The 69,948-nt window shown below is 46.5% G+C and overlaps 4 protein-coding genes across 5 annotated transcripts; 2 read left to right on the forward strand and 2 right to left on the reverse strand.

The window, feature by feature from the left end:
• Positions 1-2,111: 2,111 nt before the first annotated feature.
• Positions 2,112-4,886, forward strand: ATP5MC1 (ATP synthase membrane subunit c locus 1). Of its 2 annotated transcripts, none has more exons than XM_036451443.2 (5): positions 2,112-2,187; positions 2,762-2,809; positions 3,697-3,774; positions 4,145-4,323; positions 4,684-4,886. In XM_036451443.2, exons 2-5 carry the CDS (start codon positions 2,771-2,773, stop codon positions 4,796-4,798), a joined length of 411 nt encoding a protein of 136 aa, XP_036307336.1. In that variant the 5' UTR covers positions 2,112-2,187; positions 2,762-2,770; the 3' UTR covers positions 4,799-4,886. The 2 variants fall into 2 exon arrangements, with proteins under 2 accessions (XP_036307336.1, XP_036307335.1); XM_036451442.2 differs by having other exon boundaries at positions 2,136-2,257.
• Positions 4,887-12,897: 8,011 nt separating this feature from the next.
• Positions 12,898-29,474, forward strand: UBE2Z (ubiquitin conjugating enzyme E2 Z). The gene is made up of 7 exons (XM_036451439.2): positions 12,898-13,342; positions 15,154-15,226; positions 17,107-17,294; positions 19,522-19,633; positions 20,881-20,993; positions 22,708-22,798; positions 26,241-29,474. The coding sequence occupies exons 1-7, from the start codon at positions 13,020-13,022 to the stop codon at positions 26,409-26,411; spliced, it is 1,071 nt and encodes a 356-aa protein (XP_036307332.1). The 5' UTR covers positions 12,898-13,019; the 3' UTR covers positions 26,412-29,474.
• On the reverse strand, positions 29,195-37,010 carry SNF8 (SNF8 subunit of ESCRT-II). Its single transcript, XM_036451440.2, has 8 exons — positions 36,847-37,010; positions 36,454-36,504; positions 34,492-34,630; positions 33,378-33,482; positions 32,712-32,784; positions 31,657-31,798; positions 30,748-30,822; positions 29,195-29,743 (listed from the first exon to the last, which is right to left on the reverse strand). The coding sequence occupies exons 1-8, from the start codon at positions 36,898-36,900 to the stop codon at positions 29,606-29,608; spliced, it is 777 nt and encodes a 258-aa protein (XP_036307333.1). The 5' UTR covers positions 36,901-37,010; the 3' UTR covers positions 29,195-29,605.
• Positions 37,011-42,174: 5,164 nt separating this feature from the next.
• LOC118726536 (gastric inhibitory polypeptide) lies at positions 42,175-47,190 on the reverse strand. Its single transcript, XM_045586073.1, has 6 exons — positions 47,130-47,190; positions 46,205-46,308; positions 44,889-45,035; positions 44,250-44,339; positions 43,451-43,552; positions 42,175-42,283 (listed from the first exon to the last, which is right to left on the reverse strand). The coding sequence occupies exons 2-6, from the start codon at positions 46,285-46,287 to the stop codon at positions 42,274-42,276; spliced, it is 432 nt and encodes a 143-aa protein (XP_045442029.1). The 5' UTR covers positions 46,288-46,308; positions 47,130-47,190; the 3' UTR covers positions 42,175-42,273.
• Positions 47,191-69,948: the final 22,758 nt, after the last annotated feature.

Here is a 69,948-nt window from a genome sequence, read left to right on the forward strand (position 1 = left end):
TGCCTCCTGCATGTTCCCTACTGGGGATGCACCACAACCAAGGTACATGCCCTTGACTGGAATCGAACCCGGGACCTTTCAGGCCCCAAGCCGACACTCTATCCATTGAGCCAAACCGGTCTCGGCTATAAATTTTGGATATTAACCTGATATAAGATGTATCATTGGCAAATATATTCTCCCATTTAGTAGGTTGTCTCTTAGTGTTTTGTTTTTTTTATGGTTTCTTTTGCTGTGCAAAAGCTTTTAGTTTGATATAATCCCATTTGTTTATTTTCTCTTTTGTTTGCCTTTGAAATTTAAATTTTATAAGAGGTGAAAGCACTTAACATAATGTTTGCCATATGGTGAGATCTAAATAAACAGTAGTTTGTAACACTGAAAATAAGAGAAACTTGGTAATCTGTTCAGAGGTACATATCCACTTATGCCTGGAAAAGCCACTATAGGAATTCAAGTCTGTGGGATTTCAAAACCCCAACTATTTCCATTATATTATGCTGGCAGGTTATCTTAAGTCTCCTTAATCTTAAAATGTTTTTCTAATAGTCCAGACTCTCCAGATTAGTATAATTTTTTATATTTTTTATTACAGATTTAATGCATACTCATAAATCAAGCTTATTACATATCCCAGAAATATCTATTAATATAGTCTTATTTTCTTCCAATCTTTTTTTCCATAACTTTTTCACAATGCTATACATACAGTCTTGCATTTTTCATGTCTTTCATCATGAAAATTTTCTCAATATAAAGTACTCTTCGGAAACATGATTTTAAATATCTGCTTATATTACCAAGTGAAAGATAGCATAATTTATTGAACCATTTACTTGTTTACAATTTCTTTTTTTTTTAAATATATATATTTTATTGATTTTTCACAAAGAGGAAGAGAGAGGGATAGAGAGTCAGAAACATTGATGAGAGAGAATCATCAATCAGTTGCCTCCTGCACCCCCCCCACTGAGGATGTGCCCGCAACCAAGGCACATGCCCTTGACCAGAATCAAACCCCGGACCCTTCAGTCAGCAGGCCGACGCTCTATCCACTGAGCCAAACCGGTTTCGGCTACTTGTTTACAATTTCGATAAACTCTGCAGTGCACATCTTTTAAATAGAATCTTTGCACTTCTGATTATTTCTTCAGGATAAATTCCCAGAAGTTATATTCTTGGGTCAAAAAGGGTAGTAAGAGTTTTAAAAGGCTCTCAATTCCTCAAGAATTTCTGGATCAAGGAGAATGCACCATTCAAACCCTTCCAATGAAGATTGCCAAATTTCTTTCAAGAAAGGTTTTTCTATTTCATACTCTCAGCAGCAATATAGGAGATTGCCTGGCTCACATGAATAAAAGGAACTCTGCTCTTTTGATAATTGCGAAATGTTGCAATTTGATTAGTGAAGTTGAACGATTTTTCCTTTATAATTCTTTAGTGAATTGCTTACTCCTATCCTTTGCTTGTTTTTCTATCAGGGTTCTGGTTTATCCTTAGAATGTTTTCACAATAACTCTTTAAAATAAAAAACATCTGGTTGCTAGTGCACGACTGCTGAACACCAGCAGAAGCCCACCTGTGAACTTTCGAGGCCAGCGGGCAGCCTTTATTCCCCACGGCGGAAGCAAGGTTTCCACGAATCACCCTCGCGGGGATTGCTGCAAAGGCGTTGGCTCCGCCAACCCCGGGGAAGAGCGTCTCGCGGGATCTCAGCTGTCCTTGGGCCTACGACCCGACTACAAATCCCAACATGCAACGCGCCTCAAGGCCCAAGCGCTTCGAATGAAGTCTCGGTTCCAAGGTCATGTGTCTGTCTGCGTAAGAAGGCGTCCGGTCATCTCTCTCTCACGCCTCTTTCTGCCGCCTTCCATCTTAGTCGCCATTTTGTGCGGGAGGTTATGGAACCTCTGAGTCCCGCCGACTCTATGGTCGAGCATTTCAGAGATCAGCCAATCGGGAGCCAGCTCTCTGGAGAAAACCCCGCCTTTACCCGCAGGGAGGCGGGAAATGCCGCGAAGCTCCTATGAGGAGAGAGGAAGGAGCTGCGGGGAACCAATCAGGAGAGAGGAGTTGAGGACGTTAACCAATGGGGACGCGGGGGGATTGCGGCCAATGAGAGTGGGGGGACCCCGAGACACGTGGGTGGGGGAGCTGAGCTCTGAAACCTAGAGCTAAAGCTGGGAGGTGAGTCAGTCACCTTGAGCCGGGCGAGCGCCGTGGTCTGAGCAAGGGCAGCAGGGCAGCGGGAGTGCAGGTGACTTGGGGCCTGGAGCCAGCGACTGGCAGCGGTGTGGGCTGGGCTGGGTGGAGGGGCATTTGCCCCCCGGGGCCGGGAGAGACGAGGGACATCTGTAGCCTTAACAATTAATGCCGATTACCAACGGAAATGAGCGATTAACTGTCCCGACCTAGGCGGGCGGAGCAGCATGGCTGTGTGACTTGAACGAGGACCCTGCACGGCACCTGCCCAGTGTCGGCCTCCGGGCTTCCCGGGAGACCGTCCTCTTTCGCAACCTTTCCCTCCCGGGGCTCGGGCTTCCTCCCGCGGCTTCCGATCTGCATGACCTTCCTGTGCAGACCGCCGCGCTGGGCGCGGTGGGCCGGGAGCTCGCGCTGTCCCTCTGACCTCTACTGCCGGGCACGGTGCTGGGGAGAGCGTGGTCCAGGGATGGCGGGCGGGGGCGGAGGGGACGGCCGAAGGTCGCCGCTATAAGGAAATAACCAGACTGCCCGTGGAATTTTCTCTTTTCCTCTGCAGACTGGGAAGATGCAGACCACCGGGGCACTCCTCATTCCTCCGGCTCTGGTAAGCTGCGGCTCCCGGGCGCTCTGTAGTGGGAGCCATCCGTGTGTAATGAATGAACCGGGATGACGTTGGCTCTTTGGGGAGGTTGTAGGAGGTGATGCAGTTAGTCCCTGTTTTGTTTTTGTTTTTGTTTTTTTTGGGGGGGAAGGGGTAATCTGTAAACCAAACTGTCTTGGCTTGGGAATGTGGTCAGAGTCTGGATTCGACCTTTACCCCCAGCCTGACCCCCGGATAGAGTGGTTTTCTACCTTGGCTGCTCGTTAAAATCAACTGCGGAGCCTTCGAAAGACCTGATCCCCAGGCTTCACTGGCTCTGGGAAGAAGGATGGATCCCACGCATCTGTGTTTTTTGGAACTCCCAGGTGGTTCCAATGTACAGCCAGGTTTGAGAGCCGCTGCGCTAAAGCGTATGTCAGGAAAACCATGTAATGCAGGGCTCTGCTGAGGTGGCTGTTCCAGGGGCCTCCGAGGGCTTACCGGTCCACTCCTTTCAGGGTGTGTAACAGTGAGTACCGTTTTAGCAAAATAAGACTTCCCCCTTCTGATTCCTTAGGCGATCTAGGCACAGGCCCCTCCTGGTGTGACACCCGTGTGGGTTTTGTTCATTCTGAGATACTGATTAGGGCTGTGCCCGCCGAAGTGAACTTTGGTTCCCAGTTTTAAACAGGAAGGTTGCCACTGCTGACAACACCAGGGTTTCAGGATAGCAGTCTGGTGCAGGCCTAGGGTAGAAACAGGAATCTTTAATTGACCTTGAAATACATTGGGCCTTTTCTGTTCGGAGAAAACAGTAGAGGTCAGAGGGACAGATAGAAGCTCAGCACTTGCGTTTGGGGTGCGGGGGTTCCTTGCCTGACTTGGGGGGACATGTCTTTCTCATTTTACAGATCCGCTGCTGTACCAGGGGTCTAATCAGGCCTATGTCTGCCTCCTTCCTGAACAGGCCAGAGATCCCATCTCAACAGGTAAAGGACTGTGGGCCCTCTTATGAGTTTCTCCGGACAGACGCCCTTCAAGTTAGTTGAGTTGCCTTTAGGCCGAAGTTAGAGAATCTGTGGTGCTTTAAATAGTGCTAAGTACCCCAAGGTGAGCATTGTAGGTGAGAAACTTGCAAAAGTGAGGCTCCCCTAACCCATGCCATTTCCCCAACCCTCTCTGAGAACGGACCCTGAGAGTAATTCCCAGCATGCTCTGCAGCCTGAGCATTTTGTACTTGCCAGGCAGTTTGCCAACAGCTTCAGAGCTCAGGTGGGTGGGGTGAAGGGGGTGGAGTCAGCCACCTGTCCTTGTGCCTCACTATCTCCTTTTTCTCCTTTTTCTCCTCTCTCTTTCTAGCCTTCCTACAGCAGCTCCCCACTCCAGGTGGCCCGACGGGAGTTCCAAACCAGTGTTGTGTCCCGGGACATTGACACCGCGGCCAAGTTTATTGGTGCTGGGGCTGCCACAGTGGGTGTGGCCGGCTCAGGGGCCGGAATTGGAACAGTGTTTGGCAGTTTGATCATTGGCTATGCCAGGTGAGTTGGGGGGGGGGGGGGTCTAGACTATCTCTCGTCGTAAATTCCACCCTATTTGGGGGAAGCCTCGGCAAGAGGAGGTCCCCGAGGCTTCCGGTTTATTCTGTGCACCTCCTGTTTTCCCCGGGAGGAGAGGAGAAACCTCTCTGAACTCTCTGAATCAGAATTTAGACATGCTTCCAACCTGGCTCACTTAAACTTGCCATGGCAGTGCTCTGCTTATCTGGCCAAATCCCGAGGATATATGCAGGCGAGGCCCTCTCCCGGTTTCAGCAATCCCCACTCACCCGACCGACCTGAGTCCTCCACCACCACCCATGCCCTCACCCCTTCCTTTCCTCCGGTCTTTGTCCCCGGCAGGAACCCGTCTCTCAAGCAGCAGCTCTTCTCCTATGCCATCCTGGGCTTCGCCCTGTCCGAGGCCATGGGGCTCTTCTGTTTGATGGTCGCCTTCCTCATCCTCTTCGCCATGTGAGCCTCCGCGGGGTCGCCTACCCGTCCCTGCTGCTTCGATTCCAGGCCTGGTGCTGGGATGTGCCCATTAAACACAGGATTTCTCTAAACCCGTTCGCCTGCGCCTCTGTCCTTTTGCCCTTGGGGAGGGTCTTGGCGGAGAGGCGGGACAAGATTGGGTCCGCTGTTGGTGCGTAGGAACTCCTCAGGCCGAGGGATGTTATTGCCGGGACTATTAAGAACACAGAGGTCCTCACTGTCTCCCGGGGAGAGCAGGAGCCTGTCTAAGTAATAAGTGGTGCTTTTTCTCTTCACATTTAGTGAAATAATATGTAAGATTCTTAGGGGTTCATTTGCACCAAGCTCTGTACCGAGTGTTTTATGTTTTTAGCTCAAAAACCTTATGAATTATAAGTACAGTGATTAGTTTCACAAGTGGGGAAACTGAGGCCTAGGAAAGCAAAATAACTGGTCTGCCCTCACACAGCTGCTAAGGGGCAGGATTGGGGATTCCCCTTTTCTCAGGGAAGCCTAAACCTTCCACTACGCTGTCCCAACTATTTTACTCTTGGCCACCCAACTGAGGGAAACTTGGTCTCAAAGAATTTAGAGATGGAGGTAGGCCTCCACCCACCTACATTCAGCCCCACTTGTAAACTGCATCATCAGTTCACCTTTTTAAGCGCCTAGGTGTTCTTTTTTTTTTAATTGATTTTTTTACAGAGAGGAAGGGGGAGGAATAGAGAGTTAGAAACACCGATGAGAGAGAAACACCAATCAGCTGCCTCCTGCACACCCCTTACTGGGGATGTGCCCGCAACCAAGGTACATGCCCTTCACCGGAATTGAACCTGGGACCTTTCAGTCCTCAGGCTGACACTCTATCCACTGAGCCAAACTGGTTTCGGCAGCCTAGGTGTTCTTGAATAGAGCAAATGAGGCACACAGTCTCTGTTCTTGGAGGATTTACAGTCTTAGCTTTGCTAGGGATAAACGGTGTTTTGGGGGGAGGGGAGGAGGAGCAAACTAACAAATTGCCTGAGAGCTTCACAAAAGTCTGCTCAGCAGGCTCTCCACTTGGCCAAGGTGGGGCTGATAACCGAGGTAAGAGAAAGAGAAGCTGATACACCCACACCTGCTGCTCCTGTCAGCTCTCGCAGGAGCAAAACGGGCAGCGTGAACACAGGAGCTGGTAACCATGGTTATCTCCAATTGGGTGGTTTCAAAAGGAGTAATAACGTACAAGTGGGACCCATTTTGTGAAAACCTTATACCTCAACCTGTTGCAAAATACCTGTGAAATAGTGAAACCAAAAATATTCCTCATTAGTGTTAACTCCGAACATGTGAATCAATAAAGTTGATTCGTAATTTATATGCAATTTGAAGACAGCCATGCAAGTACCCGTATTTAGGTGCTAAGCATCCCCCTGGAGTCTTGGAGAAGGCAAAGAAATCTAAGGTCCTTGCTCGGAAGGAATACGCTATCAGCAGAGTGGATATAGTGGTGAGCGATGCCTCCGTTAGGGAATGTGTGGATACAGAAGCTCTGCTGTAGAAGAGGAAAAGCAGAGACCAGTGAGAGTTGCAGTGCTGTCAGCTGGCATTTGAGCACTTGTATGTTGGCTCATTGCTGAGCACTTTCCATGAATAACTTCCAGCTTTCCTCCGAAGCCATTTCATAGGTAAGGAAAATGGGAGGCCCAGCTGCTGGTAAAGCTGGGATTCAAACTCCAGAACCTGTGTTCTTAGCACTGCTAACTTCATCTAAGGTGTGTACTAGTTGAGTGACATGCTCAGGATCAAGCAGCAGACCAAGGATTCTAATCCAATCCATAGAACAGTCATTCAACAATCATGATCTGGCACAGGACTGCTCAACCTTGGCCCATTGGGGCCGGGTAATTCATTGTTGTGGGGTTGTCCTGTGCATTGGATGACAGCAACAACCTCCTCTTCCCCGTCATGACAACCAATTGCCAAGTAGATATTGATAAATGTCTCTGACAAATCACTTCTAGCTGAGAACTACTGGTCTACCATAACCTGCTGCCTGTCCCCAGCCTCTTCACCTTAAGCAACTAAAGGCAGGGCCCAGGAATCCCAGGGCCAAAGAGGAGGAATGGGACTGGGGTTAAACTGGCAGCCTGGGTATCACCAGGGGAGCCGTGGATTAACTGTTAATACCGTTATGCAAACGGAACTCAGTAACCCTTTGGGATGTCAGGCTGGCATCCTTGCCAGGTCACTACCCTCTGCTGGTAATCAAGGAGCAGCCCCCAGGGAGGTGGCTGCTTTTTTCTTCCTGCAAAGCTCCAGGAAACATTTTTACTACGAGGGCAGTACTTTCCCTCCCAGTGGGCCCCAAACAGCCTTGGGATTGCTTGGAAATCCAAGTCAGCAAATTGGAAGTGTGGTTAGCAGCCCATGGAGCCCTACAGGGTCAGAGAGAATGCTCCCCCTCCCTCACCCAGGCTAGTCCGTCAGTTACCATTGAAGCTTTTATCTCGGGCCTGTGGTCCATGCACGGAACCATTTTGCTTAGTGGCAATTATTTGTGAGTGGATACGGATGTGCGTTGTTCTTGAAAGAGAGTCCATTGTTTTCATTATGTTCTCAGGGGTGATGACCAAAAAACAGTCATCTCTGCATTAGGAGTTCGGCATGCTAGCGAAGAGTATGGACTTAGAAGTCAAAGGAGTGCTGAAGCCGGTTTGGCTCAGTGGTAGAGCGTCAGTCTGCAGACTTAAAGGTCCCAGGTTCAGTTCCAGTCAAGGGCATGTACATTGGTTGTGGGCACATCCCGGTAGGGGGTGTGCAGGAGGCAGCTAGTTGATGTTTCTCTCTCTCAACAACGTTTCTAGCTCTCTAGCTCTCTCCCTCTCTGTAAAAAATCAATAAAATATATATATATTTTTAAAAGTCAAAGGAGTATGCCAATCCTAGCCTAGCCACTTCCTAACTGGGAAGTTAATTATCCCCCTTGAGCCTTGATTACCTCATCTGTATAATGGGAATGAGAACAATTCATGGTGGTTGTGACAATTAAATGAGATAATATAGGTAAATATATGCAAATGATGCATGTAATAGTTATGTGTATAATATCAATGAGATCTATATCAAGATGTATTGAGATATGTGATAATATAGGTATTACTAAAATTTTAAATATAACTATTCCTACTTATAGTCAGAAGTCTGAAATCGCCCAGTCCACGTTCTAACTTTTCCTTTTAGTACAGAATGTATGGCCTCGGTGGGAATTCATCTTTCCCTGGCATTGAGCCCAGGACAAAGGCTGGCCCTGGAGGGGAAGGATTCTCCAGAGAGCACTGGGAGACAGGATTTGGGGGAAGGGGAGAAGAAGGATCTGAACAGTGTATCTTCAGAGAGGGTTGAGACACAGCAGTGACCTGGACTCTAGGATGCTTGCTGGCCTCGTCCTTGGGGAAGGGCACTTGCCAAGTGCCATGGGCAAGGCACTACCAACTTTATTGCATAAAAAGCTCAATGCAGCCCTAGCTGGTTTGGTTCAGTGAATAGAGGGTCCCCACAACAATGAATTATCTGGCCCCAAAGGATCCCACAATCAATTCTGGTCAAGGGTAGGTGCTTCCGTTGCAGGCTCCTCCCTGGTCCAGGCCCTGGTTTGGGCTCATGCAGGAGGCAACCAATCGATGTGTTTCTCTCACACTGATGTTTCTAGTCTTTCCCTCTCTCCCACTCTCCCTAAAATCCAATGGAAAAGAAAATCCTCTGGTGAAAATTAACAAAATAATTCAATAAAATAAAATAAATAAAAAGTTCAATGCAGCCGAAGCTGGTTTGGCTCAGTGGTAGAGCGCTGGTCTGCAGACTGAAAGATCCCAGGTTCGATTCCGGTCAGGGGCATGTACCTTGGTTGTCGGCACACCCTGGTAAGGGTGTGCAAGAGGCAGCTGGTTGATGTTTCTCTCTCATCGACCTTTCTAACTCTCTATCCCTCTCCCTTTCTCTCTATTAAAAATCAATAAAATATATATAAAAAAAAGTTCAATGCAGAGCAGTCCACTCCTGGGGAGGGAAGCAAGAGGCTTGGCTCCTCTTACTGCAGGAAGACCACTGGGTTGTGTCATGCACCCCCAGAGGGCATCAGAGGCTCCAGAAGCCATACTCTTGCCCTCTGGCGGTACAAGATTGGTGCTCCGTGCATCCTGCCTAGAGGACATTATCTGCAGGAGCTAGACCGGTGAGTAACCAAACCGCTAAAATAAAAAGTATGTGCCATAAAAAAGGTACGAATTGCTCCAGAGGATGGGGTAATTAAAAATGACTAATAATAATGTGCCTGGAGGTCTTAGGCTTGGCCGAGAAAGTCATATTCCAGCCAGCCTTGAAGGCGAGTCCTGTAAACGTAATGAGAGCTAATTATTGAGCATTCACTCCGGCCAGGTATTGTGCGCATTCATTATCACATTATTACTTGTTTAGAGCTCCTATTATTTTCCCGATATTACTGATGAGGGAAAGAGACTGGACAAGTTTAATAACTACAATTCCCCCCGGTAGAGGGAAAGGCTATTCCAGGGAGAGGAAATCGGAGCAAAGGGGGAAAGAAGGTACATGGGCAGGAGAGATGCCAATGAGCCGGATAGTGCTTGCAACTTGACAGAACATTTCTGGAGATGTCACAGTTAATCCTCAAAACAAACAAACAAACAAACAAAAAACCCTGAGAGGTTGGAAATATCATCATTCTATGGATGCAGAAGTTGGCTAACATTAGATATTTGCCATATGGTACAAATCAAAAGCTTGATCCTTCAGATCTAAGGTAAGTGTTCTCTGTTCATTGCCCCCTCGCTAACGGACCTTGTACTTGGAAACAATGGTCCAGCAGTGAGGAGGGGACACGGAGGAGTCCTCTCCCCGGGAGTCCAGAGCGGGGCCTCTGCAGTGCGGAGCCATGGAGGAGTGTCCGGAGGAGTGTTTTTCAGTGTGTGAGGCTTTTGGACCATCTTACTAAATCAATACCCAGGCAACATTCAGAAATCCATTAAGAATCAATAAAACACACCGTTTGAATAGTCAGATGCACAGTATAACATTCGAAAGGCATAAAGAGATAGATTTCTCCATCCCTTCGGCACACCTTGTCAGCAACTAAATCATCCAGAGGCAACCCGGCTGCTTTTCTTGTGTACTCTTTCTGAGATATGCTAGCATCTGTATTACAGAACGGTAAAACGCCGTGTCAACGAATCATGAAATTTGTATAAAATATATAGTTTTTAAATATATTTTTATTGATTTTGTACAGAGAGGAAGGGAGAGAGATAGAGAGTTAGAAACATCGATGAAAGAGAGAGTCATCGATCAGCTAGCTGCCTCTTGCACATCCCCTACTGGGGTTATGCCCGCAACCAAGGTACATGCCCTTGACTGGAATCGAACCTGGGACCCGTCAGTCCCCAAGCCGACGCTCTATCCATTGAGCCAAACCGGTCTTGGCTGTATAAAATATTGTATTGATTCATTTTGCTTCATGTTACGTACCTAAGCTGGGCCAGGTCCTGTGCTGGATTCACAAATACTAGTATATGGTCTGGAGACCCAAGCGTGTGTGTGTGTGTGTTGGGAGTGGGAGCAACAGTTACCAAAGGACAACTGGGATAAGGTAAAATGCGGTAAGTGAAATGCAGGCAGCGTTGATGGTTGTGACAGTATGACCTAGTGGTTAGAACTTTTTCTCTGGAGTCAGGCAGATTTGGCGTCCAGCCCTAATTCTGCAGCTTGCTCTCAGTGTGACCCCTGTAAGTGACTGAACCTTTTTCCATCGGTCAAAACAGACTAAGAATAGTACTTACTTCATAGGATCTTTCAAGGGAATAAGACAAAGTATACAAGGAGCTTGACACATATTAAGTCTCAATAACAGCTAAAAAAAAAATCCCCACAAATTTTCAGCTATCAATAAATGTTCGTCATTTTCATTCAAGAACACAGTCCCTGCCGAAGCTGGTTTGGCTCAGTGGTAGAGCGTCGGTCTGCGGACTGAAAGGTCCCAGGTTCGATTCCGGTCAAGGGCATGTACATTGGTTGCGGGCACATCCCCAGCAGGGGGTGTGCAAGAGGTAGCTGGCCGATGTTTCTCTCTCATCGACGTTTCTAGCTCTCTATCTCTCTCTCCCTTCCTCTCTGTAAAAAATCAATAAAATATATTTAACAGCCGAGACTGGTTTGGCTCAATGGATAGAGCGTCGGCTTGGGGACTGAAAGGTCCCGGGTTTGATTCCGGTCAAGGGCATGTACCTTGGTTGCGGGCATATCCCCAGTAGGGGGTGTGCAAGAGGCAGCTGATCGATGACTCTCTCTCTCATCGATGTTTCTAACTCTCTATCTCTCTCCCTTCCTCTCTGTACAAAATCAATAAAATATGTTTAAAAATAAAATATATTAAAAAAAAAAAAAAAAAAGAACACAGTCCCTTACTGGAAATCACAAAGTTGTGAAAAGTGGGCGTTTGTGTGTGTGTGTGTAATTTTTATCTATTGATTTGAGAGAGAAAGAGAATCATCAATATTCATTGGTTGATTCTTTAAAAAAAAAAATTTATTGATTTTTTTTGAGGGGTGGGGAAGGAAGATAAAGCAACACTGATAGGCTGCCTCATGCATGCTCCCTTCAGGGGATGGAGCCCGAAACCCAGGCATGTGCCCTAACCAGGAATTAAACCAGCAACCAACTGAGCCGCACCAGCTAGGCCCATTAGTTGATTTTTGTATGTGCCCTTATCAGGGATTGAACCCGCAACCTTGGCACATCCAAACAATATTCTAACCAGCTGAGCTACCCAGCAAGGACCAAAATTGCACTTAAAAAAAAAAAATTTTGGCCATAGCCGTTTTGGCTCAGTGGATGGAGCGTTGGCCTGCAGACTACGTGATCCCAGGTTTCAGTCCAGTCAAGGGCACATGCCTGGGTTTTGGTCTGGATTCCCAGTAGGGGGCGTGCAGGAGGCAGCCAATGATCAATTATTCTCCACTGATGTTTCTATCGCTCCCTCTCCCTCTCTGAGATCAATAAAAATATATTTAAAAAATATCATCCAAAGTGAAGCTATTCTGTGGGCTTAAGTGTGAATATGCATGAGGGCACCCACATTAGTATGATTATTCATACACTTTACAGTAGAAGCGTCAATGTTTGGGTATTTGGTACTGCCCCAGGCCCTGCTGCTAAGTATTGCTCTAAATTCTGAAACACATCTGGCCTCAAGGCTTTCGGGACACGATTATGAGCTTGTGATCTTGCAAGGGAGAAAAGGGAAAGCTTTTTTTAGAAAGCTGTTTTTCTTAGTCCACAGTATTATTTTTCACCTTACATATATCAGGAAAGACCTGAGGAATCCTTCCAGGATAAACTCACTGCCCCTTGCTTGGTTCCTGTATCTTCAAGGGCTTGTGTGAAGAAAACAAAAAAACAAAACAAAAAAAACACCGAGCTTGGAGTCAGGAGGCCTGAATTTTCCCTTCACCAAGCTTCTCTAGGTCTGTTTCCTGATCCGTATGGCAACGCCTAGCAACAGTGCTGGCATTTCACAGTCTCTTCATAAATATATATCGAATACACACTAAAACGAGGTAGTTTTTTTAACTCGCAGTTCTGATTTCTTCCTTCCTCTCGGTCCTGGTGCAGGCAGGGGCAGTGGCAGCAGTGAGGGTGCAGAGAGGAAGGAGAAGTCCCAGGGCCTTTCGGACAGCGAGGGACCTGCACGAGGTATCATCCCAGTCTGTCCAGCGTCTCCCTGGCCCCCCGACCTCGGACACGTCTGAGGGCCGCTGTCCCTAAGCAGGGACGTGGCCCTCCCTCCCCCCCTCCCTCTCCTCCCCTCTCAGCATTGGAGAGAAACGTTAGAATTGGGCTGTCAGCCGCCCCGAGGCGCCCGGGGAGACAGACGCCTCGGGACCTCGCTCCTCACAGCGCGGCGCCCCTGCAGCCCAGAGCCCCGGCCCTCCCTCCGGCCCCGCCCCCGCCCGCCGTGGAGGACCGAGGGGGTGGACGCCTGGAGGACCGCGGTGGACGCTCTGGCCCGGCGCCTCTCGCTGGTAGCGGCGGTGGGCGGGGCCAGCGCCGCCGGGCTGTGGCCGCCGAGGGTGGGGACACTCTGGCCCGGCTCTCGGTGGTGCGGGCGCGGGAGGGAGCAGCGGCCGCTCTGGTCGGCGGACGTGCTGCCGAGCAGTCCCGGAAGCGAAGCAGCGATGGCGGAGAGTCCGACTGAGGAGGCGGCGACGGCGACGGCGGGCGCCGGGGCGGCAGGCCCCGGGGCGAGCGGCGTCGCCGGTGTCGTCGGCGTTAGCGGCGGCGGCGGCGGGTTCGGGCCGCCTTTCCTGCCGGATGTGTGGGCGGCGGCGGCGGCGGCGGGCGGGGCCGGGGGACCCGGGAGCGGCCTGGCTCCGCTGCCCGGGCTCCCGCCCTCGGCCGCTGCCCACGGGGCCGCGCTGCTCAGCCACTGGGACCCCACGCTCAGCTCCGATTGGGACAGCGAGCGAACCGCGCCGCAGTGTCTGCTCCGGATCAAGCGGTGAGCCGGGGCTTTCCGCCCCCAGCGCCGAGCTCCGGGCTCGACCTTCCCTGCCCCCATCCCTCCCGCCGCAGCTCCCCACCGCTCGCGCGCCTCCCCCGGCAGCCCGGCTGGGAGGCCCCCCTCTGGCCGGCCCGGGGCGTCGGGACCCGAGCCCCCTCTTCCTGGCCCCACGCGCACCGAACCCCTCTTTCCTTCCTTCCAGCGCCCAGGTCCGACCCCGCCCCTCGGCCACCTCCGGCGAGCCCTCCGTCTCCTCGCCGGAGCCTTCCCCCATCCCTCCTGCCCGAAACCCGACCCCTTCGCGCTTCAGTGACACCCCTCCCGCCCGCGCCCCGCCCCTCTTCCTCGCCCCCTTCCCCACCCCATCCTGGCTAGGTGCTCCTTGGAGTTCCCCCCCTTCCGGGTCCCCTGATCGTCCCTTCCCGAGCCCCGTTTGTAAAACACACACACACACACACACACACACACACACACACTATCGATTGCTTTCTTGGCCTCAGACCCGAGACCAGCCTTTGTTTTTATTCCGTTTCCTGAAACCCCCTCCGTAGAGTCCCTTCCCGCGTCCAGATCACTTCCCTCACATCCCCACCGTCTTCCCCGAACCGCTCCCACCCTCACACCTGTTCCAGGAACTCGGGCCTCCTCCCCCCAGTCTCACTCTGGCATGTAATATCCCGGTCAGGATGGTTCTTCCCTGTATTTTTTCCTATGGGTTATCTGGTTTACTTTTCTGAAGTAGCTGTACCAACTCAAACATAGGAACGAGGTTCTAAGTCCCCTCTGTGCTTGCTTCTTGGGTGACTGATCTTGATCATATCATGTGGCAGGTAATATTTTGCAAACATGCTTAGCGTGGAACCTATGGCATAGAAAAGGGCAATGCTTTTCGGCTGCCATTAATCCTGACACTTGGTTCCCGATGACCAGACTTTCTCTCCCCGCGCACCCAGTACAGTCCAACTAGGTGTTCAACTCCCCCCACTTTCCAAGTAGACTTTAATGGGAATTAAAGAGCACATTGTGTATAATAAAGAACCTGGCTTGACACGGGACACAGTTTTCCAATCCTGACATGCCTTGAATTCGGCCAGTCCTTACTTTCTCTGCTTGCACCTTTTCGTGTCCCTATGTATCCTGTAAGTCCCTAGCCTTTTCCCCGTTAGGCCCTTGCTTACAACTGATCCGTTCCGGTTTGTGAGAGAGGATGTAGTAGCCACTCCTTGTCATCCTGCAGATGAGAGGTTCTCAGCAGTTTCGGAGGGTCCCCTCCCAGCCTGAAGCGATTTCAGCCCTGTTACAATCCCCTGGGCAAGAGGATCAGCGCTCCCTGGCAGTTCACTTGCCAACAAAGGTCCACAGTGGTTTATGGAAATCATTTTTTAGGGAGGTTGATGGTGCCTTCCCAGTTAACTAAAAAAAGTTTTCATTTAAGATTCAGCCGGAGTACCTGAGAACCCCGGGGTGGGAGTGAATGAATTGCCATGTGGGAGGAAGTGAGAGTAAATGGGATGTGGCTTTTCCGGGGTGACATCTGATGCCATTGGGATCTCTGATTCCGCCCCCCCCTCCTCATCCTTCCCCTGAGGAAACAATGCCCCTTTGATAATAATTTGCTCTCTGTCTGCCTGACAAGTACTCAGCTGAGATTTCTCAGCCAACAAGACAGTGCAAACATTTATGGTACCAAGCACCACTTTCTCGAACCCTGGCCTCACTGAGGTGCTAACAGCTGTCCTGTTTAAGGGATTCCCCTTTTTCTCTTCTCTCCCTCACTCCCTCCCCCACCCCCTCTCGGTGTTATACAGGGATATCATGTCCATTTATAAGGAGCCGCCTCCGGGAATGTTCGTTGTACCTGATACTGTCGACATGACTAAGGTATGTGACTTGCTGGGAGTCGGGGTTTGTTGGGAAATGGGGCCCTGAAGTTGGAAGAGTCTAAAAGATTACCCATCTCACGTCTCTGATTGCATACAGAAGGAATCAAGCCCCCACGAGAGTAAATGGCCTCCCCCCGAGTACACAGGGAGGTGGAACAAAGCCTTGGGCAGGTGTCTTATTAGGGTGCCAGTAGGTCCTGCTTGGCTTGGAAAATCCTTTTACACCTCTTGTTCCAGCTTAACTATTCATAGAGCACTGTCTCATTCTCAGAAGTGCTCCAGTTTGGGTAAAAATTACGTGGTCACCCTACCATTGCACTACCCAACTCTTCTCCCACCCCACCACTCTTGGCCTTTAAGTAAGCTGCTATAAATCAGGTGCAGAGAAGGTTGGGGCTAGGGCAAGCTCAAGTGAACAGTGTTTGTAGCTAAAAGGCATTAGGCTCCTGCCCCTACTGGTTGCTTTTGAGTATCCCTCCCACCCAAATACCTTTCTTCTCTGGTCCTTCACACACGAAACACAAAAAGCCTAGTATGTAACGTCCGATTTCTCTGGCATAGATACACGGGCTTTGCTGTCATTGAGTGTTCTATCCTCAGAAGTGAATTTGCACTTAAACTGATGTTGGGAAGAAATCAGATTTCCTAAATCTCATGTTTAATGAAAAGTCAGAGTTTCAAATTTCTTAACAGCAGAAATTCAAATTTTGTATTGTTGGTATCTGTTATGATACCAACAATACAATTAACAAAATTTTTTCAATTTCTTTTTCAATTAACAAAATTTTTTGTGGTTAAAAATGTTTTTCCTGGAACATCTTGTCCTCAGTCAAGTATCATTATTAATATGCTAGTCCCTAGGTTCCCAGAATGGATGCCATGTTGATACCAGTTGAGCTTGCTATTCCAATGACTGAGGGCTAATAACCTAGGGTGCCACCAGAGCGAGATGAGGACTTACACTGAAGCATTGGATTGTAGGCCCTTCTTGCTGTTCAAATTCTGAGTCGACTCACATGCCTAAGAACCTTTGTAGAAGAAACATAACAGTTCAATAATCATGGCTGGAGGAAGAGAATTTAGTGAATTCTGTTTTAAGTGCTACTGCATTTTTCCTTTTTAATTAAAAAAAAAAAGTAACCTACAGTGTTGGGGAAAGCTCTGGGGATGGTCTAATGGCTCTTCAGTAGACCATGAGGTTTTCATATTTTTCTTAGTACCTTTGACACAGCTGGACGCTCCCTGAGCCACACCCTCTCCAGTGGGTTTGGTCCTCTGGAGAGGAAGTAGACACCTAGGCCTCCAGCACACCCCTCAGCTCTGCACCGGCACCGACGCCGGCACCCGTGTGGTGGCTTCCAGGCCCTTTCCTCTTTTCCATGCATCCCACCTCCCCTTCGTGCCACACAGATGGAGGGGGGAGTTGCATCATACGCATGTTAAACTTGGACAAATCCAAACACACATTCAGAAAAAAATACATATTTCTTAAAATACGTTAGGACAAGACTTTACAGATGCACATTATATTTTGCACATCGGTGTTCTATCCATTTGCTATACCTAACACTGGTCAGAGAAGTTCAAGCAAAAAAACAGGCTCTAAGGGAGTTTTAAGGATACTCCAGGATGATTTTGACTAGATTGGCTTTTCACCTTAGGCCCTACCTTTAGAATGTAACCCCTGAGTAAGATGCCACTCCACTGGGCCAAACATATTCATATGAGTGCGTACAGGCTGTTCATTCTGCATGGAGAGGATATGGACTGTGGCTCCCAGATGAAGGTCCTGCTTCCAGCACGGGTAGCAGGTGGAAGCCAGGAGGGGTTGGGATGGGACATCACCTCACGATTTTGAGATGGGGTTTTATTTTGCAGATTCATGCATTGATCACAGGCCCATTTGACACTCCTTATGAAGGGGGTTTCTTCCTGTTCGTGTTTCGGTGTCCGCCCGACTATCCCATCCACCCTCCTCGGGTCAAACTGATGACAACGGGCAATAACACAGTGAGGTTTAACCCCAACTTCTACCGCAATGGGAAAGTCTGCTTGAGTATTCTAGGGTAAGAGGAGACTTCTAAGTGGCCAAGTTGGTTGTTAGCAAATAATTACTCTAGGCCAGCCTTTATCAACCAGAGTTTCTCGCCTCAACTACAGAACACAGAAAACAATTGGAGTGACTTTCCTCAATTCTCCTTGTTCCAGATGCAAAAGAGAGAAGTTAACTCATTCCGTACAGTGGATGCCGTAGGGAAGTGGTTCTCCCTGAGCAGCACCAGCATCTGGGAATGTCGCCTTGCAGATTCTGGGGCCGCCCTAGACTTGCTGTATCAGAAACTCTAGGGCTGGGCCCAGCGTCTGTGTCTTCTCCGTCCTCCAGGCGATTCTGCTGCCCTCTCTGGCGTGAGAACCACTCCGTAGGGCATCAGGGCTTAATTCTCTCCCAAACAGGTTGAGAAAGGCTGCAGATCTGTGCCATTCAAGCTTGTGGGTGTCTTATTTTTGAGTCTTTCGTTGAGTGGCTTTGGAGGCGGTGCTGGTGGTGGTGGTAATTATAATATTTTAACAACTGAATGAAAAATGCCTGAGGTTGGAAATCACATCACATACAAAACACAGAAGTTTTAAGTACATTTCATTTCTGGGTGCAACTGAGATTTTGCTTCGTGTAGTTCTCATCCATTCCTTTTAATTGCATTAAGGGTTTGAAAATTCAGAATGGAAATGTCTTCTAATATATTCTGAATCGGTCTTTTTAGTGTGGTCTGAATTTCCCCGGGGCAGAGAGCAAGTGCAGGTTGAGAAAGTTACCCGTGCTGGTGACCCAGTTTCCTTTCTTCCTGTCCAATAACTTCCAGGGTTGTGTGTGGACAAGGTAGCTGACACAAACTGGAGACATGACGTATATATTTTTAATCTCTCAGACCTAGGGGGATATTTTATGATTGTGACAGTAAGGAAGTCCTGTAAAGGAGGTTGTCCTTAAAGAAAGCCCTTTATCTCACTGGGGTATAGAACTGTCTGCAGGTAGGATAGTGGCCTGTGTAACCCACAGTGGTAAAGAAATTTATTGCTTCTGTATAAAGTTTGTTCATGAAAGTGTTTTGTATTAAATTCTCTTTCATTAGACCAACATAAAACTATTTTGAGCAAACACCGGCTCACAGTAGAAATAGGGGAAGCAAGATGGTAGTGGGTAAAAGTGGCAGAAGTATGTTGGGTGGGAAAGAAGCTACCCAAGAATTGAAAATTTGCCACAAAGAATTGAAGTAGAACTTTCCCGGGATTATATTCACTTGTATCAGCCTCGTTTCTTTCCTCCCTACCTAGAAAAAAATGCTGGGCTGACTTACAAAAGAAATTTAATGAAAGTACCGTGTTGACTTGAATCCCTGAATATGTGACAGCCTAGCACAAAGTTGACAGTTTTGGGGGGAGCAGCTGAGAACAGACTGAGAGGTACTGGAGGGCGAGCTCTGACGTAGTTACTGTTTCAGATCGCTTCCTTGGGCTTTCCTCGAGTCCAGTGGGGAAGGAGAACTGACCAGCTAACTTGAAGAAGCAGTTTTGTGGCTCAGGTGCCGTCTTATCAATTACTAAAAAAATACCATTAATGTCCAGCCCGCCCTCTTCCACTGACTATTTGGTCAGATTTATGAAAGGGAGGAGTGGTTTGGTGTTTCTCTCCCATTCAGGTTGTTTGCCATATATTTTCAGGCCCTCCACAATATAGAAGTGCCCCTATTCTGCCTTCATGTCCTTGGCAGAATTTGTAATCCTCAGAGAATTTGACACTCCTTGGGGGCTTGATAGAGAACTGGACCCCTGATCATCAATCTCACCATGTGGCCTCTAACCACATGGCTTTGTCCCCTCTGTCCCTCTGTGCTCAACTTTTCTCTCCTAACTCCACCACACCCATAAGTAAGTAAGTTAAGCTCTCTGAGGTCCACAGAAGCTAATGTTTTTACTCCCTTTGGAGCTTTTTCTCACCTTATTTCTTTCATTCTGATTAACAGGACCTTTCCCAGCTACTGTTTCTTTCCTAACCCAAAGAAAATCCCTTCAAAGTTATCTTGCTAGCTTTAACCCTCTTTTGTCCCACTTGATAAGAGGATTAGGCAGTTGACTGATTTCCTGTGAAAGAGGGTGAGACAGAGGTTGGGAAAATCCAGAGTATTAATAGTGAAAGAAAGGTTGTGCTGCTAGGCCCCAGGGTACTTGTGTACTGGTCTTCCGCCCTCTCTCTGTGCCTCATCCCTCTTCCATTTCCTCTGATGTATTTTGCAGTACATGGACTGGCCCTGCCTGGAGCCCAGCCCAGAGCATCTCTTCTGTACTTATCTCCATCCAGTCCCTGATGACTGAGAACCCCTATCACAATGAGCCTGGCTTTGAGCAGGTAAGGCCAGGTGGGTCCAGCTCTGGGGTGTGGAATGTTGGGTTTTAAGAGATCTGAGAGGTCTATTCAAGGGTTTTGGGATTGTTGTTTTTAACTGGCTTAGCCTATGTATTCAACTTGTCACTTTAGGAGAAAAAAAGGAGCTGACATGTGTGCTTCTCATTAGTGAATTTTTTTTTCCTTGTAAGTTACAATAACACTCAAGGTATTTCCATTTGACTTGGATTAATCCACATGTGGAAGTCAGTGGAATCATTTGGAAATTAATTCTGGGCTTGCTTTGGGGGCTGTCTTACCCACTGTGTTCTTCTGCACGCCTCCATTCCTCATGTCCTCGTGAGGGGTTCTGTCATTACTGCTGCCAAGCCAGGCATTCTGTGGGAGTTAGGAAATTAGAGTTGACCCTTGAACAATCCACAGTTGAAAATTATGTACAGCCCTTGCTGGTTTGGCTCAGTGGATGGAGTATTGGCCTTCAGACTTAAGGGTCCTGGGTTCAATTCCGGTCAAGGTTTATGGGAGCATGCAGGAGACGGCTGATTAATTATATTCTCTCATCATTGATATTTCTATCTCTCCCTCTCCCTTCCTCTCTGAAATCAATATATATATATATATATATATATATATATTTTTTTTTTTTTTTTTTTTTTCAAAAAAAGGAAGAAAATTTGCATATAACTTTGACTATGATGGGCCCTTTGCATCAATCTATTCAACCAACTGTGGATTGAAAACAGTATTTTTTATTCATGGTTGGGAATGTGAAGATACTGTTTTTAATCAGCTGTTGGTTGAATACATGGATGTATTTACTGGGGAGAAATTCACATATAATCAGTAATGGTAGAATCCATACAGATATGTAAAAGAGTTAACCAGGAAGCATCCTGATATCTTACAGACTTTCTGGGCTGAGACTCCTACGTCATTTATGCATAACTGGTTATTTCTCACTAGTCCTTCCCTGGAGGCCTTTCACTTCAGGCTTTGGAAAATGTGATGGATCTAGTTTGATGCTTATAGATCACATGAGTCGTAACAGAAGATGGGTATTAGTATGCATTGGGAGGAGGTAAACAGTCTCAAAAATGAAGGCCTGGCTGCTCTGTAATGGGTTTGCCATACAGTGAAAAGATATTCCTTTGTTCAGTTGCTTAGGTCACATGCCCCATACTAACTCTGAAGTCTCTTCCCATTGGCTTTTCTCTTTGTACTTGGATTCTATGGTGTCTGTCACATTACAGGAGAGACATCCAGGAGACAGCAAAAATTACAATGAGTGTATTCGGCATGAGACCATCAGAGTGGCAGTCTGTGACATGATGGAAGGAAGGTGTCCCTGCCCTGAACCCTTACGGTATGTGTCTCAGGAGCTTGGAGCTTGTATTTCTTTTGGAGATTTACAATAGCTGGTTCAAACCTTTGATAACTTTTTTTTTCTCCAGTAAATATTTTTTATTTATTTATTTATTTATTTATTTATTTTTAATAAACCTTTATTGTTCATATTATTACAAAAGTTCCTCATTTTTCCCCCCCTCCGCCAGGTTCCCACCCCACCCTCTGCCCTTTCCCCACCCCCCATTGTCCTCATCCATAGGTGCAGTCTATGGTCAGTCTCTTCCCACACCCCCCTCTCCTCTTTTCCCTGAGAATCATCAGTCCACTCCCCTTCCATACCTCTGATTCTATTATATTCAACAGTTACTATTGTTCATCAGGTTTTTTAATTCCTTTGTGTTTTGTCTTGTTTTGTTTTGTTTTGTTTATTGGCTTCCAAAGGGGAACCTTTGATAACTTTTGAGGCAAAATCCAGTGTTGGGCAGCAGAGGGAGACAGAGAAGAAGCAAGTGGTTTAAAAACATGTGGTTCAAGAGGGTTCCCCAAGAGGAGTTGAGAGAGAGAGATTCTATGCTCTTGGATGCAGGAGCCTGATGCAGCGGGGGCCAGACATGGCGGGGATCTCCCTTTTCCACGTCCCGCACAGAAAGAGAGATGAACGAACCGGTTCTAAGTGGAGGTGGCCAGGGATTGAGAAATAATAGAAATAGAGCAGACACAGATTTTAAGCTGGGAGCTTGGAGGGCCATCATCCTGTCTGTTGGAGAGACAGGAAGAAGACAACGATGGCCCCTCCCAGTGCATTTATTTTATACCCCAATACCAGGAAGTTATCACTAACTTATTTGCATTCTTAAGTAGGCCCTAGCATGCCTGGTCCTGCCCCTGCCGACACCTGGGCTGATATGAAGGCCAAGCTGAGAACATGTCTACCATCTTGGGAAAACATGTTCCCAGGGCGTGGCTCTGCCTACGCCTTGAGTTCAGCTGACAATAATTAAGGAAAAGTGCCCATGTGCCTTCCCAGGCGGCCCTCTACCTGATGGAAAGATATAGTTTATGTCCTCAGGGAGTCTCCATTTTCGAGAATCTGGCCATATTAAAGACATAACTGAGCCGGGACCGGTTTGGCTCAGTGGATAGAGCGTCGGCCTGCGGACTGAAAGGTCCCGGGTTCGATTCCGAGCAAGGGCATGTACCTCAGTTGCAGGCACATCCCCAGTAGGGGGTGTGCAAGAGGCAGCTGATCGATGACTCTCTCTCATCGATGTTTCTAACTTTCTATCCCTCTCTCTTCATCTCTGTGAAAAATCAATAAAATATATTAAAAAAATAAAAATAAAAAATAAAGACATAACTGTCCTACAGCCAAAAGCGTTATAGAGCACGTCATAATAAACCTATATATCTTAATGTTCAACTTTATTTCTAAATGTTAAAACAAGAATAAAGTCAAGAGCAATGAAACAAACTTCCTTGGAAAATGTTGATTAAGAATTGGAATCAAGGATGGCCTATGGAAAACAAATGAAATTGAGCAAGACATAAGTTGAAGTTGGGATTGGAATGATTGGTATTAACAGTTACTCATTTTATAATCCTTAAGATTTAGAGAAATTAACCGTGAGCTTAGGAACTCTAGCTGTTTAATTTGGCCTTAAGCTTAGATAAGGAAGGGGTGACCCCTTGCCCCCTTGTTCCTAACTTAAGCTTCTCTGCTTGTTTTCCAGAGGAGTGATGGAGAAGTCCTTCCTGGAGTATTATGACTTCTATGAGGTGGCCTGCAAAGATCGCCTGCATCTTCAAGGCCAGACTATGCAGGTAATGAGGCGCCTGCTGTTGACTCCAGAGGCCTTCCAGCAGACTGTGTAAAATCCCCCCTCTAGAGGGACATCCACCCCTCTCATAGAACTCAGAGCCAAAAAGAACCTCGTTTAGTTGAGTAGCTGAGACTCAGAGAGGAGATTGACTTGCCTAAAGCCACATGGAGTTGGTTCGAATTTCCTAGCATAAACTAGGCACTCATGAGCAGAATATGAATGATGCTAGCCTAGAACTCTTCTTGGTCAGTAGTCTTTTCAAATCAAGAACACTCAGCTCTCAGAATCTTAAGAATTGTAAGGGTAGAGTCATTTATTGGATTCCATCCCTAGTCCAGAGGGGTGCTAAGAGAAAGAAGGCTTAGAGAAGTATTGTGTATATAGTGTTATATGTTGAGATTCCTATTACAAGATGGTAACCAATTATTCATTCTGTGCATATACTGGGGAAATGTGCTTCTGCTTCCAATAAGAGTATAGAACTTGCCCCAGCTGGTTTGGCTCAGTGGATAGAGTGTCGGCCTGTGGAGTGAAGGGTCCTGGGTTTGATTCTGGTTAAGGGCACAAGCTTGGGTTTCGGGCTCAACCCCCAGTAAGAGGGGAGGGGGAGGGGGCGGCGTGCAGAAGGCAGCCAATTAATGAGTCTCATCGTTGATGTTTCTCTCCCTCTGTTTTCCTCTCCCTGCCTTTCTAAAGTCAATTAAAAAATATATATATATATTTTTTATTTTTTATTTTTTTATTTATTTATTTTTAAGAATACAGAACTTAAGGCTTGTTTAAAGAAGAGATTCTTAGTCTGGCCAGTGGGGCTCATGGTTGAGGTTCAACCTATGAACCAGGAGATGACAGTTCGATCCAAGTCAGGGCACATGCCCTAGATGCAGGTTCTATCTCCAATGTGGGCTATGCAAGAGGCAGTCGAACAATGATCCTCCTCATCATTGATGTTTCTATCTCCCTCTTCCTCTCCCTTATTCTCTGAAATCAATAATAATTTTTTTTTTTTAAAGACGTTCTTATTAAACCAAATTGCAAATAGGCTTCAAAATAAACAGCCTGATTGGTAGAGTGTGAGAACCGATAGTATTGAAGGACTAGTTCTTGAGTCTTTTGGATCACTTACTGGTGATGTTACTTAGGAATATGGCGAGTTGGATAAATGACTAAGACCTCTTAAGGTTCTCTCCAGCTCTTCTTGGGTTCTTCTCCTGCCCCACCCCCTCCCACTTCCCACCCAGCACTAGCAGCAGCAGCAGTAAATGTCTTGTTCCCTCAGGTGCTACTTAAAAATGTTAGTTTCCCTATCCTTCCTTCAAGGACTGCACACCCACCTGACACATTTAATCTCAAAGGGTAAGGCCAGCTCAAGAGTATATCGAGCCTTGATTCCTAGTCAGAGCACATGCCCAGGTTTCCAGATGGATCCCCAATGGGTGTGCAGGAGGCAGCTGATCAATGTTTCTTTCTCATTGATGTTTTCTCTCTCCCTCTCCCATCCTGTCTCTCTAAAATCAATAAAAAATATTTATTTTAAAAAATATATTGAAGATGATGGGTGCTGTGGTTTGTTCCCCATCAGGAATTCTCATTGCTGGTACCCAGCAGCATTTCCAATATTGAGTCCATTAAGGAGAAATAACTCATGATGAGGACAAGAAAGGGGGCCTGGGAAGGACAGTGGGTAGAAATGGACTCATTGGCGAAAAAAGGAAGATCTGGCCTGGCTGGCGTGGCTCAGTGGATAGAGCCTGCAGACTGAAGGGTCCTGGGTTCGATTCCAGACAAGGGTGCAGGTTGCAGGCTTGATCCCCTGGTAGGGGGCATGCTGGAGGCAGCAGATCAGTGATTCTCATCATTGATGCTTCTATCTCTCCCTCTCTCTTCCCCTCTGAAATCAATAAGAGTATATTTTTTTTTAAAAGGAAGATTTAGAAATTGGTAGCTCCAGAGTAAGTGGATTTCAGTCTTTGGGGGAATATAACTTTTGTAAGTGTAAAATGTGCGCTGTAGTCCCAGAGACGGTGACTTCCGGCCCTTGTCCCTGATCATGAGGTTACTATGTGGGCAGAGTGTGGAAGAAGTTTATGTGGGTAACGAAGACAGATTGTGAGAAGTAAAAATCCTTGCCTTTTGTGACTGCCAAGGAAAGGAGTCTCCATTTATTTGAGCCTCAGCCATGCTACTTTAGGCTGCCATATTCCTTATGTAGCACCTTTAATTCTTTGTTTTGTTTTCATTCCTTTTTTTATATCCTTCATCCCAACTATTTATTTTTGGACTTGCAGGACAGTTAAGCCCTTTCTGTATGATGTTTGGAGATCTTTGATCTAGAATGACAAGGACTAGGATCAAGGCTAGTTGGCCCTGGAGTGGTGCCCAGAAACCTGGACAGGAATATGGTGATTGGTCCCTGGGAAAGAGTACAGGTGCTTATTTAGAAGTCAGAATTCTATACCTCACTGTGACCTTAGAAAACTAATTACCCTTTTTGAGTACAGTAAATCCTCATTTAATGTTAAGTTCTTGGAACAGCAGCAAAATAACCAAGTTTACCATCTATACTAATAAAAGGGTAATATGCTAATTAGACTGGGTCAATCAGCCATCTTCCTCTAGATGCCTGACTTCTTTCCAGACAAAGCAGTGGTGGTGGGGGCTGAGGCAGAGGCAGTTAGGGGCGATCAGGCCATCAGGGGAGGGCAGTTGGGGGCAAGATCAGACTGGCAGGGGAAAATAGTTAGGGGCGAGATCAGGCCAGCAGGGGAAGAGGGCAGTTAGGGGTGATAAGACAGGCAGGTGAGCAGTTAGGAGCCAGCTGTCCAACTGCTGGTTTAGGGATCAGGCTTAAGCCAGCAGTTGAACATCCCCCATGAAGTCCCCAATTGGAGAGGTACTGGCTGGGCTGAGGATAACCACATACATACATACACACACACACACACACACACACCGTCCCATGCACAAATTTCATGCACCAGGTCACTAGTAATTGATAAAAAGAAGAGTTACATTCCTAGGCATCAGTGTTGAACCAGAGTGATTTGAGGACCTATTCTATAGGCAGTGATGGATAATTTCCGCCTTGTATAGTTTTTGAGGTTAATTGGAAACACAGATACACTTTATTACAATCCTGGTCCTGTATTTTTCTCCCCATTTATCTTGCCTTTAGTGTCGCCTCTGTATATTGGCTTGTTTCTGAGGAATGCAAACACATTTGAATGTTGGCCAAAGCCAGACCTGTCTGGGGCAGTACATGTGCCATAATATTCCTGAACAAAGATTGTGTTGTCTGCTGTTCAGAACTGTCTGTGCTGTGCCCTCCTCTCTTCCTGTGATTCAGAAGTTGAGCATGCGTTTCACATGGGCCTGAAGCTGCTCTCGCGAGGGTGAGCCCCCAGACTTGCATCTTCCAACCCCTTGTCTCCTTTCCCCTGCAGGACCCTTTTGGAGAGAAGCGGGGCCACTTTGACTACCAGTCCCTCTTGATACGCCTGGGACTGATCCGTCAGAAAGTGCTGGAGAGGCTCCATAATGAAAACGCCGAAATGGACTCTGACAGCAGCTCGTCTGGGACAGAGACAGACCTGCATGGGAGCTTGAGGGTTTAGATCCTACTCCCTCTCCCTTCCCCCGCTCGAGAGTCCCAGCAAGTTCTTCCCCCACCCCAGGGACGGAGAGGCACTGTATCTCCCTCCAGCGTGACGTCATCCTGCAAGATGGCAAGAGCCAAGCAAGCTTGGATCTCCCAGGGTGTGGGAGTGGGGAGGCTGTTCCTGATCTGACTTCCCTGGCTCTCGAGCATCTGGGCTGTGTTCATCCCATATCAGGGGCCAAGGGACCTATGCAGGAGCACCTAGGGCGAGGGCCTCTGGCAAAAACAAAACAACCGACACACCTCTCCGAAGGGCCAGCTCCTTAGGGATAGTGGGGAGGCAGAAATTGCAATTCCAAGAGGTAGTGTGCCCAAACGATTATGGGATATTTGGAAGGGAGCTTGGGGTGGGGGGCTGTATGTGATACTTAAGCAGTCTGGGTGGTTGGTTGTCTGTCTGTCTTCAGTTTGAAGCAGGGCTTCCCCATGCCCTTTTCCTCCTTGCCTCTTTCCCCCCATTATTTTCCGTGGGCCAGCATAGTTCTGTTTTCCCTAATTTATAGTCACTGTTCTAGACAGACCAAAGAGAAGGAACAGTGGTGGAATCTAGGCTGCTGATCAGTGAGTTTTACTTAGCACCTGAGCACCTTTCTCTCCTCCCATCCCCTCTCCCATTTCTAGATGTAAGACAGAAGGTAAATGTGATGGGACTGAACCAAAGTTTTGGTAAAGCCTGCACAGGTACCATAGGAAACTGAAAGGACTATTTATTCCCAAAAATCATTGATTCAAAAAGTTCCCAATTCAGGCAGCTGCTGGATGTATGATAGAGCCACTATATAGAGTAGTCTCACAGATTTTCAGTACTAGTCACAATGAGGGTGTTTCTCCTGGAGGGGATGAGGGGGAGGCTGATGCTGATCCTGTTGTATTTTGTTTGGCTGTCCTTGTGTGCTCCCAACCCAGCCCATAGTCCCCCTTCCTCACGTCCAGGCCCAGGGACTAGTGGGGAGTAAGGGTAGCCAATGGCAGAGATTGGGGGTGGACTCTGGAAACTCCTGCCCTTCTCTCCCTTTGTCCCTTCCTCCCAGCTGCTGTTTGTCACTGGCTCTGATGGGTGTTTGCCTGGCTGTGTGCTTATCTGTATTTAGCTGCAGTGATCCTTTAGCTGGTTGGCTCAGAAAAATGTGCTTTAGGTGCCCTGATACTGGGCATCGAAGGAGTCCATATTTCCCATTTTTGAGGAGTTATCCTCATGCTTTCCAGATTCTTACTGTTATGGCTCCCAGTGGGTTATTGGTGACCCGCCTGACACGGCCCCAATCAGTATCCAGCCACATGTAAGAGAGGATATTGTATCTGCTCTTCCAGCTGCTATGGAGGCCTCTGCCTTGTGAATCGGGACTGCCCCAAGTGAGTTGGGAAGGGGGTTGGGCACAAAGGAGAATGTCCTACTTGGGAGGACAAGAAGCAAAGAAACTGGACAGGAAGTGGGTTTGGAGAACAGAAGTTTATCTTTGATATCTAAAGGGTAGTCTTTCTGTAAGGAGACTCAAAAGGCACCCTGCTTCCAATTTCCCTCTTCCATTTCCAGAGCTGGTACAGGGCTTAGAGGAATGCCCTTGGTCTGTCGGTCCAGTGTTGTCTGTCATCCATGTAAGTGTTCCCACTTTCAAGTGACAATCTTCTCCTTGGCCCTGTCATGGGCAGAGCATGTCTGGCATACTGGCCCGACTTTTACTCCCTAATCTTGAGTTGAGGAAATATATGCACAGGAGTCAAAGAGATGTCTTTATATCTGACTGTACATAAATGAAGTTTTTTTTTTCTTTTTGGTGCAATAAAGTGTTTGGCAGAAGGAGGAAGCGCCTATGGGTGTGGGAGGGCTTGTGTCAAGGAAGGATGGGATATGGACCACCACACATCTCACCTAGGTCAGGAAGGAAGTGTTCAGCGAATTGTCTGGAAGCTAAAACAAGTTACTTGGTGTGGATGGGAGCAGGACTGCTGGTCAAACTTCCATCAACCAGAAATAGGGTCTTTTTTCAAGGCTGTAGCTCTGGCAGTAAAGGAGAGGAAGCCATTGGAATCTGTTGCTTCCAGATATACCTGCTCAGAAACTGGGAGGTGAGCGTGTCCTACAGGAACAGAGCGCTGTAAAGATGGACTTGGGCTGTGTCCCCTCCTAAGGGAAGGGGCTCGTAGTGTGGATAATCCATCGGGTGGTTTTCTGTGCTAAGCCAACCTTAGGAGTTTAGCATTCAGACTGAAAACAACTGACTGGCCTTGCTCATCGCCACCCCTGCTTTTCTGGTGCAGAGGCTTTTCCTGTTCAGACCATTTGTGGGGGATGTCCTGCAGTGAGGGCCCAGGTTAGTGGGCCCGACTCTACTTTTAGCTTTGCTTCTTAAACTGGTGGTCCCTGGCAAATGACATTTCTTACCTGCAAAGTTAAGGATACCTATTTTTTTTGGAAGGTGGTAGTGAGGTGTATATAGAAATGGTCACAGGGTAGGGATTCAGTAAATTACTTCCTTTCCCACAACTAAGGCTGTAAGAACCTAGTGATCAGTCCCGGAGGAAAAGCTAGTAGGGAATTTGAGAAACATTACATTCACTATTAGTCAGTTCCCCTTAAGTCCCATTGTTTTCTTCCCTATAACCACCATTTAACATTAACCTCTCTTTCCTTCACACTCATTAAGAGGATGCTGGAAGAGTGAATAATTTACTAGTACGTTAGGATCTCATTTGAGATTAAAAAACAAAAAAAAACACACAAAAACATTTTATAAGGAGTAAGTTTGAACTAACAGAGGCTGTAATTCATGTCTCAGGGCTACAGAGACTAGACTGTCTAAGCCGGGAGACGGATGGCCTTCATTCTAGGCCCAGCTCTACATGGACTTGTCAGTGACCTGTGCAAGTCATCTTACGTGCTCGCTGTTCTGTTACTCAGGTTATCCTTCCTGGATAAATGAGGTTTTCTCCAATAAAGATGCAATGTGAAGGCACTTTAAAAAATAAAATAATGAGTGAAGAATATTGGGGGAAGAAAAAAAAAAAAACTTGGAACATATTTCTCTGTGTGTGTGGTATTTTTTTTTCTTTTTTTTTTCTTTTTTTAACAAAGTTGTCCAGGTTTTATTTACCCACAGATCCTCCCTCTTCTCCCTGCCTGCTGCTGAGCCCCCTTCCGCGCTCCCAGCGTCAGGGGAGGGCTTCTCTGGCCTCCTCAGCTGTAATCTCCTGGGAGTAGAGGTCAGTGAAGAGACCAGGCAGCCAGTAGTGGGCCTCCCCTGGGGCCTGCAGGTCCAGCCAGGCCAGCCCTTCCTTCAGCAGGTGTTCCTGGAGGGAAAAGGAAGAATCCTTTGAGAAAGGGGAGTTCCCACAAACAAAGGTAGAGAATCCCGTTTTATTCTGGCTTTAATGGGGTTTTCAAATTAAGCCTACACAAGTGCCTTCACACATTTACCCAACCAAACTGTATTGATGTTTGGCCTGAACCTTTGAGGTGTGAGAAATGCCAAGTCAACCTGTGCTGCTCTAAAAAAAGGCACAAACTACAGAAGTATTTGCATATGGCCTTGAGCTAATCACAGACTCCATTCCCTGAAGCAAAATGGAAATCACTATCTTCCAGTTAATTTACTGTGTAATGTGGGTAAACCTTTTTGGAGAACGTCATGCAAGGTCATTATTAGTATTTACAATGGACCCAATTCCTACAGCTGGAAATAGGCTGGAGATTAGTTTGCTCTGCCCAATATTAAACAGATGTGTATGTTATCTTTACAGATGTCTATGTTAACATTACAGATGAAGTTGTGTCAACAGGTTAATTGGATAAGAAAGAAGGTATTAAAAGCCTACATTTCCATGCTACTTCCTGTTTCACCACATCAATCTTTCATTAGTATTATACCATGAAATTTGTATATATAAAACTATAACTATATGCAACAGTATATAATTATAGATATATATGCAATAGTACATAACTTAGGTATGTAATTATCATAAGTGTTAGTAATTTCACTCTGAACGGTTACTTCAGTATAAACTATATTAACCATCTGACCAAGTTCTACCGGTCAGCACAGGGCAGGTGTTGATCCTCCAGCATTAGTGGCAGCCGGTTTTACACGTGTCGAGGTTAGAAGCCGCCTTTATGTGTTCTACCTTTCAGTGCCATCTTCAGTGAAATGCCAGGGTTACTTTCCGTGTGGCAGCAATAGCTTCAAGGCAAGAGGCCAGCAGATGAAGGCTGCACCTCCTGTCTGTGGTTCCTGACCACCCACTTCCTCCCATCTGGGGCCCACCTTTTCTGGGCCATTCCGAAAGTCACCTACCAGCACCTGCCGAGCTCGCTCTGTCTCCCATCTAAGACTGGCTTTGATATCGCTGACAGTCACGTAACCATTTTTCTGAAGGAAGGAGGAATGGGAATTTTTAGAACCCAGCCTTTGCCAGGGACAACTGATTTATCCTGACAGAAGGAGGAACTGTGGACACAGAAAGCCTAAGAGCATAGAAAAACAATGTTTAGAGGTCCCAGCAGAGGGAGGAAGAGGAAGGGAGGGGTGACAGGTAGGTTGAATGACTCAGTCTTAAAAAGTAGAGTCCCTGGCACTAAAACATTAATTTTTACTTTCTCAGCGAACTCTAGTGTGACAAGGGAAGATTCAGAATGATTAAGTGATTGGAAAAAGTAATAATCTAAAATATTTAAATATTCAGCCCCTGCCCATCTCACCCTACCTATTCTCCAATCAAGAAAAGCCCCTCCCTTATTAGGTTTGTTCTACATTGCAGAATTAAGAAGACTGAACATGTCTTCCTTTAATACATGATAACCATTTGGGGGAGGATGGCCTATGCTTAAAGCATGAGGAGGAACTGGATGGCAAACAAGATTTAAAAATTTGTTTTCAAGAATCCAGTGGATAGTTTTAAGACATCCAAGAATCTGTCTAACCCAAGGAAATACAGTTAGTTATTTGCATGTCTGTCTACTAGACTGTGAGCTCCCTGAGAGCAGGAACTATGTAGTACCCATTTTCATATGGCCACAGCCTAGCCCAGTGCGCTGCACAGTAGCTGCTCAATAAATGTCTGCTCAACAAGCACAGGTCTGAGTAGTACCTCCATTAGACAGTTTCAGCAAAAAGACTGAGTGATTGAGATCAAAGATGCTCCAGAATTCCCTCCTTACTCCCCCCCACATACACACATGCACACGCACATGTACACATCAGTACCTCTGCCAGCTGCAGCACCACGGTGTGATCCATGTTGAGCTCAGCTGGCACAGACTGAATGAGGTAAGTGCCGCTGACGGGGATGATGCCGAAGCCAGTGCCAAGTGCCTTTAGTTTCTTGATGGCTCTGATCAGGTCATCTCTAAGGTGAGGAAGAGCTGCTGAAAGACCGTTTGCAGAGCAAACCCAGCAACAGTGCAATTTCTCCTCTGCCCAGGGCAGAGCACCTTGAAAGAAGACTCCAAAGGCTGTACATTTAACTACTTCACTAAAAAGAGGATTCAAGGACACCAAACTGCATCTAAAGATGGTCAGGCTCCCCACTCAACAAACCAACTCAAATTAGAGAAAAAGAAAACCTGCACAGCAATGTGTAGCCCACATATTCAGCCAACATGCTAACAACCTTTTCTACCTTTTCTCAAACTGGAGTCACACCAGAGGCTGGGTGACCAGAACAATTTATACCCCATCTTCCAGCCCAATCCCCTTTCCCAAGCCTCTCTTGGTGCCTGCCACTCTACCTGATCTCAATCTCAAGAGTATATAAAGACCCAAGAATGTTTAAAAATATACATATGGCCAAAACCGGTTTGACGCAGTGGTAGAGCGTCGGTCTGCGGACTGAAAGGTCCCGGGTTCGATTCCAGTCAAGGGCATGTACATTGGTTGCGGGCACATCCCCAGTAGGAGTATGCAGGAGGCAGCTGGTCGATGTTTCTCTCTCATCGATGTTTCTCGCTCTCTAGCTCTCTCCCTTTCTCTGTAAAAAATCAATAAAATATATTTTTTAAAAAATAAAATATAAAAATATACATATGTATGCATAGGAAAAAACTTAGAAGAAAATATATCCAATGTTTAACAGTTGTATCTCTCAGTTGAGAAATAATGGTTTTGTGTGTTTTTTATCTCTATATTTTGAGTTTTCTGATCATAATGAGGAGTAAAATAATTCCTAAACTATTCTAGACATAGGACAGTAAGGAGGAAAGATATCCATCTGCTTTTTAAAGACCTTTCTATGCTCCAAGAGGTTGGAAGTTAAGACCTACTGGCTGACATCCTGGGCGAATTTGCCCCTTCCTTTTAGCACCTGTTGATGCAGTTCCTCCAGAGTTATCAGACCTATTGGAAAGGGGAGACAGAAAGCAGGGGAAGGGTTACCTTTAGAGCTAATAAAACAAACAAAGGCAGCAGCATCTTTGAAAAACTATAAATGCTATCTTCTCATCAATGCTGTCTTTTTATAACCAATGATTTATAACCAGTTTTTTAGGTTTTCTCTTTAACTTCAACACAGACCATTTAATGATCAGCTGACTCCTGAATACTCCCTACGAAGATAGAGCCTGCAACCAGGGCCTGTGCCTTGACTGGGAATCGAACCAGTGACCTGGTGCAGGGATGATGCTCGGCCAACTTAAGCCAGGGCTAAAGTCCCATTTTAGAGAACACAGACGCTTAGTTGGCATTATCATGCCCTACTTCCTACCTCCCTGCTATTTTCTGCGATGACTAGGGGCTAGACCTTCCTAGCCAAAGATCTTTGAAGAATAGAGACAATCCTTCAGGTAATTCCATTTGCCTTCCATGAAGCGGCTAAGATGCTTCTCAAGACCTTATTGGCCTGGAGATGGCAGGATGGGAAAGGTTCTTTTTCAAGGTTCATTCTCTCTCAGAAATCAGAAGCCCAGTCCTCAGAACCTCCCCACCCTCACCTCCATTGCGGTGCTTCAGGGCCAGGCACACTTCAATAATCTGGACGCCCAGTTCATAATAGAAGTCTCCCACACCGAGCATCTCAGACCAAAATCCTTTTCCAGCTAAAAGAAAGACAAAAGCCACGTATCCATTAGTTACATTTTTTCTTTCAAAGCTACCCTATGGGAAGTCTTCCCTGCAGCCTTAAGTCCTTCTGCTCCAGTGTTATGTAGGATCCTCGCACAATCTGACTCCTGAAACAGGCTCAGACAGTTGTAAAGGGTAGGCAATCTAAAAGGCATTTCTATTTGGCTGCTGATTCTGGCTCAAGATACCATAAAAAATGAATTTTCCTTTCCCAAAGTATGCAGTGAAACACAATGGGACATATGGTCTAGACAAGGCTCAGAGAAATACACAGACCTAGCATTCAAAAATCTATTGAAGACAGCCGAAGCCGGTTTGGCTCAGTGGTAGAGCGTTGGTCTGCGGACTGAAAGGTCCCAGGTTCAATTCCGGTCAAGGGCATGTACATTGGTTGCGAGCACATCCCCGGTGGGGGGTGTGCAGGAGGCAGCTGGTTGATGTTTCTCTCTCATAGACGTTTCTAGCTCTCTATCTCTCTCCCTTCCTCTCTGAAAAATCAATAAAATATATTTTAAAAAGTCTATTGAAGACAGTATTTTGAGTGAAAATGCAGATAACAGTTGTACTTAGAGCATTAATCCCATATATGTGAAGTTTATAAACGTGAAGGTGTCTAGAAAGATGTACCTTAACAGTACTTTATCTCTGAAAATATAGGACTGAGAAGACTTCTAATTTCTCCTTTTCTTTTTTCTCCTTTGTTGATTGTATGACCAAACATTATTTTCATTAAAACTAAATATTTTGTAATAAAGGGAAAAAATAGCCATAAAAATTTCCACTGTAGATCATTCAAAAAAAGAACACTGGCTCCTCAACCTGCATTCCAGCCTCTCCATCTTCCCCATCAAACTGGAAGACAACACTCCATCTCCCTGCAGTCCCCTCTAGAAGATGCCCCTGTACCAGCAGTGATAACAACTAGGTATCTTCTGTCCCTTGGGAATCCTAGGAGAACACAGACTCCTACAGACAGCTCCTTACAGGCCAGAGGATCCACCCCAATGGTGGCACACATATCCTGGAACTGCACCCGGAACTCAGGATTCTTCCGGATTTCTTGCTTGTGTTTGCTGGCAAATTCTTCCAGGTTGGTCTTGAACATGTCCAATTGCTTTGACATCTGTAAGATGGACAAGGGGGAGGATAAGGTTAGCACCCCTAGGTGAAAATCAGATGTCAGCCGAAACCGGTTTGGCTCAGTGATAGAGTGTCGGTCTGCGGACTGAAAGGTCCCAGGTTTGATTCCGGTCAGGGGCATGTACGTAGGTTGAGGGCACATCCCTGGCGGGGGGTGTGCAGGAGGCAGCTGGTCGATGTTTCTCTCTCATCGACATTTCTAGCTCTCTATCTCTCCCCCTTCCTCTCTGTAAAACATCAATAAAATATATTAAAAAAGAAAAAGAAAATCAGATGTCAAAAATAGGTCCTGGCCCAGTGCAAAGCAGTGCCAACACTGAAGTAAGCTACGTCCTCAGGCCTGCCATTATGCTGTTTTCTGTTCCCTTTCTTTTGATCCCTGCCTCTCCCTCACAGTCCTGTTATCCGTAGAAATGAGATGCAGTAATGTTTCCTTATTTCTAAAATATACATTTTTTTTCCTGTTCTAAAGTCAAGATGCATCTAACAATCAATGTGCATATCTAATGTGGTACTTTCCCCCCCTAGGAAAATTGTTATTAAATTGAAGATGAATCTAATGATTCATTTTGTCTTCAAAATGAGGGACTGCAGCATGCATGTGACGGGAAATCTTCACCACTGAAAGCAAGGCTGGATAGGAGAAAGGAAACCTGGTATGAATTAGGTGTTGCAGTTGCAGTGTTTTTCTAATCTGAGTCATGGACCTCCTTGGGGATCAATTCCAGATAAAGAATCCTGACTGAGGGCTGTGGCTCTTCCAGATTACATTCCAAAGTTAAATACAAACATTTGGGGGGTTTTGGACGTCTTGTTTGTATTACTCCTTCTCACAAAGCCTCTCTTCTACCCCACCAAGAGTTCTGTCTGGCCCAATCTCTCTTCACTTGATGCACATGAGAAACTTACACACTATTTAGTCATCATTTCCGGTTGTTTCCTGCATGCCATCTCCCAGTGAGAGCTTTTGAAAAGCATAGCCTGTGCCTACTATCTTTACTCAGTTCAAGGGCCGATTTCTCTGCTTAACAGCTTTCTTCTCTTCTTCACCAGTTACAATAACTGAGTAAACTCAGGGCCAGCACAGAAAAGGGAAGTACTGGTAATTAGAAAAGGAAACTGCAGGAGCACATCCATCACTCGTACACACTTCTGGTATGTACCTAGACATGATTTTCGTGGTGTTGTTTGCCATAGAGTAGGCAATATTTTCATGTTATTCTTAGGAATTTAAGGTTTTTTTTTAACATATGGTTATTGATTTCTGAGAAGAAGAACTAAGCCCAAAACCTGGGCATATGCCTGGACCGGGAATCAAACCGTGACCTCCTGGTTCATAGGTTGAAGCTCAACCCCCGATCCACCAAAAAGATAAAGAATCCCTATTCTTAGGAATTTAAAGTCTTAGGAATTTAAAGTAAAAACTCCAAAAGACCGTGAAGTCAAACAGCATGACTACTTACTACCCATGTAACCTTGGATAAATTACGAAATACTACAGGGTCCTCCATTTCACACTCGGAAGAACAATGCTCCTTCCTGGCAGGATTGTCAGGATGAACGAACAAGGCAGTCTATGTAAAGAAAACGAACACATGCCTGGGAGGCTGTGAGCACGTCATCACTCAAAGATGTCAACTATCATTATTCTTAGCAAGCCACCTAACAGATCTGAGGAGCTCAGAAATCAGGACTTGCCAAATATCCTATTTTTAACTCAACCCAAACAATCTAGTTTAAACCAGATGTGTCCTGTCCAGCCTTGGGAGGTCTCCCTTCCTACCCAGAGCCTTCCAAGCGACTCACCTGGGCCAGCTGGTCCTCAGCCAGGACAGTCCCTCGCTCCTTGTACTTGGCCTGTCAGACAAAGAGACTGGCATCAGTTGAGAGAGGGGGCGCTGGGGGCACCCACTCAGACTGCCTCGGCTGAAAAGAAGGTCTCTCTTAACTGTTTTTTTTAGGAAGAGGGATGAGGAAGTAGAATGGACGAATGCCTATAGTAAAATTTGGGGAAGTGGGGGAAAGGGTTGGTCGATTTGGGGGTGCTGACATTCCAATCTACCGGAAGCCAGAGAACCGGGGACCCCAGAAGCCCGGTCAGATGGATGGGAGGCAGCTGGAGGATGCAGAGCTCTCCGCCCCAGAGACTCCAGCTTCCCGCCGACAGAGATGGCTGCGGGTCGGCCTTCTCCCCCTCACCTCAGCTAGCTTCTTCTTGGCGATGGCGCCGGCACCCACCCCGCGGCGGTGCATCCCGCCGTGGGGCCGCGGGCCACCCCGCCGCCGGGACCCCGGGTGTGCACTTCCCGGGATCCGCCGCCCGCTCCCCGACGCGGAAGCGCGGTCCTGACGTCATCTGCGCGCGCCGGAAGCCGCGCGCCGACTTCCTTCCGGGCCCCGCTCTTCCTTGGTGGCCAGGTCCGCTGAGCTGACGCCGGCGGGGAGGCACGGAGCCCGCATACCGGCAAAGTCCCTGCGTTCCTCACCCATGAGGACGTCGCGGACTCTCTCCTCTTCCCATGACTGCCCCTCCATCCCCGCCCCAGGCACCGTGCTCACTGGCCGCCTGCTGGGTTCTTGGACAACGAGGGCTCCATATGGAACCTACCAGAATCCGTTCTAGACCCGAGGGCCTGCCCCGGGAGAGTCACATGAGTTCTGCCCGGCGAAGGCCTTGCAGTTAAGAAGTTGGACTCAGGAATTAGATTGCTGGCTCCATAGCTTACGTCCATTGCATATGGTCCAGTTCACTTCAACCAAATGCTTTGTCTTTGGGTTGCAGTTTCCACAGTTGTGGTAAATGATACCTACTCGTGAAATGGTTGTGAGGATTCATTCAGAGAGTGTATTAGCAAAGCATTTAGTCCAGTGCCTGGCACATCAGCTAAGTATCAGCTATGATTATTAGTCAGCAGTCATAAAGTTAGTTAGTAAAGGAAGGGTATTGGTCACCTGTGTGTTTAGGGGACCCAGTAGGTGATTGTCCCCCTCCAGTGATTATTGAGTCTAGCAAATGAGTTAATATGGAGGATTCTTAAGTCAGTGAGTAAGAAGATGAAATTTTTGTTTAGAACAGGTAGTGGCGACCTATACTTAAGTCTGTTTCTGCCAAATAAACTAGAAATGATGGCCAGAACTAAGATAGTGGCAAATTCTGGAGACAGGAAGAAGGTGAAATGATAAAGCTGACAATATGGGGCCAAGATAGGTAGGGAAAGTCAGCAGGATGCTCAATTTTCTGGCTTGAGCACCAAGGATGGTGCCGTTGGGGGAGTGGAGAGACCACAGCATGAAGTTGGGGCAATAATTAAGAGTAGTTTTGAAATTGTGGTCTTCGGGCCATCACAGGAGAGATGGCCAATTGTTATTTCTGTATGAAACTGCAGGAAAAGTTGGGCTGGGAATGAGGTCCAGGTAAAACCCAAGTGAATGATGTTATTAGAGGGGGTCCTAGTAAAAGGATAAGAGGATGGTGCAGAGATTGGTAGCAAGATGTTTAGCTGCCGTTTGCAGCCTTAAGAGCTGATGGAGCTGTGAGTCCTATGAGCCTGGGTCCCTGAGGGTTTCGTGGAGCAGAGATGTTACTCCAGCCCTGGACTGCCTGCCTTTGGCTGTTTACAAGAAAGAGATAATTTTCTATCTTGTTAAAGCCACTGTTACTTTGTGTTTTTCTGTTACTTGAAGCAGAGGACAGTCTTATCAGATGCACGGACCAAGGCTAAAACAATCACTCAGCCTTTCATAATTGTCTTTCAGATTCAGTCTCAGACACTAGCTCAGATAGCATACGCCCCTTTAGACACAACCTTTTTCAAACATATATTTGTCCTCTTCAACAGATACTAGCTTTTTCAGACCCCACCCCCCATACACACTGACTTCTAATATACCTCTCCACCCCTTTCTGTGAAAAACACACTAGTCCCATACTGATACACTGAACTCATATCCTCATTTTCCTACTACACCATTTGCTAACACAAAAACTTGGTCCTTTAGGTACCCATTGACACCATCTACACACACCTTCATTTATCACTTTTTTTTTTTAATCCCCACATGATATTTTTTCCATTGACTTATTTTTTTAATTTTATTATTTTAGGGAGAGTGGAGAAGAGAGGGGATGGAGGAAGGGAGAGAGAGGAAACAAGGATGTGAGAGAGAAACATCAATGGGTTGCCTCCTGCATGTGCTGGGAATGGAGCCTACAACCAAGAATAACCATTGAGAAATATCAGCCAGGCCCATTTATCACTTTTGACTCGCACTGTATGACAGCTTAAGGTGCACACACTGACCCCTAACTCACACCCTAGACCTTAGATTTAACTATCCATATCCTCAAATGCACATATATGTATTCACTCCTTTATTCCTTTAGATACAGACATTGACCCTTGACAAACCTCATTGCCATCCTCAAGCAGATGTGCTTATTCCCTTATTCGTACACATCTGTTCTCCTTTATACTTTGAGAGAAAGGATGCTGACCAGTAATATGCTCGTAAGTGTTTAACAACCTCTCCAGGTGGGACAGGAGGCTCCAGGTGAATGCAGGGCATTGGATTGCCATGGTATAAATCCTCTGTCCATGGCCAATTTCAAGCTATCAGTGGTTTTACAGCCTGCTCTCAAAATTCCTGACAATTTAACAATGGCTCTCAGAAGCTCGTGGCCACAGTGCACCATGAATACTGGCTGTGACAGATGCCCTCACTTGCTTTAAGTGACTCACCGGCTTGCGGCAAGGTGGCTGGTAGGATAGGCTTTTAATTCTTTGCCTCATGGAGGCAGTGTAGAACATGGTTAGCAGCTATCATGGTGTTATGTAGGGGTGTCGAACTCAATCAGAGAAGGGGCCAAAATCTAAAATCCAGCCTAAATCGCGGGCCGAATGGTTTACTGAACAGTCATAAACTTTCATTGTGATGGAAACGCAGCGTAGTGCAGTGATGACAGCGCGGTGCGGGCCACATTGCGAGGCCTGGCGGGACGGATTTGGCCCGCGGGCCTTGTGTTTGACACATGTGTGACTTAAAGGGTTGTGATGAGGCTTTCAATGAGATCATCATGACTTTTAAATGATGTTTATAAATTTGAACAACAAAAAAATAATTTAAAAAAACTTCAGCCCTGACTGAATCGCTCAGTTGTTAGTGTCAGCCTAGGTTGTGAGTTCGATCCTCGGTCAGGGCATATATAAGAATCAACCAATGAATGCATAGATAAGTGGAGCAACAAAATGATTTTTTAAAAATATATTTTATTGATTTTGTTCAGGGAGGAAGGGAGGGGGATAGAAAGTTAGAAACATTAATCAGCTGCCTCCTGCACACCCCTTACTGGGGATGTGCCCGCAACCAAGGTACATGCCCTTGACTGGAATAGAACCTGGGACCCTTCAGTCTGCAGGCCGAAGCTCTATCCATTGAGCCAAACCGATCAGGGCTCTGATCAACAAAATTATTTTTCTTTCTCTTCCCTCCCTCTTTTCCTCTCTCTCTAAAGTAAGTAAATATATTTTTATTTTTAAAAGAATAAAGAAATACTTTAAAGTTTAAAAAAATGTTTTTTTTAATATATTTTCTTGAATTTATACAGAGAGGGACAGAGAGTTAGAAACATCGATGAGAGAGAATCATTGATCAGCTGCCTCCTGCACACCTCCCACTGGGGATGTGCCCGCAACCAAGGCACATGCCCTTGGCTGGACACTTCAGTCCGCAGGCCAATGCTCTATCCACTGAGCCAAACTGGTTTTGGCTGAAAAAAAATGTTTATAGGAGATTGAGCACAATGCCTGCCCCATACCAAGAACATTGCATAAAATATTTTAAAATAACCGTTTCTGATTTAGTGATTTCAAGAGATACCCAAGAATTCAGAAATCTAGATTCAAACTTCTCCCCAAGACATTCGGTACTATCATGGAGAATCATTAAAATACATCCTCTGAACAAAGGCATGCTCTAAATTGTGTGGTACACATTCAGGAGTTTATAGAGGAGAGGAAACCAAATATGGGAGAGATGGCAAACTGACAGTGCTTAGGCCAATTCAGCTCTCAGAAGAGGGTTGTTTGGCACCAGAAAGATTTTAGGTGAACGTGTCTCTTCCATTTCCCCAGATCCCATCCTTCCTGCTGTCTTACACCCTCCTCACTTGGCTCATGATCATTTGTTACTGACCCAGACCATTAGCCATCCTGCTTGCCACTCCCTGATTTAAACTAATACCCTTTTCAACTAAGGGTTAGGTGTGTGGGTAATAATAACAAAGGTTAACTTTTATTGACCACAAAGAAACTAGTTTGCTAACTCACAGAGCTAGTAAGTGCTTTGAATCTAGGTGTGTTTGACTCTAGTAGTCTACTAAACTATGACTAGATCAAGGAGGGCATTCCAGGGAAAGGTGACCCGAGCTAGGGAGAGAAGGTATATCATCTCTGTGGATGCAGGGCATTGGAGAAGGCAGCAAGCTGAGGTGGGGAAGGCTCTGAACATGGGAGGTAAAGGCACTGACTTCTGGGTATATTGAGTTTGCCCACTTTGCTCCCCCCACCGTCCCCACCACCACCACCCTAGTATAAACCTGGAATCCTGCAAAATCCTCTTTACTGGTCTTCCTCTTCCCCTTTCATCCCTAATCATCTCAATATACTAGTAATTCTTTCTTAAAATATATTTTTATTGATTTCAGAGAGAAAGGGAGAGGGAGAGATAGAAATATCAATAATGAGAGAGAATTATTGGTTGGCTACCTCCTGCACGCCCTCCACTGGGAATCGAGCCCACAACCCGGGCATGTGCCCTTGACCAGAATGAAGGGACCCTTCAGTCCGCAGGCCGACGCTCTATCCATTGAGCCAAACCAGCTAAAGGGCTATACTATAGTAATTCTTGCTTTCACCAGTGTGATGGTTTGGGAATGCAAATAGATCCTCTGTGACTTGACCCTGTTTAAAATCCCTCCCAGACTTGTCCTTGCACCCAGGGTAAAATCCAAAAGCTCTAACATGGCCTCTGCCCACCTGTCAAGACCTGCCTGTCCTCTTCTCCCCATTGCCCATGTTGCTGTAATAATAACTCTGGTTAATATGAAGGCTCCACTCACCCTTGGCCTGGCCATTTTTATCCTTCAAATCTTATTCAGCTTAAATGTCATTTTCTCCAAGAGGCCCTCCTGACTCCACCTGGATCCGGTTTCTGTCCTCTCTCATAGCAACCTCCTCTCTGCAGAACTCAGCATGCTCCGTGATCATTGTGTGTGTGTGTTTACAGATGAAGGTCTGCCTTCATCACCAGCCTGTCAACCCCTCACAGGGACAAGGATGGTACTGGTTTCCCTCATTCCCGCATGCTGAGCACAACCCCCGAATATGTTAAGTTTCCAGTAAGTGTTTACAGAATAAATAGATGAATTAGCAGGTGAGTCGGAGCCATATCTTCTTTCTCTTGGGTGGTACACGGCACATAAATGAGCTCAGTAGACATTTGAAAATATTTTGACAATGGGCACAAAGATTTATTTCAGCTTAAACTTTATTGATTTGGCTTGTCTAGGTACCCAGGAGCTGAGTCAGGGAAGGGCAGAGTCCAGTCCTGAGCGGGGTTTAGTCAGAGTCACTGAATCCTGTGGAGAGGAGAGAGAGGAGGGGACGGAGGGTGGTTATCAGCTTGGCATCAGCAAAGTAAATTTATCCTGGCACCCAGCCATAGTTCAACTGCTCCCACTTCCAGAGCACCTTTCTAATGATAAATAATCAAAGTGATTCAAAAAGCCCGGAGACTTTCTCATACCCTCTTCTCTATTGTCGTGGTCACATTCCCCTCACCTTCTTAGCCTCCCTCAGGGAGTCCTCCCACGTTTGTGCCCTCAGTCCTCCCCAGCTCCCCAGCATGGAAGTCTCAATCAGCGGTCGCCAACTGATGGTCAGTGGTCCACGAGGTCCGAAAGGTTGGTGACCGCTGGCCTAAATGTCTTTGGTTTCTGTGCCTGGGAATCTGCACTCGGAATGAGTGTCCTGTCTCACCCATTAGGTGGGTGGGTCTCTCATGGAGTTCAGCTGTCCCTTTCCTCTAGGCCAGTGGTCGGCAAACTCATTAGTCAACAGAGCCAAATATCAACAGTACAATGACTGACATTTCTTTTGAAAGCCAAGTTTTTTTTTTTTTAAACTTAAACTATATAGGTAGGTACATGTTAGAAACTTAATTAGGGTACTCCTTCAATTGCACTGTACGTGCGCCCCCGCAAGTGGTATTTTGTGGAAGAGCCAAAGAGCCACATATGGCTCGCGAGCCACGGTTTGCCGACCACTATTCTAGGGCATAAATGGATCCTAATAGGGATATGGATCCAATGACCACTGAGACCAGCAGCAGCTACAGGGAAGGGCATCGTGCCTCCATCCCTGGGAAGGTGCCATGGCACCAAGGCACAGAGGTGGAGCTGAGGACAGGATGGGCAGGTCAGCGAGGTGGGCAGAGAGGGGAGAGAGCATCTCACTTGGAAGAGGTTGAGAAAGAAGGGCAAGCAGTACTAATAGCGGCCACCATTACTGAACTCTTACTAGCTACAGAGGTCGCTCTCGGCTTTTTCCTTACGGTATCTTATTTAAAACCCACAGCAGCCTCGTGAATCGGTTTCAATAGTGCCCGATTTTCAAGAAAACAGTGAAGTTCGGGGAGCCTGAGATTGGGCCAGCCCATGTTGGGGTGAAGATTCGAACCTGCGTCAGACCCCAATACTCAAGCTTATAACCACGACACAAGCCTCCCCAAGCCTCCCCTCTGCCACCTGGGGCTGCAGAGCGCCGTCTGATCCACCATCCAGGCCAGCAGCTCTTGGAGCAGTAAGTCCTTCAGCAGGTCCTCCTCCCTGGGCTTGGTGGGTAGGGAGCTGCAAAGGAGAAAGCCCAGGCGGGCTGCTTTAGCCCGGGCCCCGCCCAGAGAGAGTAAATACGAGGCCGGGACTCCCAGGGAGGGGACGGGGGAGGGAGTCAACACAGCTGCCTCTGGGTTCCCCCAGCTTTTAAAACGCCAACCCTATCTGCCTGCCAATCTTCACCTCAGGCAAAGCCAAACCGAATTGTAGTGGGAGACATCCCCCCCTCCACTCTACAAGTATCCCAGAATGCAGTCCGAACCCCCAAGAGATTATTGCGGTGACATTCGCTCTTCGTAACCATCTGTGCCATAGATTCCTCAGCCTCCTCAGAGGCGGGCAACTGCCTTCAGGGACTGGCCGTGGGACAGGATGGGCCCAGGCCCACAGATGTCCTTCCTGGTGTGTGGCAGGGAGACGTGGGGAAGCCGGTCCTGAGGTCTCTTTAGCTGCCCCTAACTACACACGAAGTCATCAATCTTAGAAACCCCGGCCCCATACCCTCCCATGCACCCCGCCCCCATCCCGCCCAGGCCTCTCCCCTAAGCTCAGGCTGACCTCCGAGAGTTCAGCGAAGACCCCTCTTTGAACTCCGAGTGGAAGGGGCTGCTTATCTGGGGCCTGGCCCTGCTCTGGAGTCTGGGAGCGGGAACAATGAGGTGGGGGTGGGTTAGGAGGCCCCACACCCTCCTTCCCCTGTGGGCTGACTCACCCCTGCTGCTCCCTGGCCGCCTCCTTCCTGTTAGATTGATGGGCCAGCTCCAGGGCCTGGGCCTCCCTCTGTGTGATGTTGTGTTTCCAGCTGGTAAGATAAGGATTAGGGAGTGGGTGGCAGCACAGAGGGTACCTCTTTCTCCCCTCAACCTCCTCACCCACCGCTTGTCTTCAGCTGCCAGGGAACAGCTTTCCAGAACCTACCATGCCAACCAAGCAGTGAGGGCATGGAGACATTTGGCAAAGAGAAGGAGGTAGGATGAGGGCAGTTCATTCTATTTCCCGAGTCTGAAGAGGCCACCACCAAAAAGTCATTGGCAGCAGCTCAGCTTGCCCTGCCTCCCCCCGCCCGCCCTAACACCCTCCCCCCCCCCCCACCCCCCGCCTCGACTCCTCAGTCAGCCCCACATCTTCCCTGACCTTCCCCTTGGGAGAAAAGGGTTGGGAGGTTGCCCTAGTCCTGCCCCCACACTGGACCGCTGCCCAAGGCAGGGCCGCCACGCAGTCCAGCTCCCTATCGTCGCTCAGTGAAAGGCGCCACCTGGAGTTGTGCATCGCAGGGGCCGCCATGGCCCTGGTCTGAATGCGGGAAGGGAGCCGGAGGCTGGGGACAGGAGGCGCTTGCGCGATGACTCACTCATTCTTCTTCCCCTGATGAGCCAGCAGCCAGTCCACGAAGTCTTGTTGGCGGATCTTGTCCATGGCGATACTGTAGTCACTGATGAAAGTCCCCTCGGCGTACCTGCGGCCTCGAGGTGTGGAGCCTCTGACCTTCAGGTGGACTCTGAGGGGCAGGGAGGGGAGAGGAGAAGCCGGGGTGCCATGAAGGGGCAGGGTGGAGGGGTTCACCGTCCTGGCACGCGTGACTGTCGCTGGCAGGAGGCCAGCGTGTGAACATGAACCAGCCCATTTCTCGGGGTCCGTTTTTTGTGGAGACACCCTCTTGGCTCTGCATTGAGCCCCTTGGACTTTATTTTCAGCAGAAAGGCTCACTTCCTGCCTCGTTCGTGTGTGTGGCTTCGGCTTCTGGGCGAAGAGGGATCAGAGGGGCCCCTGGTCCCAAAGGTCTGGCTCCCAGGGCCTCCCTGTACGCCTCTGGCCCCGGCCACGCCTGGTTTAGGTCTTTGGTTCCCGGTCACCGCTGACAACAGTGAGCCCCTGAGCGTGAGGCAGGGCCTCTCACAGCCCTTTAACACGCACACTCTTTCCATCCTCACGCCACCCCAGGAGGCAGACTCTAGCCACACCCCCTTTTGGTGAATGAGGAAACCAGGGAGCAGAGGGATGGATGTAGCGCACAGCATAGGTGGCAGCTCCAGGGTTCACCCCAGGCAGTCCGGCCCAGGTCTATGTTCTCAACTTCTCGTACACGTCTCTGACAGCCGTGCCTGGGTTCACATCACTGAACGCACATGAGCCTGTGCTGTCCTTGCGGCCAAGAGTGTCCAGTACGTTACTCGGATAGGTCTCTCCTGGTCCCCAAACCACAGAGCCCCCCGCTGTGCTCATGCCCAGTGCTCCCTGCTCTTCCTCACAGCTCGCCCGGGTGATTCTCTGTCTGTCTTCCCCTTGGCCCTGTACGCGCCATGAGGTCAGGGGCTTTGTGGACCACTCTTCACGTGCATCTCCCGCTCTTGTACACGCGGCGAGGGGGTCCTTTATCCCGTTAGGTGACCCAGTGCTCGCCGGAAGGAATGGTTAAGGGAGCTGTACTCATCTGCTTCAGATGCTTAGCCACTGAGAAGGCCTTCCAGAGGCCTAAGCAGTAGCTCATGAGAAATCCTCTCGGCTCCTGTCCTCACTCTGCTCTCTGCTAGGCTCCTGGCAGTTTCCCCCGGAGCTTCTTTTCTCTTGGCCCAGGATTCCTGCTTTCTCACGCCCCCAAGACCAGAGCCCTGTCTCCCCCCCCCCCCCCCCCCCCCCCAGCAGCCGGCTCCTCCCTCCTCTCCGCACCTGGAAGGGCTCTCTTCCTTCTCTCCTAGCGCCACGGCCAGCAGCACGGACACCAGCAGCAGAGAGAGCTTCATGGCCACCATCTTCCAAGGGTTATTCCTGGGCTGAGAGAGAGCAGGAGCAGGATGGGGGTGGGGAGCACTGTGTGAGCGAGCGGTCAGCGTGCCTCAGAGCCCTGGGGGTCCCGAAAGAGTCCTGTGGTTCGGAGTTTTCCCAAGAGGCTGGCGCAGGGTCTCAGGGAGGGTGGGGAGTGCTGGGCAGTACGGCTAGTAACTAGAAGTAACTAGTAGCTAAGTAACAGCTAGTAACTAGAAGGAGCAAGGAATCGGGCCCAGAGGTGAGCTGCCTTTTTGTTTTGTGTCTCAGTGGAGTCTGGGGGGCAGGGGGTGGGGGAGAGTAGAGGGGAGGGGAGGGAGAGAGGGGTGCTCCAGGCAGGAGTAAGCAGTGGGATCTGTGTGCCTGGACAGCCCCCCTTCCCGGCTCCGTGGCTAGACATCATAGGCATGTGGTTTGGCAGGATTCTCCCCTCAGAGCCCTCCAGAGCTCATACCAGCCGGCCTCCCAGGCTCACACTGGCTTGTCACCTAAATCATCACAGCCCTCTGGCCCGAAGTGAAAACCACCCGGGAACCATCCCCTTCTGCCTTCTCAGACTTCTTTCTGAGGTCTGACCCCTCCGCCCAGGGCTGCCCCCACCTCCCCTCCGCTGCATCCGGGGTCGTCAGTATAAGTAACCTTCCTGCCAGGCCCTAACAACCAAAGCTAAGGCTCGACATGTGCGGGCGGCGAGACCCCGTCTTCCTGCCTCATCACGGGGGCTTAGGAGCCCCCAGACCTCCGACGGAGCGGAGAAAGGGGTGCCAGGTGCCGAGCTCCCGGGGTCCCAGGCCAACCCCTCGGGTCCCCGTCCCAGCTGCCCTCTCACCGCCGTCCTTTCCAGCCTCCCAGAGGGCAAGGGCAGGGCGCCTCTTCCTCCTCCTCCTGACCCGGAGCTGCCTCTGCCTCTGCCAGCCCAGCCTCCTTTATATCCCGCCCGCAGCCCCTCTGATTAGCCTAAAAGCATCTTATCTCAAGGAATTAAGCCCACAGCGCCTGCCACATTAGGGCCATTTTACACGTAATAAAGTTTCCCTTTCCACCTGAATTGTGCTAATTGGTGATTAACATTTGGGTGTATCCAGCGGCTGTCTAGAGCCTGCCCACGGGGAGTAGGTGCCTTAAGTGCCTCCTTTTTACTCCCCCCTCCCTTTGGGGCCCAGGGCCCAGCATTCTCCCCCCCCCCCCATTTCTTTTGCTGGCGTCCTCAGTTAGAAAGGACGCCCTCAGGAGGGCAGACTTGGGGAGGGGGGCACTAGCTGGGAAGGAAGGCACTCAGAGGCAATAGGCTGCTTCTGGGGGGGAAGGGTGGGGTGAGGCATCTGGACGCCAGCTCTGGCTGTGGCCTACGGCACTGGCAACGTGGCAGTGTCCCCATCGCGACAAGTGGGAGGGCGTCCCGGTGAGCTGGGGAAAGCCTGGGAAATCAGGGCCGTGGACGAAGGGAATGGGAAGGACGGAAGTCCCCTGGTGGTAGCTGGGGGAGCGGAGAAAGTTACACTCAAGCTGGCTTTCTTCTCAGGGGCGGGGGAGAGTAGAGGAAGGAGGCCCATTTACCCTGCGGGAACTTAGAGGGAGATGGAGCAACCCCAGTTCTGTTATCTATAAAGATGGTTGAACCGTAGCCCGTTTGGCTCAGCGGATAGAGCATTGGCCTATGGACTTAAGGGTCCCGGGTTCGATTCCTGGGCATGTGGGCTTGGTCCTCAGTGTGGGGCACATGTGTCAAACACAAGGCCCGCGGGCCAAATCCGTCCCGCCAGGCCTTGCAATGTGGCCCACACCGCGCTGTCATCACTGCACTCCGCTGCGTTTCCATCACAATGAAAGTTTATGACTGTTCAGTAAACCATTCGGCCCGCGATTTAGGCTGGATTTTAGATTTTGGCCCCTTCTCTGATTGAGTTCGACACCCCTAGTGTGGGGCATACAGGAGGCAGCCAGTTAATGATTCTCTCTCATCATCCATGTTTCTCTCTCTCTCTCCCTCTCCCTTCCTGTCTGAAATCAATTAAAAAGAAATGGTTGAGATCTAATCCTGTCTCTTCAAAGGCCCTACTCTCCTACTCAAGAGCAGTCTCTGGTCCTGTCTCTGCCCTCAGACTGCGGACCCTGCCTCTCCCCAAGTACTTGGCACGCGGCTCTGCCCACAGGGGCGCTCAGCCTAGCAAGCCCAGACGCAGACTGCATTGGGGGGCCCCAAGGCCTTCCTCCCAGGCTCTCCCTTCTCCACCTGCCGGGGTGCAGTAAGCCCCAACCATGGAGCCCACGCTCTGCCTGAGCCCCAGGGCCAGTAAAGGCCGCCTTCTTTCCAGGTGAGCGCCCCAGCCCGGGGCCGCGTCAGAGGTTAAGTGCTTGTGTGGAATGAGCGGTCACTCCTGGCCACTCGCCTCTGCTTCCTAGAAACCTCGCCTCCCACCACCCATTTCTCACCACCTCGAGAAACTTCTCTCCGGGCAAGCTCTCCAAACTCCATCTCCCAGCTACCAGCGGGCAGAGATAAAACACCCTCAGCCTCCAAAGGTCATGTGGGGGCTGCCTGGGATCCTGCTTCCTGTGGAACAGCACCCTCAAGACCCAGAGGCAGAGGATATCCCAGAGGGCAGGCATCCCTTCCTGGTTTGACGCCAAACCAGAGTCGGGAAAGTTCTGTGATGGGTCCTGGCAGCCCTGAGCCCTGCCCCGTTTTCTGTGGATTTGTTTTTGGGGGGTGGGCTGCTCAGGCCAGTTTTGCTGCTGCTGCTGCTGCTGCTGCTTTTTCTTCTTTATTTAAAATATATTTTATTAATTTTTCACAGAGAGGAAGAGAGAAGGATAGAGAGTTAGAAACATCGGTGAGAGAGAAACATCGACCAGCTGCCTCCTGCACACCCCCAACCGGGGATGTGCCCGCAACCAAGGTACATGCCCTTGACTGGAGTCAAACCCGGGACCTTTCAGTCCGCAGGCTGACGCTCTATGCACGGAGCCAAACCAGTTTCGGCTTCTTCTTCTTTTTTTTAATCCTCACCCAAGGATATGCTTTTTATTGATTTTAGAGAGAGAAGAAAGGAGAGGGGGAGAGAGGAACATCAATGTGAGAGAGAAGCATTGGTTGCCCCCCATATGGGTCCCAGCTGGGGGATTGAGCCCACAACCCTTGGGTGCAGGGAATGACGCTCCAGGCCGCAGAGCCACACTGAAGTTGTGCTCTACGTCCCCACCTGCCCCCTCTTGGAGGAGATCTTTCTGCAGCTCCTCTCTGCTCCCTGTTTCCTTTGGTCTCTGGCTCTCACGCCATGCAGGGCGGTGGACAGACTAGGGAGAATGTGGCCTGGGCGCTTGGGGGGAGCGGGAGGTGGGGAGGAGATCAGAGAAAATGCCAAACTCCCAGGGCAGCTCACCCCGCCCCCAGGGCATATCGGGAGGTCTGGGAATGGCGTGATGAAAAGGGCCTTCTGGACTTGATCAAATTCGTTCAGTAGACCCCACTGGCAACTTGGCAGCCCATTCATGCCCCAGGGAGAGGCGTGCCCGGTGCCCGGTGTGCAGGGTTCAGTGCAATGTGGGCGGGGGGGCGGGGAGGGCAGCTCAGGAGGTGGCAGAGCCCAGGCTATTTCCAGGATGTGAGGGTCAGAGAGGGCGCATCCCTCCCACCAGCCCAAAGCCCAGGTACTAAGGCTGATGGCCCATTTGAAGACAGTGAGAGCGGGCTGGGGGTGGTGGTGGGGGTGGGGGCGGGCTGTCCAGGAGTCCCGGAGTCAGGAATGTGCACAGGAAGGGGTGAGGGCAGGGCTGTTGTAAGAGAACCCAGGGTCCTGCTTCTCATACCCTCTGGCTTCCAGGCTGAAGCCCCAGGAATGAGACCTGGAGCAGCAGGAGAGCCTCTGGGGTTACTGACTCTCCCAGCTCCAGGCGGTGAGTCACTGCCCCCACGCCACCCCCACGCCGGCGCTGGACCACCGCAGACACCCCAGGCCCCGCAGCCAGGCCGGCTGACTCACAGGGCCACCGCCTCCCCGGGGGCTCTGCTTTGAAGTCCGGTTGGTTCTCAGGCTCACTGACTGCCGCAGAGGGCAGACCCCTCCCATCGCTCTGGAAGCAGGTGGCAGAGTTGCCCTCCTTCAGGGGAGCGGAGAGGCGACAGGAACCCTCTCAGCATTTGCCAGGTCGCCTGGTCTGTCCCGATGCTTCGATGGGACGCCTGGTAGCTGTCCTGCCCAGGCTCATCACACAGCACTGCCCGCTCCAGCCTGGGTGCTGCCCAGGCACAGCTCTTCGGGAAAGAGCGTAGCGCCCACTGGCCAGGCACAGGGGCCCGTGTGGAAGTCCCGCTCAGCTCTAACTCCAGCGCCTCCTGCTGTTTCCAAAGGCTGTTTTGTCTGCTTTTGTTTGTCAAGAAAAGAGCTGGGCCGGTAGCGGTGGCAGCCTAATCCCTGGGGCAGAGCCCGGAAGGGTCAGGGCGGGAGGGGTGGCCACAGGTTCTCCGTGACTCGCCGGAGGGAGGGGGTTGGCGATGCGTTAGGATAAAAGACGGGGGGGGGGGGGGGGCGGCATTCCTGAGCCCTCTGGGCTGGGGGTGGGCGGAGGGGGCGGCACGCCCCACAGAGGGAGGGGGGAGCGGGAGGCTTTCCCTTCCTTGTCCCTGCAGGGAAGGAGGGAGCGGTGTCCAGGGTCCCCAATGCCTACCCCTCTCTGGTCAAAGGAACACACACACACACCACACACACACACACACACACACCACACACACACACACACACACCACACACACACCACACACACACACACACACAACACCACACCACACACACCACACACACCACACACACACACCACACACACACACACACCACACACACACCACACACACACACACACCACACACCACACACACACACACACACACCACACACACACACACCACACACACACACACACACACACACCACACACACACACACCACACACACACACACACCACACCACACACACCACACACCACCACACACACACCACACACCACACACACACACCACCACACACCACACACACACACCACACACACCACACACCACACACACCACACACACCACACACACACACACACACACACACACACACACCACACACACACACCACACACACCACACACACACACACCACACACACACACACACACACACCACACACACCACACACACACACCACACCACACACACACCACACACACACACACCACACACACACACACACACACACACACACACACACACACACACACCACACACACACACACCACACACCACACACACACACCACACACACACACACCACACACCACACACACACACCACACACACCACACACACACACACACACACCACACACCACACACACCACACACACACACCACACACACACACACACACACCACACACACCACACACACACACACCACACACACCACACACACACACACACACACACCACACACACACACACACACACCACACACACACACACACCACACACACACCACACCACACACACACACACACACCACACACACACACACACACCACACACACACCACACACACACACACACACACACACACACCACACACCACACACACACACACACACACACACACCACACACACACACACACACACACACACCACACCACACACACACCACACACACACCACACACACACACACACACACACCACACACACACACACACACACACACACACACACACACACACACACACAACACACACACACACACACACACCACACACACACACACACACACCACACACACACACACACACACACACACACACACACACACACTCTCCTGGAATGGTGTGGGGAGGTCCTGCAGCTTCAGAAAACACCCCCTGCCCCATTAATTAGGTGGGGAGCAGCCTGATTGGCTGGAAGGAGATGAGTAGGAAGATTCAAGCCCGAGCGCCACCCTCCCCCACTCCTGCCTTCGTCAGCCTTGGTCAGAGCCTTAGTTTGCCCAACTCCGACCTGGGCGTAAGGAAACGAAGTCTTCCCGCCGCCTCAAAGGTAAGTGTCCTGTTAACTTGTAGGCATCCTGCACGTGTTGGCGGCTGGTTTTCTCTGGAAAGATCTCCTCACGCAGGGGAGGTTAAATAGAGGGAATAATGAAGCCAGGCTGGCACCCAGGAGGCTGGGACATTCCATGGTAGGAGCAAGGGCTTGGGATTCAGAACCACCTCTGCTTGCTCTTAGGGCGATGAGAGCAGCTGCTCTTTCTGTGCTTCAGTTTGCCTTTCTGCAGAATGGGTTCCTGCCTCACAGCACTGGCTTGGGCTTGGGGAACATGCATTGTATTTATTACCTTATATATTGGACACACGGGTTGCCTTTTGCTGCATAACAAATGGCTCCAAATGTGACGAGTTAAAAACAAGGACCATTTATTATCTCCGTTTCTGAGCTCAGGAATCTGGGCGCGGCTTAGCTGGGTGGCTCTGGCTCAGGGTCTCTCAGGAAGCCGCAGTCAGCTCGGAGCTGAGCTGCCGTCTCAGAAGATTGTCCCGGGCTGTAGCCCTCCTCCCGAGCTCACCCCCCTCACCATGGGCTTGCTCACAGCAAGGGCAGGCACCTGGGAGAAAGCCTAAATGCCTTTTATTTTTTTATATTTATTTATTTGTTTGTTTAAAATACGTTTTTATTCATTTTTTTACAGAGGGGAAGGGAGAAAGATATAAAGTTAGAAACATCGATCAGCTGCCTCCCACACACTCACTGGGGATGTGCCCGAAACGAAGGTACATGCCCTTGACTGGAATCGAACCTGGGATCCTTGAGTCCGCAGGCTGACGCTCTATCCACTGAGCCAAACCGGTTAGGGCTATTTTTTATTTTTTAAAATATATTTTACTGATTTTTTTACAGAGAGGAAGAGAGAGGGATAGAGAGTCAGAAACATCCATGAGAGAGAAACATCGATCAGCTGCCTCTTGCACTCCCCCACTGGGGATGGAAACCTAAATCCAGGATGTCATACTGTTCCTTCACCTCTATGTCACTGGTCACCCAGACCAGCTCTGGTGCAGCGTGGGAGGGACCACAGAGGAGGCAGAGGGCCTTGGGAGCCGCCTTAGAGGTTGGCAAAAGGAGGTGTACGTGAGACATGGAGTTAATAAAGCTGTGTGATTATCATAACCTGCATGTTTTTTAATCTATAGGTTATAGATTACCATAACCTGCACGTCTTTTTCCATACGACCTCCTTTGCCCACCCCTCTATAATCTGCCCTAAAAAGGGTTGGCCATCATTGTCATTATTATAGAAGGTGCTAGATCCGTTACACATTTCTTCTCATTATCATAACCTCCTGCTATTTAAAATCTATTTATCTTGGTGTCTTTCTCTCTGCAAGAGTGGGAACTGAGATGATTTTAGAATCTGAAGACAGATAAAGCCAGACATTTCTCTGATATTCCACAAATACCAGCAGAGTACAGATGTCAGTATGTCGCATTCCTGGAGGCTAACTGATGGTGAGGCAGCAAATACTGTATGGGATAGACTATGCTAAAAAAGAGTTTTAAAATTCTTGTTTATCCAATGGGGGGAAATGACACAGAAGAAAAAAAAGAAAAGAAAAGAAAAACAAAATTGTTGTAATCTGAAATTGAATTTAAAAAAAATTTTTTTTAAATAAATTTTTATTGTTCATATTATTACAAATGTTCCTCACCCCCCCCTTCCATTGCTCTCCTCCACCAGGTTCCCACCCCACCCTCTGCCCTTTCCCCAGTCCCCATTGTCCTCATCCATAGGTGCAGTTTATGTTCAGTCTCTTCCCACATCCCCCTCTCCCCTTTTCCCCAAGAATCGTCAGTTCACTCCCCTTCCATACATCTGATTCTATTATATTCAACAGTTACTATTGTTCATCAGATTTTTTTTTAATTTTCTTGGTTTTTAGATTCACTTGTTGATAGTTATGTATTTGTTGTTCATAATTTTTATCTTTATTTACTTTCTCTTCTGAAAGAACCCCCTTCAGCAATTCATATACTGTAATTCTGGTTTGGTGTTGATGAACTCCTTTAGCTTTTTTTTTTATTAGTGAAGCTCTTTATCTGGCCTTCAATTCTGAGTGATAGCTTTGCTGGATAGATTATCTTTGGCTGTAGGTTCTTACTATTCATCACCTTGAATATTTCTTGCCATTCCCTTCTGGCCTGCATGGTTTCTGTTGAGAAGTCAGCTGACAATCGTAGGTGCTCCTTTATAGGTAACTACCTTCTTTGCTCTTGCTGCTTTTAATATTTTCTCTTTGTCTTTTGCTCTTGGAATTTTAATTATGATTTGTCATGGTGTGGTCCTCTTTGGATTCCTTTTGTTTGGAGTTCTGTGCGCTTCCTGGACTTGTAAATCTCTAATTCTTTCACCAGGTGGGGGAAGTTTTCTGTCACTATTTCTTTCAGTATGTTTTCGATATCTTGCTCTCTCTCATCTTCTGGGACCCCCATAATTCTGATGTTGGTTCGCTTGAAGTTGTCCCAGAGGTTTCTTACATTATTTTCAATTTTCTGGATTCTCTTGCCTTCTTGCTTCTGTGGAGGAGTGTATTCTGGCTCTTTATGTTCCAAATCTTTGACTTGATTCTTGCAATCTTCCATTCTGTTTTTAGGACTCTATAATATTTTTTATTTCAGACAATGTATTCTTTATTTCTCGTTGATCCCTTATCATTTCTTTTTTTAAATTTTTAAATTTTATTGATTTTTTTACAGAGAGGAAGAGAGGGATAGAGAGCTAGAAATGTGGATGAGAGAGAAACATCGACCAGCTGCCTCTTGCACACCCCCTACCGAGGATGTGCCCACAACCAATGTACATGCCCTTGACTGGAATGGAACCCGGGACCTTTCAGTCGGCAGACCGACGCTCTACCACTGAGCCAAACCGGTTTCGGTGCCTTATCATTTCTTGTTGATTCCTTAGTAATTCTAGTTGATCCCTTTTCATATCTTCATAGGTCTTATCGACCTTTTCTAGGAAATTCTTGAAAAACCTTATAAGCAAAGATTTGAACTCTATAGCCAGTCGCTTTTTGTCCTCCATTTCTTTCGTTTGTTTGTGATCTATTTCGTTGTCTCAGCATTTTCGCAACTTCCCTGATGGGCGGGGTTTCAGGGTGGAGCCTACAGCCTTGGCTTCCGTCAGCCCCGCCCTATGCGGCTCCTGAGTCTCAGTAATCCCCAGGGTCCTTCAGTACTTGTTGCAAGCACCTGTGAGAGAAAGGTGCCCTCGATTTTCATCTGCTACCAAACAGTCTAGCCTCTCCCCCAATGAGCCCGGAACTGGGGTTCAGTTCAGTTGGAAGTGGAGTTGGAGGTGGCGTTCAGAGCAGTCCGGAGCTTTTGTCTCCTTCCCGTCAGGGCAATCCCTCGGCACAGCCAACCGTCCCTTCTCTGCGCACAACGTGGGCGCCTCCGGGACCTCCTTTCGCCGCTCCCCCGGGGTTCCGCCTTACAGCCCAGCTCCCTCTGTTTGAGCCTGGGTCCCCGGGGTCTGGCCTAGAACTGGGGTTCAGAGCAGTCGGAACTGTGGCCAGCACAGTCGGAGCTTTTATCTCCTTCCTGCTAGGGAACGCCAGCCAGGCACTCAGCCTCCACCTCCTCTCGGGCTCCGTCCTCTCCCTGCGCACCGCGTGTCTCCGTACCTTAGGCTTTTACAGCTCCTCTGCGCTTCCTTCTGGTTTTCTCCTTGCTTCTCGTTGTAGAATTTCCAGTCAGTCAACTTTCCTGTAGTTCTGGGTAATGTCCATTTTATATTTTAGTTATATTTTATTGAAATTGTTGTGTGCGGCTGCGGCTAGGTGTTTACCTGTGTAGCCATCTTGGATTCTCTCTCCCGAAATTAAAATTTAAACTCTAATTTGCCAAATCTAGCAACCCTACACGGAAAATTTTTTATTTTGAACATTTATATATTTTTATTTGGAAATGTTTATGTTAGTACAGTGAAACTAAAATTTAAAAGACACTGGGTGTCATCAGTTTGGCTAGCATTAGTTTATTATAAAAGAGACATGGCTACTTTCAACAATAAAGATTTATTTATTTATTTATTTTTAAAATCAGTCTTTTAAATATTTTATTGATTTTTTTTAAAGAGAGGAAGAGAGAGGGATAGAGAGTTAGAAATATGGATGAGAGAGAAACATCGATCAGCCGCCTCCTGCACACCCCCTTCTGGGGATGTGCCCGCAACCAAGGTACATGCCCTTGACCAGAATCGAACCTGGGACCTTTCAGTCCGCAGACCGATGCTCTATCCACTGAGCCAAACCGGTTTCGGCTAACGATTTATTTTTGGAAAAGAGAGAGAGAGAGACATGGAAATTACATGACGAAAAATGTCAGCACTGCAGTGGGATGGGCAGCTTCCCGTGATGCCATTTCAGTAGTGATTTATTTCATTCTGCAGACTTTCCAAGAATGTCAGCCTCTCTAAGTAAGAAATGATCCTTGTCATCTCAAACTACTTTGGTGCCTCCAGATTCTGGAAGAACTTTATCTCCAACTTTCACGCTAACTGGTTGAATCTCTCCACCCTTTCCTTTGAAGCAAATCCAACAGCTACTACTGTTGCTTGCAATGCGTTTCCTTGAGATTTTTCTGGAAGCACAATGCCTCTTTTGGTTAGTTTCCGCACCCCTTTCAACTATTATCCAGTCAAATGGGGAAGAAACTTTCTAAACATATGATTTTGGCTGCCACAGTTTGTACCCTTCACGGAAAGCTTTTTATTTTATTTTATTTTTTAATTTTACTGATTGATTGGTTTTAGAAAAAGGGGAAGGAAGAGAGAAAGAGAGAAACATTGATTTGTTCGTTCTACTCACACATTCATTCATTGATTCTGGTATGTGTCCTGATGGCGGATCAAACCTGAAACCTTTGCTCCAACCAAATGAGCCACACCGGTCAGGGTTAAAATCCCAACGCCTCAGTGCCATTCCCAGAAGCATTAGCCTGGAGATTTTTAAAACTTTTCCTTTAAAAATAATTTAGCCCCACCCGGGAAAGCTGGTTAGAATGTTGTCCTGGTATGCTAAAATTGTGGGTCCCATGCCTGGTCAAAGCATGTACAAGAATCAACCAATGAATGCATAAATAAATGGAACAACAAATCAGTCTCTCTTCTCTCTCTCTCTCTCTCTCTCTCTCTCTCTCTCTCTCTCTCTTTCTCTCTCTCTCTTTCTCTCTAAAAATCAATTTAAAAATTTTAAAACTTGTGCTTGCTTCGGCAGCACATATACTAAAAAATTTTAAAACTTATAGGAAAGTTGCAAAATAATACAGAGAACTCCAATATACTCACAGATTCAACAAATTTTCATGTTTTGCCACTATGTTGTATCTATTTTCTCAAAATTTGCATATATCATGTTTCTTCTTTTTTTAAAAAAAATATGTTTTTATTGATTTCAGAGAGGAAGGGTGAAGGAGAGAGAAATAGAAACATCAATGATGAGAAACAACCATTGACTGGCTGCCTTCTGGATGCCCCCTATTAGGGATTGAACCCACAATTTGGGCACGTGCCCTTGACCGAAATCGGACCTGGGACCCTTCAATCTACAGGCACATGCTCTATCCATTGAGCCAAACTGGCTAGGGCATGTTTCTTCTTTTTTTAAAAAATATTTTTTTAAATTGATTTCAGAGAGGAAGGGAGAGGGAGAGTGAGAGATAGAAACATCAGTGATGAGAGAGAATCATTCATCAGCTGCCTCCTGCACTCCCCACACTGGGGATCGAGCCCACAACCCAGGCCTGTGCCCTGACCGGGAATTGAACTGTGACCTCTTGGTTCATAGGTCAATGCTCAACCACTGCTAAGCCATGCCGGCTGGGCAGGCACATCTCTTTTTAAAAAATTTTTATTTATTGGTTTTAGAGAGAGAGGAAGGGGAAGAGAGAGAAACATCTGTTTGTCTTTCCACTTACTTATGCATTCATTGGTTGATTCCTGTATGTGCTCTGACTGGGATCAACCCTGAAACCTTGGCATATCAGGACGATGCTCTAACCAACTCAGCTACCAGGCCAAGGGTCTATATCATTTAATATTTTCTTTAAAAAAAATATTTTATTGATTTTGTACAGAGAGGAAGGGAGAGAGATAGAGAGTTAGAAACATTGGTGAGACAGAGTCATCGATACCGGGGATATGCCCACAACCAAGGTACATGCCCTTGACCGGAATCGAACCCGGGACCCTTCAGTCCCCAAGCCAACGCTCTATCCATTGAGCCAAACTGGTTTCAGCTCATTTAATATTTTTGTGTACTAGTATATTTCCTCAGAACAAAGATGTTCATTTATATGACCACAATAAGTACTGTTACAAGAGTCAAGAAATGTGACACTGCCCTGAGTGGATAACTCAGTTGATTATAGCATTGTCCTGATATGTCAAGGTTGTGGGTTCCATCCCAGGTCAGGGCACATATGAGGGTCAACCAGTTAATGCAATGAATGTATAAATCAGTGGAACGACAAATCTAAGTTTCTCTCTCTTCCTTCCTCTCTCTGGCTCTCTAATCAATCAATCAAATATTAAAAATGTGCCGAGACCAGTTTGGCTCAGTGGATAGAGCGTTGGCCGTGGACCGAAAGGTCCCGGGTTTGATTCTGGTCAAGGGCATGTACCTTGGTTGTGGGCACATCCCCAGTAGGAGGTGTGCAGGAGGCAGCTGATAGATGTTTCTAACTCCCTCTCCTTCCTTTCTGTAAAAATTAATAATATTTATAAGTAATATATATTTATTAATTCTCACACACACACCAGTTATGTTATAAAATGTTTCTCAATTTGGGTTTGTCTGATGTTTCTCCCAAGTTAGATTCAGGGTATGCATCCTAAAGGAAATACTAGGACAATGAAGGTGTGTCCTTTACAAGGCATCTCTCCTGGAGGCGCTAGATGTCTACCCGCCCATGATTGATGGTCATTTTGATCCCCCAGTCAACGTTTTTGAGCTTTCCCACTGTCTAGTTACAATTTTTCTTCCTATAACTAATAGGTCATGTGCAGGGAGACACTTCTAGACAATGCAAATACATTCTTCCTCCTCAGACTCCCTGCCCTCAGATTTATTGAGCAACCACTGATGATTCTTGCTTGAACCCATCTTTACTTTGATGATGGAAAACAGTCATTTTCCAGTTCACCATTCCCTCCCCCGCACTGGGATTTTTTTTTTTGACACAGCATTTTTGAAATATAACCGATAAGTAAGTAACTGCACACATTTAACTTAAAAGTGTACAATTTTGATGTTTTGACCTATGCTCTCCCATGAAACCATCACTACAACTAAGGTAGGAACATAGTGTCCTCAAAAGTGTCTTGAGCTCCTGTCTCCTACTCTTACTCCCCTTCCCACCACTGATCTGATCTTTCTGTCACTTAGATTAGTTTGCGTTTTCTAGAATTTTATATAAATGAAATTATACAGTATGTACTCTTTTTTTGGGGGGGAGGATCTGACTTTTTTCATTCATTATACTTATTTTGATATCCAATTTTATTTGTAGCATGATCAACAGTGCATTCACTTTCCTTTTTAAAAAATTTTTTTTATTGATTTTTCACAGAGAGGAAGGGAGAAGGATAGAGAGCTAGAAATATCGATGAGAGAGAAACATCGACCAGCTGCCTCCTGCACACCCCCTACTGGGGATGTGCCTGCAACCAATGTACATGCCCTGACCGGAATCGAACCCGGGACCCTTCAGTCCGCAGGCCGACCTCTATCCACTGAGCCAAATCGGTTTCGGCTACAGTGCATTCACTTTCATTGCTGAGCACTATTCGTCCATTATCTAAATAGATGACAGTTTGTTTATCCTTTTACCCGTTGATAGATTTAGATAGTTTCCAGTTTTGGGGGCATTACAAATGAAGCTGCAATGAACATTTGTAGACACATCTTTGTACATGGGCATAAGCTTTTCTTTTTCTTGGGAAAATAGTTAGGGTTAGAATGTGTTCAACTTTTTAAAAAGCTGCCAAACTGTTTTTCCGAAGTGGTGGTAATATTTTACATCCCCACCAGCTGTATAAAAGTTCTACTTCCTCCACAGTCTTGCCCAAACTGGGTGTGGTCAGTCTTTTTCAATTTTAACCATCCTAATAGGGACATAGTGGTATCTCATTGTGATTTTAATTTGCATTTATCTGATAATTGGTAATATCAAATATTGTTTCATGGGCTTATTTGCCATCTGTATAGCCTCTTTATTGAAATATTTGTTTAAATGTTTTGCTCTTTGTGTGTATGTGTGTGTGTGTGTGTGTGTGTGTGTGTATGTGGTATTTGTTTTCTTGTTATTAAGTTTTGAGATTTTTGAATATAAGTCCTTCATCAGATACATGATTTACAAATATTTTCTCCCAGTCTGTGACATGCTGTTTTATTCCCTAACAGTATCTTTTGAGGAAAAGAAGCTTTTAAATTTTTTATGACATTTTCCCTGATTCGAGTGGCTTGGTTGGTTGGAGCATCATCCTCTACACAAAAAGGTCTTGGGTTGGATTCCTGGTTTCAGGTTCGGATTTGAGTTTGATTCTTAGTTGGCAACAGATTGACATTTCTCTCGCACATCGATGTTTCTCTCTCCGTCACTCCCTCTATCTCTAAAAATGTAATAAAAACATATCCTTGGGTGAGGATGAACATTTTTTTAATGAAGTTCAATGTATGAATTCAGCTTTTTATGAAGTATTTTTTTTTGAATGTCATATCTAAGATATCTTTGCCGAATCCGAGGTCACAAAGGTTTTATCCTAGCAGTCTTATAGGCTTTGGTTTTATAGTTAGTTTTATGACCTAAATGGTTACATTTAGGTATATGATTGAGTTAATTCTTGTAGATAGAATAGAATGGAGTATGGAAGGAAAACTTTTTTTTTTTTTTTTTTTTGCATATGAATATCTAATCGTTTTAGCACCATTTGTTAAAAAGATTATCCTTTTTCCATCGAGTTATCTTTACACCTTTCTATAAATTATGATACATATGTATGGGTTGGATTCAGATTTTTAAATGCTCCCTTTTTAAATGCAAGAAGAGCATGGGTTTGGGATTTAGGCACATTTGGGTTGGAATCCTAGTCTTGTCACCTATGTAGGCATAGTTGATCTACAAAGTAGAAATAATGATACAACCCACCTCAGGGTGTTTTCTACAATTTACAATGGTTTCTCTCTGTATGCTCTCCTTCCATGCAGCACACTATTAATAGAACTGGGAAAGCTGGTCTTTTAAAAAAAGTTTAATATATTTTTATTGATTTCAGAGAGGAAGGGAGAATGTGTGGGAATCATTGACTGGCTGCCTCCTATTCGTCCCCCAATGGGGATCGAGCCCACAACCCGGGCATGTGCCCTTGACCAGAATTGAACCCTCGCCCTAACTGGTTTGGCTCAGTGGGTAGAGCATTGGCCTGCGGACTGAAAGGTCCCGGGTTTGATTCTAGTCAATGGCATGTACCTTGGTTGCGGGCACATCCCAAAAAGGGGGTGTGTAGAAGGCAGCTGATCGATGTTTCTAGCTCTCTATCTCTCTTCCTTCCTCTCTGTAAAAAAATCAATAAAATATATTTTGAAAAGAAAAGAAAAGAAATCTTCAGTGATTAAAAAAAATAATAATAATGGAAACCACGCACAGGGCAGGATCCAGAAAGCAACATGTGTTTTGCAGTGTGTTGGAAGACATGACTCCACAGCTAGCTAGAGACTCCCAAGGTGCTGAAGAAGAATTGGGCTTCACTCTTAGAGGGGACCCATGAAGGCAAAAGAAAACGAAAATGACTCCAACATGGGAATTCAAAGGAGGAATGTGTCTGCAGGATCCAGAAGAACCTGGGAAGGTGTGAATCTAAGCACTTGCTTCCTACTGTTTACCATGCTGGTCCCAAGTCCCAGCACTTCCCATCCCAGTGTGTTAGGAACACATGTATAATTAATCAGTCCTTTAGCTAAAGGCAAGCCACATCCGTGATTGATCAGGGTGTGTTGCAGTTAACCCTCAACCCTGATTGCTAATGGAAGAATTTCTGGCTGCATCAGATCTTGGGACCGTGGATGATCCAGAACTAGTCCCTATTAGCTTGTGAAGGTATCCTGCGATGATTCATTTGTTATAAAAATATAACAGACAATCTAGAAATCTTGGCAAATACAGCAGAATCAAGAGAGTGGGAAATAGATAAGGAGAGGTGAAAAAGAGAGGAAGGAGAAAGAAACAAAAATGTGCCTATATTCTCAAAACAAAATTATTCACAGTTTTTCCCAGACTTTTAATTCAATTACTTTTATTATAAAATATTCACACTTAACAAAGATAATTAAGTTGTACGTGTCAAGTTTCAAGGATAATACAGCAAACACTTGTGTATCCACCACTCAGATTCAGAACTAGAACATCCATCCCCAGTACCTTTGAAGTGCCCCATGCTACTTCCCAGAATTAGCCACACTCTGAAATTTTATTTATTCTTTTCTTTCTTCTTTTTTTGTTTTTTTTTAAATATATTTTATTGATTTCGTACAGAGAGGAAGGGAGAGAGACAGAGAGTCAGCAACATCGATAAGAGAGGGTCATCGATCAGCTGCCTCTTGCACACCCCCCACTGGGAATATGCCCGCAACCAACGTACATGCCCTTGACCGGAATCGAACCCGGGACCCTTCAGTCCCCAAGCCGACGCTCCATCTATTGAGCCAAACGGGTTTTGGCTATTCTTTTCTTTCTTTCTTAAAGATTAAAAAGCCCTGGCTGGTGTGGCTTGGTTGGTTGGAGTGTCGTCCCATACACCAAAAGGTGGATGATTCAATTCCCAGTCAAGGCATATAGCCAGGTTGCAGGTTCGATTAGGGCATGTGAGCGAGGCAGCTGATCAATGTTTTTCACATTGATGTTTCTTTCTCTCTCTCCTTTCCTCTCTCTAAAAATCAATAAAAACATATTATTGGGTGAGGATTAAAATTAAAAATAAAAATTATTGATTTTAGAGAAAGAGAAACATCCATGTGTTGTTCCACTTATTTTTGCATTCACTGGTTGATTCTTGTATGTGCCCTGAACTAGAGATCAAACCCTCAAGCTTAGTATTTGGGACAATGCTCTAACCAACTGAGCTAGCTGGCCAGGGCTATTGGTTTTGTATTACAAACGGTGCTCCTTTGAATATGCTTGTACATCTTTCCGGGCATTTATGTACAAGAGTCTCTGTAAGGTCATTTCTAATCTTTTATGCTCATGTAGTTCTTTTTATTTTTTAAAAAACTTTTAATTTTTTTATTTAATATATTTTATTGATTTTTTACAGAGAGGAAGAGAGAGAGAGAGAGCTAGAAACGTCGATGAGAGAGAAACATCGACCAGCTGCCTCTTGCACACCCCCTACCGGGGATGTGCCCGCAACCAATGTACATGCCCTTGACCGGAATCAAACCTGAGACCTTTCAGTCCGCAGGCCGATGCTCTACCACTGAGCCAAACCGGCTTCGGCTCATGTAGTTCTTTTTAAAAGATAGTTCCAATCATATGAACTATATGTGCACAAACACTCAATTTTGTGATGTGTCTTTTTTGTAAATTTCCTCCAAGTTCTTTTGTCTTTAACAAAACAAAACAAAAAACCAAGTTTTTCTAAACCCTTTTGAATGCAATTCTCATAGCTACATCGTATTTTACCAAGTGCCTATGTTAAAAGTTATTGGAAGAGACCCCTGTTTTTAAATATTTATATGGTTGTGTTTCTTGACAGTGATCATTACCATGTGTTTATTACTTTTGAGATATTGAAAGGTGTTGTTTTATTTTTAACTTTTTGAAATTGTGGTAACATATGCATAACATACAATTTACAATGTTAACAATTTTTAAGTGTAAAGTTTATGGGCAGTAAGTATACTTACACTGCTGTGACACTATCCATCTGAAGAACTTTCTCTTCCTGCCTAGTTGAAACACTAACTGCTCACCCCATCTCCTCCTGCCACCCCCTGGTAACTCTGTTCTACTCTGTCCTGATGAATTTGACTGTTCAAGTGGAATTATATATTTGTCCTTTTATGCCTGGCTTATTTTACTTGCATAATGTTTTTAAGATTCGTCTATGTCATAGCAAGTATCAGAATTTCATTCCTTTTTAAGGCTGAGTAAAATGTCTTATAGCCTAGCCGGGGAGCTCAGTTGGTTGAAGCATCGTAAATGGCAAAATTTCATTCTTTCTTGCTAGTAATATTCCATTGTGTACGTACCACCTTTTCCTTATGCATTCATCTATTGATGGGCACTTAGATTGCTTTAATATCTTGGTTGTGAATCATGCTGCAGTTAACATGGGGCTGCATATATCTTTTCACATTAGTGTTTTTGTTTTCTTCCGATGGATACCCACAAGTGAAGTTGCTGGTCACATGGCAGCTCCATTCATAACTGTTTGAGGAGCCTCTATATGTTTTCCATAGTGGCAGCACCCATTTGCAGTCCCACAATCAATGCACAAGGGTCCCCTCTTCTCCTATTCTTGATGTAGACCAGTCATCCTTTTGAATTACGGAATTTACCTGTATTTTATCTGATGATTGTGGAGTATTGTATTTATAAGTGTATATAAAAAGAAAAAGGAAGCAGGGAGAGAAAAAGCCCTCACTGGGCTAAATACATCATTTATCTGATCACAATGACCAGATAGTACCACGGCAATTATTTAATATAGATTTTTGGAGACGTGTCAGCACTGTGTTGGACTCCCTAAGTGACTTGACCTTGAGGCTTTGATACATAAAATGCTGAGAACAAAATTAGTTATAAGCAATCTATCATATAGAAAAAGAACACACAGAAGTAAAATTGTCTGTAAACATTCAGCCAATAAACTCAGAGTGAGGGAACAGGGTGGAGGAATTCTGGGGTCTGAATCAACCTGGGGCTCTCAGAACATGCCAAATGAGAACATTTTGGTGTATAAAATAATTCAGGCATCTCTGAATCCTTCCACTTCGCCAGAAAGAAGCTTGAATGATAACAAGTTGTGATAGTAGGAGAGGTAGGAGGAAGAGGAAAGGAGTGAAGAAAAAGGTGGAAAGTTTGGATAGGTAAATACTGATGAAAAAACGGGGAAGAAATGGGTTGAGGGGCAGAGGAGCCCAAGAATGATAAAAGGGGGGAGAGAAGTGACAAAGAAAAAAGAAAAATTGAAAAGAGGGTAAAGGTAAAGAGGGGGAGGAAAGGAATTGACAGTGTCGGGAGTAGGAAGAAAAATGGAGGAACAAAAGGAGAGGGGAGGGAGAGAAAGGGGAGGGGATGGGGGAGGGGCAGGGAGGAAGAGGAAGATAGGGAGATCATGAACCTCATTTCAATGCAGTTTAGAAACAGCTCTAACGTTTGTTTCCTACGCAGTTTATAAACACATTTTAAAAATGGAAACGATAAAAACTTATTCACTGGTTTCTCATATGACTGCTGATCAAATACTTTCAGGTTATAGCATGAAAGTTGTGCTAATAATTCTTTAAAAATGTAAGGGTCTTAATGGGAGAGATGGGTGGACCAAACTCTTTCTTAATTATCAGCCCATGAAAATTAGAAATCACTTTTAGAATTGTATTTTGTTTAGTCAAACAACCAGTTTTTTGTTTTTTTTTTAAATAACACCATTAGTCTAGGTTCCTTTTCTTTACGAAAGTGGTTTGTTTTACAAAGAGATTAAAACTGTTTCTAATAAATAGTTTGATGATAAAATCTTAGTAAAATACTATATATATATATATATATATATATATATATATATTAATTTTTAAACTTAAAAAAACCATAGCATCTCCTTTTAGGCACTTTGAAATATTTAAGACAGCTCCTGAAAAAAAAAAAAAAATCCTAACTAGAAACAGGAGTAAAACCAATTAAACTTATAGTCAGGAGTAAAACTTTAAACATGCAAACAAAAACAATTTGCTTTCCAGCTAGAAAAATTGTCTTAAAAAGCATAGATATTATGTAGTAAAAACCAAGTTACCTCCATGAAGTTTGTAATTGATTCATTTTGAATTAAATTCATTTAAATACTTTGAAGATGTGTAGATTTCAAGAACAACATTATATTCTTTTCACTGCAACACTATTTAGTTATGGATTCTCTTTTGTTGCTTTTTGCAACTTGTTTTACTTTGAAAAACAACATTTATTTCCTTCTCTTTTCTTGAATTGTACAATTCCTCCCCCAAATGAACCAGTGATCTATTTTGCATTTTGTGCAAAATTGGGATTCAGCAAAATTGTTCATTATCTTTTTATTGTATTTTATGAATCTGTTTGAGCCAAGCTGAGGATATGTACTAGGGAGCAAGATATCAAATGTCCCCTGTTCTTCATTATCTTTTAACCAAATAATTTTGGAGTGAAAAAAAAAAATGCAAAAGGCAATAAAAGAGTAATGTGAGGAATGTTATTGACCATTTATTTTACATGTGCCAATAGAGGTTAGTGTGATGCAGTTTAATTTATTAACAAAATGAATCTAAAAATATCCATTTTTTTTCAAAGTTAATAAAATAAAGCATTTCCTTACCTAAAAGTTCATAAATTGCTAATCTAAGCCAAAACAAAAAAAAAATTGAGTTTTGTCACCTACTCTGTGTGACCCAGAGAAAAACAAATGATTGTTTTTAAAATTCCTTTTTGTCTTTGAGTCTTTTTTTATTTCTGTACTAAACTCATTTCTTTTTAAGATTTTAAACACTTGAACACTCGAATGATTCTTTGAAGGAGGAAATTTTCCTTTTCTGCTTACAATTTTCTTACATTTTATGAGTTATCTTAAGTACATAATTATCCTTATTTATTTGACAGGAGAAAATGCTGCATGTACTTTTAACTGGGACTATTTTACAGTTTTTCAAAGTTTATAGTCATTTAAAAGAACTACACTACAACTTCAAGTTGCAGGAAGAAATAAAATAACCCAAGGCAGTAACAATGAAAAAAAAACACACCAAGCAAACAACAAAATAAACAAAAACCAAATTCCTCCCAAAACTTTGAAGTCAAAGCAACCATGTCAGGAAGTGTGATTTTTTCCCCTTTTTCTATACTTTATAGAAACCATAATTTCATTTCCAAATCGATTGATTCTTTAGAAAAGAAATAGAAAAAAACTCTTTCATGTATTTCCCTAGAACAGCTTTCCACTTTTTTGTCCTTTCTTTTGTAAAACAGGTTAAACTTTAAAAATAGAAAGTCATTGATGAATGTTAGATTTGAAATGCAATATATATTCTTTGGGATTTGTCCAAAGGAGGCAACATAAGAGGAAAAAGTTATATGCTCCTCAAAATCTATTTAGCATTAGTTACAATTTTGTAAATTTTTTTGATGTAACTTTATATAGGTAAAAATAACAATTAATGATTAACTTCCATCTACTGTGCTAAATGCTACATGTTCACTGGAAATGATAATTATGAAAATTTTGAGGCAGCATGAGAAAATGCTTATACTACAATAGCAAGTGAAAAATTAAAATATAAAAATAAGGTGACAAAATACAGAACTATTACAAATGAACAAATGCTGGAAACAATTTTGAAACAAAATTAATTTTGGATGACAGCGGTGTAATTGTTTTTTTTTTCACTTTATATTTCCAATGTTTAAAGGGTGGTTTAATTCTCTTAATTTTTTTCCCTCTCTGCATGAATATTTATGTTCACACTGGAGGAAAATGGATCAGAATCCCATCTTTAAAATGGAGTCAAGTTTCAGGGTTTTTGAATTCAGAGGAAAATTGAATGCTGTAAGTGGACCAAACATTTCCCCGGGGAAAATGGAAGAGAACAAATATAATAATCATAATTTTAACATTGATAAGAATGGCATTAAATTGTATAAATTATTATTCAATGAAATATTTTTTCTGCAGCTAACTCTCACAAATTAAACTCTGAACTGCATATTAATCTTGCCCAAAGAAGCTGTGTAGAAAAAAAGAAAATAAACACAATGTTTATTACTCATCTTTAATATTAAAATCAAGCCAAAGAAAAGGAGGATAAATTATGGAGTCCTAAGTCTGCCCATTTTTAATCCCTAATGTAGGAATGCAAGTTTGACAAGAAATAACCCTTCTCTCGGGTTAATTTTAGTGCTGGGCTCACTCGGAGGGAGAGATGAAGCACCAATCAACATCCCTCCATATCCCCAACCTCAGCCTAAAATAGCCAGGTCACTGAGGCAAAACTGATTTGGGGGCTAAAAGGTCTGCCTCTAACCCCAGCTGTCTCCTCTGTGCTTGCAGACTCTGGCTATCACAGAAGACCTTGGTGAAGGGGGTGGGGTGGGAGGATTAGAACTCAGTGAAACAGCTGATTAAAAAAAAAAAATCAGTTTCAATTTAGCAATGGCTGGTACAATTTGAAGAACTCGTATTTTCTCCTCTACTGTCATTTTAAAAGCCAATTTCAGCTAACATGTAGACTTCTAATATGTTTTTTCAAATGGAAAAAAACACACGTACACACACACACAACCACCTAAAAGTGAACGGAATTATCGCTTTAAAAAATGTTGGTTTTCTTTTAAGCTAGGATGGGAAAGGGTGGGCTGCATTTTACAGGCGCTTTGAGGTCCGGAGGGAGATTTTTGTGGGGTGTCGCTCGCTTTGGTTTTAGGAATCAAGAAGCTGAGCAGTGGCTACGTCCCCAGGGAGAAAACCTGAGAGGTGCGTCTGTGAATGCCTTTCCAGTTAAATGGAGGAAAACGGCACTTTCTGGGAAGCCGGACGCCCTGCCTAGTCCCCTCTTTCTTGCTCCCCAATAGGGCAGAAAAGTTGGGAAAAAGGGCTCCCCTTTAGGGAAAGGCCAAGGAACACCACAGCCTTTGAGACTTTTAGCCCTTTCAAAAGCACACACACCACACCACCCCGAGGACGTCTCCGGGCCAGGACCATCGGTTTTCTTCCGGACGCTTTATCCTTTGGCTTCTCTTTGCTCTGCAGTTTGTATTAATTTGTTTTTCATTAAAATTGTTTATTGAATACCTACTATGTGGCAGGCACCGATTCCAGTTTTTTTTTTTTTTTAATTACGTTTATGGCCACGGGTTCAACAGACCCGGGGGGAAGGGCGGGGGTGGGAGACACATGTCGCCCAGCTCCTTGGACAGAAGTCTCTCTCCCCTCGGCGGCTGATGGCTTGTAGCATTTTCATTTCTGTTGCCCCATGGAGAGAAAAAAAAAAAAAATCGCAGCGACAAACACGTGGCTGGCTGGAACAAAACGCGAATTTGGGCGGTGGGTTTGAAGGTGGAGTTGGGAGCCCTCCCCGCCCCCACGCCGAGCCCCGTTTATTTTCGGGGAAACCCGGGGGGTTCGGGGGCCCGGGGCGCGGCGTGTCTCGCACTCCCGGCTGCTGGGAGGTGCGGGGCCGCCGGCGGAGGGGTCGGAGCAGAAGTCGGAGCAGCCCGCGGACTCTGCGAACAAAAAATGAGAGGAACCCCCAGGCGTGCCCATCGGGGCCGCCGACACGTGTTGCGGAGCCGGCCTGGCCGCGGGCGACGGAGACAATGGGGTCGCGGACCGG

The sequence above is a fragment of the Pipistrellus kuhlii genome, unplaced genomic scaffold, assembly GCF_014108245.1.
Source record: "Pipistrellus kuhlii isolate mPipKuh1 unplaced genomic scaffold, mPipKuh1.p scaffold_m20_p_22, whole genome shotgun sequence".
Lineage (NCBI taxonomy): Eukaryota > Metazoa > Chordata > Mammalia > Chiroptera > Vespertilionidae > Pipistrellus > Pipistrellus kuhlii.

Coding starts and splice junctions, on each gene's coding strand:
- SNF8 (XM_036451440.2), bottom strand. CDS start 36,900: ATGCACCGCCGCGGGGTGGGTGCCGGCGCCATCGCCAAGAAGAAGCTA. Junction 30,823..31,656: donor TGGTGCTGCAGCTGGCAGAG/GTACTGATGTGT, acceptor TCCTTCCTTCAG/AAAAATGGTTACGTGACTGT. Junction 29,744..30,747: donor AGCGAGCTCGGCAGGTGCTG/GTAGGTGACTTT, acceptor TTTTCCCTCCAG/GAACACCTGCTGAAGGAAGG.
- LOC118726536 (XM_045586073.1), bottom strand. CDS start 46,287: ATGGTGGCCATGAAGCTCTCTCTGCTGCTGGTGTCCGTGCTGCTGGCC. Junction 45,036..46,204: donor AAGGAAGAGAGCCCTTCCAG/GTGCGGAGAGGA, acceptor CCTGCCCCTCAG/AGTCCACCTGAAGGTCAGAG. Junction 44,340..44,888: donor CATCAGGGGAAGAAGAATGA/GTGAGTCATCGC, acceptor TTATCTTACCAG/CTGGAAACACAACATCACAC.
- ATP5MC1 (XM_036451443.2), top strand. CDS start 2,771: ATGCAGACCACCGGGGCACTCCTCATTCCTCCGGCTCTG. Junction 3,775..4,144: donor CAGAGATCCCATCTCAACAG/GTAAAGGACTGT, acceptor CTCTCTTTCTAG/CCTTCCTACAGCAGCTCCCC. Junction 4,324..4,683: donor TTGATCATTGGCTATGCCAG/GTGAGTTGGGGG, acceptor TGTCCCCGGCAG/GAACCCGTCTCTCAAGCAGC.
- UBE2Z (XM_036451439.2), top strand. CDS start 13,020: ATGGCGGAGAGTCCGACTGAGGAGGCGGCGACGGCGACGGCGGGCGCC. Junction 15,227..17,106: donor ATACTGTCGACATGACTAAG/GTATGTGACTTG, acceptor TTTATTTTGCAG/ATTCATGCATTGATCACAGG. Junction 19,634..20,880: donor ATGAGCCTGGCTTTGAGCAG/GTAAGGCCAGGT, acceptor GTCACATTACAG/GAGAGACATCCAGGAGACAG.